The 72089-nt window shown below is 46.0% G+C and overlaps 1 pseudogene; it reads right to left on the reverse strand.

The window, feature by feature from the left end:
* Positions 1-9322: 9322 nt before the first annotated feature.
* Positions 9323-26898, reverse strand: LOC103648778 (translation initiation factor IF-2-like; annotated as a pseudogene).
* Positions 26899-72089: the final 45191 nt, after the last annotated feature.

Here is a 72089-nt window from a genome sequence, read left to right on the forward strand (position 1 = left end):
CCCACATGTAGATGCTGCTGCACATGTTGAACAAATGATTACCATACATGAACAAACGAAACAGAACATTGCTGCTACTAATGCAAAAAATCAGGTTGCTGGTAGTAAAGGAAGAAAACATGTTACTTTTGAGCCAGGTGATATGGTTTGGTTGCACTTGAGAAAGGATCGGTTTCCTACTTTGCGCCGTTCTAAATTAATGCCTCGTGCTGCTGGTCCTTTTAAGGTGCTAACAAAGATTAATGATAATGCTTATATCCTTGACCTGCCTGCGGAATTTGGTGTTTCCACTAGTTTTAATGTTGCAGATTTGAAACCATATATGGCCGAGGATGAGGAGTTGTCGTCGAGGACGACTTCACTTCAAGAAGGGGAGGATGATGAGGACATCACTATGAGTACGACTACACCAGCAGCACCTCCACATCAAGCGCCACTTCCTTCATTAGCTGGGCCAATCACTCGGGCCCGTGCCAGAGATCTTAACTTCGTCATGCTACTGAAGAATGAGGGCCCAGAAGAATAGACGACCAGCCCAACTGCGGCCCATAGTGGACGACCTAGGGTTGGCCGCCCCTAGGGGCTGCGCCCCCTCTATTTATCCAGGAGCTGCGCCTCCTTTATTCTCGAGTTTTGTTTTACGTTAGCCTTAGCTACTCTCGAACACGCGCAAATCTGCGCTGTCTTCGTGTATTCAGAACTCCACCCTCGAGTAATAGATTAGATTGCTCGCATCTTGTTCTTGTTCGTTCTTCGATTGCGCACAGGAAACGATCTTCGTGATCAGGCCGATCTCGCATCAGCAAGGTCGGTAACCACAGGGAGTTGGTTCAGCGATTGCATTGGCGCCTCGGGCTTGCTCGTCGTAGTCGGATCGCAAGGGTCATCTTCCGCCAAATCGGAATTATCTCTACTCGCCGAAAGATCGGGCACCTCAGCTACATCACATCATATATGACAAAGTGTATAGAGATAAATGTCACAAGTATCATTATTACATAGCGTTAGTCTTACAGAAATAAATGATAACAATAAAACGAAGTAAATGTTATTCCTTGGCGCCATCAAGCTGACTGGGAAACGCCACCTAGTTCAACTCGTACTCCTCATTATAGGGCGGCTCCTCCTGGACCACCTGCTCTTTACCTGTGGGGGGTTTATATATCGCAAGAGTGAGCTCATAAAAGATCATTGCTCAACAAGTTGTGGGGAATAATGTGCATGAACTCACCAAAGGTGGGAGTTTATGTGAAGTGTAAGGCTGATCAACAAATAGGGGTTAAAGCTAAGCATTGTTTTTAATAAGTGGTCAAGTTTTATTAGCAGTTACTAAATGTAAGTAAATACCAAACCATAGTAATAATAGGTCAAAATTAATAATAAACCACAATGCGATGCAAATGATAAATTGAATTTAATTCCATAAATTAATCATGTGCGTGTCCGAGCCGCTCATGACCGTGAGCACGACTGATATACTAGTTTTACACTCTGCGGAGGTTGCACATCTTTACCCACAAGTCATGTTACCCATCTGCCAAGGGATCACAACTCCCATACACCTGTACCAAGGAAGCGAGGCAGGGTAGTACTACGAGGCCTTTACAAAGTTCCACTAGCTTCAGAAAACCCGCTACAGTTTTTAGGAAGCTCCAATGCAGGGATCCCTCGCCCGACCGCCGTCGCAGCAAAATCAACCCAAGGACCTCCCTAAACTGACCACTCCCCTACTGTCATTGCCCCTTTCAAGTAAGGTAGTCATCCACTAGCTTTCCTAATTAGTCAGCCAAGTGCGTCCCATACCACCCTTGTGGTAGCACTGTTTTCCCGGGTGGTTCTCCATGTTCCAATTAACAATATGATCTTATCATGAACAGTAAATAACAAATTGATAATAAAAGCCTGATCATGAATAATGTGTATCTCCATACCCAAAACCACATAAAGCAATAGCATGTACTACCCAAAATGTCAGTGGTAAACAAGGTATAAAGATAGCCAAACTGGGGTAAACGATTGAGTCCCATCAAAATTAACCTATGCAGATCATAATATTTCATAACAAGCTTCGGGAAGTTGTTTATATGGGGGGTTTTTAAATTTAACCGTTATACTCACTAACCACTTGGCCCCACTAGTCAGAGTCGTACAAAAGTAATATTTCATAACAAGCTTCGTGAAGTTGTTTTTTCGGACCTTCAGCACAAGGCCCCAGTTGTGTTTTTTTGGCAATCTAAGCTCATTATGAAGAAACGAATTCATTTCGCAAGGGGCTACTGTTAGGGGTATACTTCGCCGAAGATCCTTAAATCACCTTAACTTTGGCTGAAGGAAATGTGTTTGAGGTATATATACAAATGACAAATGAGGCTGGCCTTTGGTCGAAGCAGCCTGCAAAGAAGCTTCAGCTGGATACATGCGCGGCAAAGGTACACGACGAGGCCATCAACTTCGATGTTAAAAGGGTTTCGTGCGCAAAGTGGTGAAGGGGGAAGATGTCGAAGACTTGTGCATCAAGAAAGAAAGAGAAGCGACAACAATGCCCCTATAATATTTGTGAACCATGTGTATAAACTTCAAGGGCATGTTTGTAATTTCACATGAAGTTGTACTTCTCTCCTATAAATAGGTGAATAGTGCCATGCACAAATCCACTTTTGGAGGCCCATAGCTTTAATTTAGCTCAGTCTTCTAAGTAAATTCGAGCTATCTCTCGTGTAAAACAGAAGGTATGCTTATAATTATGTGTTATATTGAGAAGGAAAAATGATGAAGTCTAAGGCAAAAAAGAATGAGTGACATGGCCTACTCTTCGATTATTGATCTACACAATTTGACACGCCTTAATCTTTATTTCTTCTCTTCTCCCTTTTGATTATTCTTCGAAGAAGGTACAATCAAAGTGGAGAAGGGTGCATTCTTCTAACTTGTGTTGCCTTGTTTTTGTTGCCACAACCCATACCTTGTAACTTTTGTTTGATTTTAATTATAATCTACTTTAATTTATTACTATTATTATGAACTTGTTCGTAGAGTTGAGTTATCTTTTATACATGATTAACGGATTTAAGCCTGAAAATCAAGAAAAAGCATGTATGTCTCCTTAGAGCTGGTGCTATATGGATGAGACAGTGGGAAGCTTTAAGGACAGTAGACTAATGCTGAAGAAACATTAATTGGAATGAGTTGCGATTAGTTTGTGTTGCCGTACACATAGACATGTAAAAAGATGGATTCTAGTTTCCAGCAATGGGTCTAATGTCCTTCGTGTATATGTAATATTTTCTTTTAAATCGCCTAACGGCCTATGCAAACGCAATTGACATTGTTGAAAAGTATCTTAACAAGGGCCGTTACATTCTGATGAGACGGACCCTACCCAACATGGGCTTTTCTAATAACATGGGCTTTGGGGATCTTATCATCGCCTGAGATATATAGCCTAAGCGTACGTGCGACCCCTGTTTTTATCATTCATTTTCAAGGACATTTTTTTTATTTTTTATGCGCGTGTGATATGGGCTGCTTTGGTAGACATATTTCTGCTTTAGCTTTTCTGTAAAACTGAGTTTCTGTGATTTTTGTACTGAAATTGACTCTCTACGATTTACTAAAATAAATCTTAGGATATAACGATTCTATACGTGAAGTGAATTAGCTGAAATTATTTTTTAATCCAAGCTTTCTAGTCTATTTAGAGAACTACATCATAGAGTTAGGAAAAAACCGTTTTCTTAAAAACAGTTTATGGCGCTTCTCATGATTTCAGACTGCTCCAAAAGCTATCCTAAACTGGCTAATCTTCTCCTCTCTCTTTCCCTCTTCCTTTGATTGGCCTAGATGTCAGAATACCATGCAAAAAAATATTTTAGCCTGTACAAGTCTGAACTACAAATGCAGAGCTGAGATGCATGTATGGCTACCTATTTGCAGCACGCGCATTACGACGCACATCCTTTTTTTTTTTGCGCATCCGCGTTCAAATATTCACCTTCCAGCAGCGCGTGTATGATGACATATAAAATGAACACTTGGGCGGCCAGTACCTTATTTCTAGGGAAAAAAGGGACATTTACATTTCGCCCACTAGTCTGGACGCGCTGCTCAAATCTACCCCCGCCCAAATTCTCTAATCAGTTTTCCCCTCCCACCTCCACACTTTGCTCAGAAATCACCTCACGGCGCTATATTCTCCCGTCAAAGGCTCTTACAGGTGGGCCCGACACCTTACAAGTGGGACCCGCTCCCCTTTCCCCTTTCCCCTGCTTCTCTTCCCAACGCACGCTCCCAGCTTCTCTTCCCAAATTGAAACGCACGCTCCCAGGTTCCCTGGCAGCGGCCCATCCATCGCCCTCCACCACTCAGCCGGCGAGCTCCTCGACGGCGCGCTCCTCGACGGCGCGCCCCGGCGAGCTCCTCGACGAGCTCCTCGACGGCGAGTCCCCGGCGAGCTCCTCGACGACGCGCCCCGCAGCCGCAGGAGCCGTTCGCCCGGGCCGCACGGCAGGCGGATCTCGGCCTCCGCGGGCGCTCCGGCGGGCGGTTCTCGGCCTCCGCGGTGTGCTCCGGCGGGCGGCTTCTACGCGAGACAACGCCCACTGCCAGGGACAACGCCCATTGCCAGGCGGATCTCGGCTTCAACACTCCCACTGGCAGGGACAACGCTCGGTCGTCCGGTGTGCTCCGGCTGACGGCTTCTACGCGGTTCTCGGCCTCAGCAGCATTACAGCAGCACCATAATCACCTCACGACGCTCGGTCGTGGCCATCCTCGGCGGCGCCCTGCTCGCTGCATCCTCGGCGGCGCCCTGCTCGCTGCATCCTCGGCGGCGCCCTGCTCGCTGCTAGAGGTATGTAGCAATTTCAGACCCCCTGTTACTTGATGTTGGTGCTAGTTTAACGACTAAAATAATTTTGTTGTCAACTAGGATGGATTTAAATACATCTTTTGTGTTGAATGTGAGAAGAAAAACAAGCAGAAGGTTGGATGACAGTGGGAAAAAAGCATATGTTGGTTGTTATGAATTTCACGTGGGTGCTGATGTTACCTGGACTTTGGAACAGTTTAGCAAGGCTATATGTGATCAGCATGCTTGGAATGTTGATGATGAGGTACAATTCAGTTACTTTGACAAGTTTGAGAATAAATCTATGAAAATTAAGAGTGATTTGGATTTATCTCTGATGTTTGCTATGCATCTTGGAGAAAGGTCTGTTGTTGTCCAAAATGATGTGGTTATTGGAGGAAGGGCTAATCAGTCAATACGCTCTCAACCATCTTGTAGCCAAAGCCATCCAGTGTTGACACTGGACTATGATGTACCTGATGAGGTTGTTTATGATAATGAGGATGAGAGGTTGTATCCAGATTTGGTTAAAAGCCATCCAACATTATTACTAGATAACAGACCTGCACAATTTGTGGACACTGACCAAGAAGAGGAAGAGGAGAACATTGACATGGGGATGTCTGGGCATGAAGATGATGAGGACAGACCAGTGATCGATTATGACAAGGACAATCCTTCCCTAGCAGAAGGCACCATATTTCCATCGATGGTTGATTGTCGAAATGCACTCGCTACTTATTGCATTAAGGGTGAATATGACTTTGAAATTGATAAAAGTGAGCCAAGTAGGTTGAGAGTGCACTGCACATATGAAAGGTGTAGATGGAGGATGCATGCCTCAAAGATGCGAGATAGCACACTCATTCAGGTCAAAGTGAACCCTTTTCCTCACACATGTCCAAGTGTTGAAAGAAAAGAGACTTTGAAGATAGCTAAGAGCAGGTGGTGCGCTGATGTAATGTTGGATTGGGTGAGAGACAACCCATGTATTGGTCCAACTGCATTGATAAAGAAGATACATGAGAAGTATGGAATGAAGGTGCCTTACATGAGAGTGTTTTATGGTAAGGAAATGGCTCTAGACAAGATTTATGGTCCATGGAAGGATAGTTTTAAGTTGATGTACACTTTCAAAGCCGAAGTGGAGAAAGCATGCCCAGGAAGTGTTGTAGAGATTGACAAGCACACTGTGCAGTACAAAGTGAGGAAGATGATTATGGAGAAGGAATGCTTTAGAAGGGTTTTTGTTTCATTTAAGGCTTGTTGGAAGGGCTTTTTAGATGGTTGTAGACCATATTTAGCAGTGGATGCAACTGCTTTGAATGGAAGATTTAGAGGACAATTAGTAGCTGCTTGTGCCATTGATGCACACAATTGGCTCTTTCCAGTTGCATATGGGGTGCTAGAGGCTGAATCAGAAGAGAGCTGGAAATGGTTTCTACAGAATTTGCGAGTGGTTATAGGTATTCCACATGGATTGGTGATACACACAGATGCATGTAAGGGTCTAGAAACTGCAGTTGAGGAGGTGTTCCCTGGAGTGGAGCATAGGGAATGCATGCGTCACCTTGCAGCTAATTTTGGCAAGATCTTTAAAGGAAAGATGTACGATGACAACCTGTGGCCTGCATCACTAACCTACAGCCTCAAGAAGCATAATTATCACTTGAGCCAATTGCACGCAGCGAATCCAAAGGTGAAGGATTGGTTCAAAAAGAGTCATTCGAAGTTATGGATGCGAAGCAAATTCAATGAAGTATGTAAGGTAGAATATGTGAATAACAACCTTGCAGAGTCTTTCAATGCAAAAGTTAGAAAAATCAAAGGGCTTCATTTGGTGGAAATGTTGGACAAGATTAGGCAGATGCTTATGGAAAAGTTTGAGTTACGTCAGAGAATTTCAGCTGCAAAGTTTGTTGGCCACAAAATAATCCCTTCTGTGATGAAGAAATTGCTTACGAAAACAAGGGGTTTGAAGATGAAAATGATAAAGCGTACGCCATTTGAGGCAGAGGTGACAGCATACGACAGAGAAAAGAGGGAATGGAGGTACCCAGTGAACTTAGAGAAGAGGACATGTAGTTGTAGGCAATGGGAGATTACTGGCTTGCCATGTATCCATGCCCTCTTCTTCATTACCTCTCTTCGTGGTCCAGCTGCTGAAATCGACCAATATGTGGATGATTACTTCTCTGTCACCAAGTTTAATGCAACATACGCTGATAATGTGCCTTGTATTGAGTCACAACACCAGTGGGACATAGTCGATCCAGGATTTGTGCTCCACGCTCCAGTACAGAGTAGAGCACCAGGGAGGCCAAGGAAGACTAGAATAAGATCAAGTGCAGAGGGCACTGGACTTGGCCCTAGGAGGCGGAAATGTAAAAGATGTGGAGAGTTCGGTCATTTTGCTAGCAAATGCAAAAATGCCGTGGATGCGGCTTTCGGAGAAGATCAACATTGGGGTGCAGAAAATTCAGAAGTGCCGCCATCCAATGTCATTGTAACCAGGGAAAATAGTCCCCCTACCATGCGCCGTCAAGCGCCACAAGCGCCGTCATTCAATGTCATTGTAACTAGGTAATGGTGGTATAATTGAAGGAAAAAGAGTAAAATTGAAGATAGTCCAGCAAATAACACAAGGAGCAAGCGACTTAACATAGCAAGGAAGACTAAGAGCATGAAACAACTTCTTATGTAGCATGGGTTGTATTCAGCTGTCACTTCTTCTAGTTATGCACTTCTTGCTGTAATGCTGCTGTAATGGTGCTGTAATGCTGCTGTTTATGAATAATGAACTGGTATCTTGCTGTAATGGTACTAGTCTTGAATTTCTTGTTGTTTATGAATTTCTGAACTGGTATCTTGCTGTTTATGAATTTCTGAACTGTTCTGAACTGAAACTGGCTGTATTTCTGAAACAGGCGTAGTGGTCTGGCGTGTGTTTCTGAACTGAATCGCACTGCTTTCTGGTCACATAGCCATTTTCTGTCTCTTCAACAGAAACAGGCGTGTGGCGTAGTGGTCCGTCCAGAGGTGCAGTATACATTAGGTGCTGGGTTCGATTCCCCCTTCTCTCTTTTTTTTGCATTTTGTTGCATATATGAGACGTGGCCATTTTGTTGCACACTTTTGTCTATGTGTCTCAATTTTTTATCTCAAGCAACTAGGTCCAAATTATGACTCCCCGCCAAGTTTCACTATTTTTTGACAATATTTGGTATTTATTTATTTATTTTCGGTCCTAAAAGTCATTTAAACCATATAAACCAATAAATAATAAAAAAAGGTGGATTCTTTACATGAAGTAAGTCATAAATGATTAGATGAACTAATGGTTCACTTTTGAAGCAAAACAAAGGAAAAAGTAAGGAATATAGCTCAAAGAGTGACGTTGTAGTTGAATGTTATGAAACTTAGGGAGAGACGTGTCCATTTGTGAAGCACCTATTATTACACTTTTGCAAAACCTCATGGTCTTTTTATCTCAAGCAACTAGGTCCAAATTATGACTCCCCGCCAAGTTTCACTATTTTTTGACAATATTTGGTATTTATTTATTTATTTTCGGTCCTAAAAGTCATTTAAACCATATAAACCAATAAATAATAAAAAAAGGTGGATTCTTTACATGAAGTAAGTCATAAATGATTAGATGAACTAATGGTTCACTTTTGAAGCAAAACAAAGGAAAAAGTAAGGAATATAGCTCAAAGAGTGACGTTGTAGTTGAATGTTATGAAACTTAGGGAGAGACGTGTCCATTTGTGAAGCACCTATTATTACACTTTTGCAAAACCTCATGGTCTTTTTATCTCAAGCAACTAGGTCCAAATTATGACTCCCCGCCAAGTTTCACTATTTTTTGACAATATTTGGTATTTATTTATTTATTTTCGGTCCTAAAAGTCATTTAAACCATATAAACCAATAAATAATAAAAAAAGGTGGATTCTTTACATGAAGTAAGTCATAAATGATTAGATGAACTAATGGTTCACCTTTTGACAATATTTGGTATTTATTTATTTAATTTTGGGCCTAAAAGGAATTTGGATGTGTAAGGTTATGTAATACCGTTTGCATATGATACTCGAACATCTAACTTGTCTACTTGGTCACTGTGATATGGCTCTGGTTCGCAGTGCAGCGGGGCAGGTTCGAGCCCGGCGCCTGCACCTTTTTTTGTTTTTCAACTTTTTTCCCAGCCCGGCGCAAGCAGCCAGGACGCCGAGTATGCACCAGGGGAACGCGCAGTATGCGCCCGCAGAACCCAGCTCGTTCTGCTCTACGCCGAGGACCCCAGTTCTGTTCAGTTCTGTTCTCTTGGCTTGTGAAAAGGTTTGCCATTTTTGCTTGCTACGCTGAATCTGACATGTTCTTCTGGCCCAATTGCTATAATAAGTTTAACCAAATTTATATAGTAAAACAATAACATTTATGATACCTACATAAATATTATTGGATTCTTCATTAGTTAGCTATTTGATGTCATAGTTCATCCATAGTGCTTACAACTTACTTCATCCATAGTTCATCCATAGTGCATAGAGCTTACAAATTTCTAGTGCTTACCACCTTGGTTCATAATAAAAAGTAAAACAACAAATATCATAAAAGCACAAATGACTAAAATGTAAATAATTTTGTTGAGGTTGCCATTTATCTTCATCAATTCAATTGCTAGAATGTCCAACTTCACAGACACATCTCCTTTATCTGCACCACATAACTCTGCTCCACAATTATTCACCATCAATTGCGTAGCACCTTGTTCTTGCTCAAAACTGGACCGTGTCTGTTTAGTCATACCACTCAAGCGCAACCATTCGATGTACTCATCCATCCACATAAAAAAGTTGCACTTCTTAAGGATCTAATATAACAACACAAAAACCACAGAATTAATCTAAAATCACATGACATAAAGGATGGATGATAAACTACGTAAACAAACAAGGGAAATGATCATGAACCTTGCCGGGTTGTGATTTGCTTTCGCACTTTACGAATTCTCTGCCGTAGTTGCCGTTTTCTGATTTTTTCGTCCTGAGCCTAACCAATGGCTCTGACCGGGTGCAATCAGGACACTGGACGAGAGGGACATGGTCGAAGCTGGGAAAACCTTGCAATCTGTTGGATGAGCTCGCACGCGACATTCTCTATGGATGCTCACACTAGGAGCCGACCGACGTTTGGGGCTTACTGGAGGATGCTGCCTATCTGTGCGAGATTTTTTTCAATCAAAACACGATATATTTCAGATCCACCGGGAGTAAACCCGAGATATAAATTCATTTTTTTCATGATTAAAAGCTTCAATGGTAAAACTGCTAGCTGCTTGCGCCTACTCTGCTAGCTGCTTGCAAGTTAAATGGGGATGCAAAAATTGGTCTGTCAGATTTTCGTGTAGGCAAAATGCGGTCTTTGTACTAATAGCTGTTTTGGAGATTTAAATTTGAATTTGAGGACCCGAAGTTATGGTTAAGCTACCTCTCGAGAAGCTCGCCGGAGAAGCGCTCGCTCCGCGTCGAGCTCGCTTGCGGCTGGCTGCTCCCGGCCGTGCCCACCCCCGCGTCGAGCTCGCCCGCGTAGAAGCTGCCCGCCGGAGCACACCGCGGCGGCCGAGATCCGCCCGCCGAAGCGCCCGCGTAGAAGCCGTCAGCCGGAGCACACCGCGGCGGCCGAGATCCGCCAGCCGGAGCACACCGCGGCGGCCGAGATCCGCCCGCGTAGAAGCCGCCCGCCGGAGCACACGCGCAGGCCGAGATCCGCCCGCCGGAGCGCCCGCGGAGGCCGAGATCCGCCTGCCGTGCGGCCCGGGCGAACGGCTCCTGCGGCTGCGGGGCGCGCCGTCGAGCGCCGGGACCTGCCCGCGCACGGCAAGGATCTGCCCGCGCACGTCTGCGACCCGCGCCGTGCCGCGCCTGGACACCCTTGAACGCCGGTGATGGCCGCCTGGACACCCTTGCCGTGCCGCGCGCCGGAGAAGGGCACGTCGAGGAGCTCGCCGGGGACTCGCCGTCGAGGAGCTCGTCGAGGAGCTCGCCGGGGCGCGCCGTCGAGGAGCGCGCCGTCGAGGAGCTCGCCGGCTGAGTGGTGGAGGGCGATGGATGGGCCGCTGCCAGGGAACCTGGGAGCGTGCGTTTCAATTTGGGAAGAGAAGCTGGGAGCGTGCGTTGGGAAGAGAAGCAGGGGAAAGGGGAAAGGGGAGCGGGTCCCACTTGTAAGGTGTCGGGCCCACCTGTAAGAGCCTTTGACGGGAGAATATAGCGCCGTGAGGTGATTTCTGAGCAAAGTGTGGAGGTGGGAGGGGAAAACTGATTAGAGAATTTGGGCGGGGGTAGATTTGAGCAGCGCGTCCAGACTAGTGGGCGAAATGTAAATGTCCCTTATTTCTACGGCTCTCTCCTATGCGGGTGTGAGTTCGCATTTGCATGCGTGCTCTGCTGGACGCGGGTACTTTTCACCGATGCGCATTCATGTGTCCCATAGCTTCCGCATGTGTATCATTTACCTGCTAGTGATAGTCTTCCCATTACCTCGTGGACGTGTTAAAACTATATATATTTGACCTTGTTGTACTGTACATATGTGTAATTTGTTGGATAGTATGTTTGCTAGGGATGAAAACGGTTTTGGAATTTTTCGGTATTCCGGAAACCGATTTCGAAATTTTTCGATCGGATTCACCGGTAACGGTATTTTTTGAAAACGGAATCGGTTTTCGGAATTTTTTTATCGGAATCGGTGAGGTGTTTTACCGACTATTTCCTTCGGTTACCGGTTTTTGTCGAAAATTACCGGAATTGTGTCTCGGAATTTTCCGGAATTGTGTCTTGGAACTTTTCTGTAACACCCCAGGTGTTACCAAGGCCCTGACTCCCTACTTGCACCTATGACCTGTTATCTCATGTGGTTAAGTGGAAGGGAGGGAGCCCCAAAACCTTGGGAACCATGTAATAACCAAGAATGTTAATGACCAAAAGCTTTACCCAAGCATTTATGCAATTATCACCTTGGGCAAGAGAAGATTTCAACCCTAGACCCCTCTTGAGCCCTTAACTCCCAAAACCCTAGTTTAGGGGGGGGGATGGCTAGCGGGATTGGAGCTCGAGAAGTGGTAGGCGTTGGCGGGCATCTGGGATTGGAGGCGATGTGCGGTGGAGGAAATATGGCAGTGATGTGGTGGAGGTGGGATTGGAGGCGAGCTGGGGTGGAGGCGGGGGCATGGATGCGACGAGCGCCCACGTTCAACTCCTCAACCACCTGCACCTCCTTCAAAGGCGACATCAATTCTACCATCATAACCCTCATCACCATGTGATCTAAAAGCTGCACCTCCACCAAAATTTGCAGCACAACCAAAAGCAGGTTTTACATGAACATGGCATAATCAGTGTAAAGACCCTTCGTACATCAAAAGCAATGTATGACAGTAATTTCCCTTAAACATCTAACTCAGAGTAGTCACTGTATTTTCCCCGTGCACACACTGTACATACAGAAAAACAGCCCATATACTTAAAACAATTTAACACCGCGAATTTGCATCGATATTAACCAGATCTGCCATTTTGAAAGATTATTTAAAATAAACCCCTGAATTAGGGTGTGTTTGGTTTGGCTTTTGGCTTTGGCTTTTGCCCCCTAAAAGCCAAAAGCCAACCAAAGGGCTGGATCTAGGAAGCAGCTTTTTCTAAAAGCCGACTTTCTCGTAGTGCAAAACTGAAAGCACCCCTGGACCTGCTTTTAGTGGCTTTTGGATGGAACTGTGAAAACATATATCGAAGAACTTTTAACGATTTTTAGTGGTTTCCACCAAACGATTTTTAGCTTTTTAACAGCACACAGCCTACAGCAGCTTTTTCCACAGCTCACAGCCCACAGCAACTTTTTCCACAGCCACAGCCCAACCAAACAGACCCTTATACATCTAAAATCCATATTCTGTCATTATGATAAATAATGGAAAGTAATACTTAAAATATATATGCTATCTCTATACGAGTAATAATTAGATTTGAGAACCCCTAAATCCTAGAAGAATAAATCGAGCACAATGTGATGCTCGTACAGAGATAATCCAAAGGCTAATTCTTAGAACCACAAATCCTAGAAGAATAAATCAAGCACAATGGAATGCAACGCTCAAACCGAATAACTAACTGCAAAAGTCCTACTCGAACAAATCAAAGCAACCATTCGACGAAGCAGCAGAGTGAACCAATCAAAACAAGTAATAATTCGATGAAGCAGCTACATTAGCGAACCAAACGAAGCAATAATCCGACGAAGCAGCAGCTCGATGGTGAATTTGGATTTAGAGGAGGTCGGGATATGGCAGGACGGGTAGTACCAGTCAGGCAGTAACCGACGCGGATGCGCAGGAGGATGGGGCGGAGGTAGAAGATGTGGAACCCACGGCCGCAGCCGTCACATAGCATCAGCTCTGCGACCACCTCCTCGGACCTGAACGCTTTGCACCTCACGTCGTCGTCGTAAGCCGGCGGCAGCTTCAGATCTAGGCCCTAGCGGCGTATGCACCTGGGTAAATAGGAACAGTGGTGCATGCAAGAGAGAAAACGCATAGCGCGATCTGGGGAGGACAACGCAGCGATCTCGGATGATGGGATTGGGGTGCGGACCTCCCGGTGTTGCTAAATCGGTGTCAATCTCGGGAGCATCACGGGAGGGGGCGCGCACGAGCACAGATCTCAGTCGACGCGGATTGGGCGACATCGACGCGCAAGTTAATGGGAGCGAGGGCGCAGATGACGGCGTGGGGCGGCACCAACGCCGACCGATGGGGCATGGAATCGGAGGAGGTGGGGACTGGGGATGGGGGGCATGGCACGACTCTGGATTCGCGGGGAAGGGCGTCAGGCAGGGGCATGGTAGTGCTTAGGTGCCCACACTACGTGCTTAATTAGTAGTAGGGAATAGAAAAAGGGAAAAGAGAGAATTAGTAAGAATAATGAATCTCACCCCAATGAATTCAGCAAGGATCATAATATACTTTCACTAAGACACCAAAAGAAAACCAATGGGATACCCCAATAACTTGACCACTTAAGGCTTAACCATACTTAACCCTAAAATGGCTAAGTATACCACTAAAAGTACCGTAATAAATTAAACCTTACCTTATCCTTTTAATCAAATTTTCATTACTACATTGCATATCACGGCATACATATATCTCACTCATTGCATTCATTAGATTGCAACCTCCCTGACGGAGAATACGTGCTCATTCCCGAGCAACGAGCTGTCCACGAGGAAGACCAGGAGCCAGCTCCTGAGGCTGCCACAGAGGATCTCCCTGCATCCCCAGCATTTGAAGGCAAGCTCCGGTTTTATGCATAACCAATTTATATATGCTACTTTACTACACTTAATGTTTGTAGGCTTGTAATGTGCACTTAAGTGTAGGAGTTGCATGAAACCCCTAGTTGCATGAACTCAGAATTCCTTTTTGAGATGGATAATAGTATGCTAGGTCGAGTAGGTGCTTTGCTAATTAGGATCTCGGTAGAAGTCGAGTGATTTTTCTAGCACTCGCGCGAGGTCAGGAATTGATTGTATTCATTTTGATAACGGGATCTATGATGGTCTATGGACTTGGATCTAGGGTAGATGCCTTGTCCATGAGATGGAAATGGAAATAAGGATTAATGTGTTGATACCTGAGTCAAGCGTTTGAAAGTACTAAACACATGTCGGGAAATATGGTAACCGGTAAACCTAGTACCTGAGTGAAGCTGGGCGCGGACTTTCCCCCTCACTTGTCCTGAGACTGGGTCTCCCATGCTAGCTATGGTGGGTACAAGTGCGGTCACTGTACTGAGGCGGCCGGGGTCAATGGAGCATTGTATGCCAAGGCGGTGAGCCCTGGCCGTGAACGGGGAATCGATGGGGACAGTTGATATGTGTGGGGACAGAGTGCCCCTATATGTCATGTGTTTAGGTTTACCTTGCAAGGTTTAAAACTCGATTCGAATCGTATGCTTCTCATAGCTAATGAGACTGCTTGACCCCTTGTACTGCATTGAGTAAGAAGTGAAATGAGGTTTTACTTGAGATAACATGTTGATTGTACTAAATGATTGTTACCATGTATGCTTAGAAAGGAGCAAACCTAGCTAAATTAATTATGCTAGAACTGGAAAAGCTAAAATTGATTTTAGACTCAGCTAGTGCTTTTGGCAAACGAAACCCCTCAGCAAAATAGCTGCATGGTCTATAGGTAGAGGAGTAGACTCCTCACACCGGGTAAGTCTAGCTGAGTATTAGTATACTCAGCCTTGCTTGTGGCACATTTTTTGCAGGTACACTGCAGGACATGGTTGATGGTGTGACTTGGCCTTCCACCCTGCCATTGGTTTGGATGGTCGAGTGGGATGCTGCTCTGGCAGGAGAGGAGCAGGAGTAGTGGGCTAGGCCTTGATCTATCCCTCAGCATTCGACGTTATCGATTATCCGCTGCACTTTACTTATGAACTCGTTCCCTTTTATTTAAAACTCTGATTTATGTAATAACTCTAGTACTTTAATTTATGGTTTAATGCTTTATTGTATTCTCTATGTGACTCACCTTCGAGTGAGCTAGTGGTATTTGATCCCGGGGAAGTGGCTTCATCAGACTAGATCTAAGGGACTGATGGGTTATTCCGATTTAAGTGTGTTGCTGTCTCTAAGGCGTGACTTGGGCACTTAAGCTGGAATAATTCGGGCGGTTCCGCCAAAGCTGGTATCGGAGCAAACACCACCACATAGAAATCAATAAGTCGTGAGTACCAACTTTTCAAAAATAAAATTTGCTTAGAAACTAGTATTGGAATCGTCAGGACTAGAACGCTAGACCTAGGATGAAAGACCTTAGGAATAGTGGGGAAAACAGGTGGCTAATTAAGTAGGTCATATGGGCCAGTTTTAAAATTGCAAGGATGCCCTAAAAGCACCCTTCTAATCGGTGAGGAGACGTTCCTTTAGCATGCATGCATTATAAAACATGAAAGGATTAGAAATTAAAGGAAAAATGCATCTAAGTATGAATGTAGCAAATAGGGATGATAATTAATAACCTAAGGAGTAGAATCAAATCTAACCCACCTCCTTTTAACAACTCGGGCACATGTTGTTTTTCCTTTCCATTACCGTAACGTTTGCATCTAATCCTCTTCCACAAATGACTTCACCCACCCCCGCCAATGGAGGAGACACTCGTTTCAGTTCTGATTTCCTTTCCCACGAGGGTTTCCCTTCCATCTTGTGGGAGGTGCTCAGCTCCGCTAGTTACCCTACACCCCTTTGTACACAGTGCAGCTGTACGAGGAGCATCGGGTACCACGTTGCCGAGTTTGGCTGACTCTGGAGGCTCACCTCCTACAGCCTGGTTGGCGTTCCCTTGACTCCGAGACTATTGGATTCAGGTCGAACGACACCACTGAGGCAGCAACTATGAAGACTCTAACGACTTTTTGCGACTACCATCCCTTGGAGATGATAATGCACCCACTGGGACTCTTCCCCGCTGAGAAGAGGGATGACCCCATGTGGTGCAACCGTGTGAGCCATGTGAAAGATGTGTGGGCCATGGATCCCGACCAAGTTGGGATGGTCACTGTTTAGTGCATGAGCGCACTATAGTGCCTTCAGGCCCTGTAGAGCAACGCCATGGCACACCTTGCTAACCTCGTTCAGACCACTAAGCTCACCCTCGACAACCGAGAGGACTTCGTGGTCGACTTGTCTTCAGAGTTGGTGGAGAAGGACCTACAGGTGAAACAGTTGAGCCAGCGCATCGCCACCCTAGAGCAATAGGTGGAGATCTGGGATAACACCATTGATGTCCTAGAGAACCAGCTCCGTAATGTGCAGGAAGAGCTTGAGGAAGCTAACTACCACCTAGAGATGCACCACCAGGATATGGAGGCAAACGAGGCCGAAAGCGAGGGAGAGGAGGCTCCCGAGGAGTTAGAACCAACCCCTGGTACCAATGCGACTCCCTCCGAGATGCCCCCTTCGCCCGTATCTAGTGTTGCTTCTACTACTCAGGGTTGATGGGTTAACTTGTCGCATTAGGAGGATAGAAACCCGTGCGAGCTTAGTTGGCATCAGATTTTGGACTAGGCTTATGGGTACTTTCCCCTGAATTGATGTAACCCAGAAGAACTTCTATGAGTAATGAAGTGAATGTATTCATGTTATCATCGTCCGATTTGATGTTATGTTATGACATTTCGTTTCCATATGATATAAAGAATATTGTTCGGAATGGTGAATTGAGATAACAATGGCGATAATTGATAGTCGCCTAGAAGGGGGGGGGGGTGAATAGGGCGAAACTGAAATTTACAAATATAAACACAACTACAAGCCGGGTTAGCGTTAGAAATATAAACGAGTCCGCGAGAGAGGGCGCAAAACAAATCGCAAGCAAATGAAGGGTGTGACACGCGGATTTGTTTTACCGAGGTTCGGTTCTCGCAAACCTACTCCCCGTTGAGGAGGCCACAAAGGTCAGGTCTCTTTCAACCCTTCCCTCTCTCAAACGGTCCCTCGGACTGAGTGAGCTTCTCTTCTCAAATCAAAGCCGGGAACAACACTTCCCCGCAAGGGCCACCACACAATTGGTGCCTCTTGCCTTGATTACAATTGAGTGTTGATCACAAGAGCAAGTGAGAAAGAAAAGAAGCAATCCAAGCGCAAGAGCTCAAAAGAACACGACAAATCTCTCTCTCTAATCACTAAAGCCTTGAGTGGAATTGGAGAGGATTTGATCTCTTTGGTGTGTCTAGAATTGAATGCCTAGCTCTTGTAAGTGGTTGAGAAGTGGAAAACTTGGATGCAATGAATGGTGGGGTGGTTGAGGTATTTATAGCCCCAACCACCAACTTGACCGTTGGTGGAGGCTGTCTGTTCGATGGCGCACCGGACAGTCCGGTGCACACCGGACATGTCCGGTGCCCCCGCCACGTCATCACTGTCGTTGGATTCTGACCGTTGAAGTTCTGACTTGTGGGCCCGCCTGGATGTCCGGTGCACACCGGACATGCACTGTTCCTTGTCCGGTGCGCCAGTATGGGCGCGCCTGACTTCTGCGCGCGCTGCGCGCGCATTAATTGCGTCGCAGGTAGCCGTTGGCTCCGAATAGCCGTTGCTCCGGAGTTGCACCGGACAGTCCGGTGCACACCGGACATGTCCGGTGAATTTGGAGCACCGGACACTGTCCGGTGTACACCGGACAGTCCGGTGAATTATAGCGCGCCGGCCTGAGAAATTCCCGAAGGTGGCGAGTTCGAGTTGGAGTCCTCTGGTGCACCGGACACTGTCCGGTGGCACACCGAACAGTCCGGTGCGCCAGACCAGAGGTGCCTTCGGTTGCCTCTTTGCTCCTTTGTTGAATCCAAAACTTGATCCTTTTTTTTATTGGCTGAGTGTGAACCTTTTACACCTGTATAATCCATACACTTGGGCAAACTAGTTAGTCCAATTATTTGTGTTGGGCAATTCAACCACCAAAATTAATTAGGGACTAGGTGTAAGTCTAATTCCCTTTCAATCTCCCCCTTTTTGGTGATTGATGCCAACACAAACCAAAGCAAATATAGAAGTGCATAATTGAACTAGTTTGCATAATGTAAGTGTAAAGGTTGCTTGGAATTGAGCCAATATAAATACTTACAAGATATGCATGGATCGTTTCTTTATTTTTAACATTTTGGACCACGCTTGCACCACATGTTTTGTTTTTGCAAACTCTTTTGTAAATCCTTTTCAAAGTTCTTTTGCAAATAGTCAAAGGTAAATGAATAAGATTTTGAGAAGCATTTTCAAGATTTTGAAATTTTCTCCCCCTGTTTCAAATGCTTTTCCTTTGACTAAACAAAACTCCCCCTTAATGAGATCCTCCTCTTAGTGTTCAAGAGGGTTTTGATCTATCCTTTTTGAAATACTACTTTCTCCCCCTTTTGAACACAATAGGATACCAATTGAAAATATTCAACACTAAGTTTTTGAAATTGGTGGTGGTGCGGTCCTTTTGCTTTGGGCTCTTACTTTCTCCCCCTTTGGCATGAATCGCCAAAAATGGAATCATTAGAGCCCTAGAGTTACATTCTCCCTCTTTGGTCAAGACAAATGAGTGAAGATTATACCAAAGATGGAGTCCTTTTGCTTGGTGCTCATGCTTTCTCCCCCAAGAATGGAGAGTTGCTTGGAGTGACGACGAAGGATGAGTTACGTAGTGGAAGCCTTTGTCTTCGCCGAAGACTCCAATTCCCTTTCAATATTCCTATGACTTGTTCGAAATTCACTTGAAAAACACATTAGTCATAGCATATGAAAGAGACATGATCAAAGGTATATAAATGAGCTATGTGTGCAAACTAGCAAAAGAAATTGCGTGAATCAAGAATATTGAGCTCATGCCTAAGTTTGTTAAAAGTTTGTTCATCAAGAGGCTTGGTAAAGATATCGGCTAATTGATCTTTAGTATTAATGTAAGAAATCTCGATATCTCCCTTTTGTTGGTGATCCCTAAGAAAATGATACCGAATGGCTATGTGTTTAGTGCGGCTATGCTCGACGGGATTATCCGCCATCTTGATTGCACTCTCATTATCACATAGCAAAGGGACTTTGGTTAATTTGTAACCGTAGTCCCGCAGGGTTTGCCTCATCCAAAGCAATTGCGCGCAACAATGGCCTGCGGCAATGTACTCGGCTTCGGCGGTGGAAAGAGCGACTGAATTTTGCTTCTTTGAAGCCCAAGACACCAAGGATCTTCCCAAGAACTGGCAAGTCCCCGATGTGCTCTTCCTATTGATTTTGCACCCCGCCCAATCGGCATCCGAATATCCAATCAAATCAAATGTGGATCCCCTAGGATACCAAAGCCCAAACTTAGGAGTATAAGCCAAATATCTCAAGATTCGTTTTACGGCCGTAAGGTGAGCTTCCTTAGGGTCGGCTTGGAATCTTGCACACATGCATACGGAAAGCATAATATCCGGTCGAGATGCACATAAATAGAGTAAAGAACCTATCATCGACCGGTATACCTTTTGATCCACGGACTTACCTCCCGTGTCGAGGTCAAGATGCCCATTGGTTCCCATGGGTGTCTTGATGGGCTTGGCATCATTCATCCCAAATTTGTTTAGAATGTCTTGAGTGTACTTCGTTTGGCTAATGAAGGTGCCCTCTTGGAGTTGCTTCACTTGAAATCCTAAGAAGTACTTCAACTCCCCCATCATAGACATCTCGAACTTTTGTGTCATGATCCTACTAAATTCCTCACAAGTAGATTCGTTAGTAGACCCAAATATGATATCATCAACATAAATTCGGCATACAAACAAATCATTGTCAAGAGTTTTAGTGAATAGAGTAGGATCGGCTTTTCCGACTTTGAAGCCATTAGCAATAAGGAAATCTCTAAGGCATTCATACCATGCTCTTGGGGCTTGCTTGAGCCCATAAAGCGCCTTAGAGAGCTTATAGACATGGTTAGGGTACTTACTGTCTTCAAAGCCGGGAGGTTGCTCAACATAGACCTCTTCCTTGATTGGTCCATTGAGGAAGGCACTTTTCACGTCCATTTGATAAAGCTTAAAGCCATGGTAAGTAGCATAGGCTAATAATATACGAATTGACTCAAGCCTAGCTACGGGTGCATAGGTTTCACCGAAATCCAAACCTTCGACTTGGGAGTATCCCTTGGCCACAAGTCGAGCTTTGTTCCTTGTCACCACACCATGCTCATCTTGCTTGTTGTGGAAGACCCATTTGGTTCCTACAACATTTTGATTAGGACGTGGAACTAAATGCCACACCTCATTCCTAGTGAAGTTGTTGAGCTCCTCTTGCATCGCCACCACCCAATCCGAATCTTGTAGTGCTTCCTCTACCTTGTGTGGCTCAATAGAGGAAACAAACGAGTAATGTTCACAAAAATGTGCAACACGAGATCTAGTGGTTACCCCCTTATGAATGTCGCCGAGGATGGTGTCGACGGGGTGATCTCGTTGGATTGCTTGGTGGACTCTTGGGTGTGGCGGCCTTTGCTCTTCATTCTCCTTGTCTTGATCATTTGCATCTCCCCCTTGATCTATGTCGTCATCTTGAGGTGGCTCATTTGATTGATCTTCTTCTTCATCAACTTGAGCTTCTTCCTCATTTTGAGTTGGTGGAGATGCTTGCATGGAGGAGGACGGTTGATCTTGTGCTTTTGGAGGCTCTTCGGATTCCTTAGGACACACATCCCCAATGGACATGTTCCTTAGAGCGATGCACGGAGCCTGTTCTTCACCTATCTCATCAAGATCAACTTGCTATACTTGAGAGCCGTTAGTCTCATCAAACACAACATCACAAGAAACTTCAACTTGTCCAGTGGACTTGTTAAAGACTCTATATGCCCTTGTGTTTGAATCATATCCTAGTAAAAAGCCTTCTACAGTCTTAGGAGCAAATTTAGATTTTCTACCTCTTTTAACAAGAATAAAGCATTTGCTACCAAAGACTCTAAAATATGAAATGTTGGGCTTTTTACCGGTTAGGAGTTCATAGGATGTCTTCTTGAGGATTCGGTGCAGATATAACCGGTTGATGGCGTAGCAAGCGGTGTTGACCGCCTCGGCCCAAAACCGATCCGAAGTCTTGTACTCATCAAGCATGGTCCTTGCCATGTCCAATAGAGTTCGATTCTTCCTCTCCACTACACCATTTTGTTGTGGTGTGTAGGGAGAAGAGAACTCATGCTTGATGCCCTCCTCCTCAAGGAAGCCTTCGATTTGAGAGTTCTTGAACTCCGTCCCGTTGTCGCTTCTAATTTTCTTGATCCTTAAGCCGAACTCATTTTGAGCCCGTCTCAAGAATCCCTTTAAGGTCTCTTGGGTTTGAGATTTTTCCTGTAAAAAGAATACCCAGGTGAAGCGAGAATAATCATCCACAATAACTAGACAGTACTTACTCCCGCCGATGCTTATGTAAGCAATCGGGCCGAATAGGTCCATGTGTAGGAGCTCTAGTGGCCTGTCGGTCGTCATGATGTTCTTGTGTGGATGATGGGCTCCAACTTGCTTTCCTGCCTGACATGCGCTACAAATCCTGTCTTTCTCAAAATGAACATTTGTTAGCCCTAAAATGTGTTCTCCCTTTAGAAGCTTATGAAGATTCTTCATCCCAACATGGGCTAGTCGGCGGTGCCAGAGCCAACCCATGTTGGTCTTAGCAATCAAGCATGTGTCGAGTTCAGCTCTATCAAAATCTACTAAGTATAGCTGACCCTCTAACACACCCTTAAATGCTATTGAATCATCACTTCTTCTAAAGACAGTGACACCTACATCAGTAAAGAGACAGTTGTAGCCCATTTTGCATAATTGAGATACGGAAAGCAAATTGTAGTCTAATGAATCTACAAGAAAAACATTGGAAATAGAATGGTCAGGAGATATAGCAATTTTACCCAATCCTTTGACCAAACCTTGTTTTCCATCCCCGAATGTGATTGCTCGTTGGGGGTCATGGTTTTTCTCGTAGGAGGAGAACATCTTTTTCTCCCCTGTCATGTGGTTTGTGCACCCGCTGTCGAGTATCCAACTTGAGCCCCTGGATGCATAAACCTATAAAACAAGTTTAGTTCTTGACTTTAGGTACCCAAATGGTTTTGGGTCCTTTGGCATTAGACACAAGAACTTTGGGTACCCAAACACAAGTCTTTGACCCCTTGTGCTTGCCCCCAACATATTTGGCAACTACTTTGCCGGATTTGTTAGTCAACACATAAGATGCATCAAAAGTTTTAAAAGAAATGTCATGATCATTTGATGCACTAGGAATTTTCTTCTTAGGCAACTTAGCACGGGTTGGTTGCCTAGAGCTAGATGTCTCACCCTTATATATAAAAGCATGATTTGGGCCAGAGTGAGACTTCCTAGAGTGAATTCTCCTAATCTTGCTCTCGGGATAACCGGTAGGATACAAAATGTAACCCTCGTTATCCTGAGGCATGGGAGCCTTGCCCTTTACAAAATTAGACAATCTTTTAGGAGGGGCACTAAGTTTGACATTGTCTCCCCTTTGGAAGCCAATGCCATCCTTGATGCCAGGGCGTCTCCCATTATAGAGCATACTTCTAGCAAATTTAAATTTTTCATTTTCTAAGTTATGCTCGGCAATTTTAGCATCTAATTTTGCTATATGATCATTTTGTTGTTTAATTAAAGCCATGTGATCATGTATAGCATCAATGTTAACATCTCTACATCTAGTACAAATAGATACATGCTCAATAGTAGATGTAGAGTGTTTGCAAGATTTTAATTCTACAACCTTAGCTTGTAACATATCGTTCTTGGTTCTAAGGTTGGAAATAGTAGCATTGCAAACATCAAAATCTTTAGCCTTAGCAAGCAATTTTTCATTTTCAATTCTAAGGCTAGCAAGCGAAATGTTCAATTCTTCAATCATAGCAAGCAAATCAACATTATCATCTCTAGGATTGGAAGTTGAAACAATACAAACATGAGAATCAACCTTACCTACCAAATTAGCATTTTCATTTCTAAGGTTGTCTATTGTCTCATGGCAAGTGCTTAGCTCACTAGACAATTTTTCACATTTCTCAATTTCAAGAGCATAAGCATTTTTAACCTTAACATGCTTTTTATTTTCCTTGATTAGGAAGTCCTCTTGGGTGTCCAAGAGATCATCCTTTTCATGGATGGCACTAATCAATTCATTAAGTTTTTCTTTTTGTTGCATGTTGAGGTTGGCAAAAAGAGTACGCAAGTTATCTTCCTCATCACTAGCATTATCATCACTAGAGGATTCATATCTAGTGGAGGATTTAGATTTGACCTTCTTTTTGCCGTCCTTTGCCATGAGGCACTTGTGGCCGACGTTGGGGAAGAGGAGTCCCTTGGTGACGGCGATGTTGGCGGCGTCCTCGTCGTCGGAGGAGTCGCTAGAGCTTTCGTCGGAGTCCCACTCTCGACAAACATGGGCATCGCCGCCCTTCTTCTTGTAGTACCTCTTCTTCTCCTTTCTTCTTCCCTTCTTGTCGTCGCCCCTGTCACTATCACTTGATAATGGACATTTAGCTATAAAGTGACCGGGCTTACCACACTTGTAGCAAACCTTCTTGGAGCGGGACTTGTAGTCTTTCCCCCTCCTTTGTTTGAGGATTTGGCAGAAGCTCTTGATGACGAGCGTCATTTCCTCATTATCGAGCTTGGAGGCGTCTATTGGTTGTCGACTTGGTGTAGACTCCTCCTTCTTTTCCTCCATCGCCTTGAATGCGACGGGTTGAGCTTCGGATGTGGAGGGATCATCAAGCTCGTTGATCTTCCTTGAGCCTTCGATCATGCACTCAAAACTTATAAAATTCCCGATTACTTCCTCAGGGGTCATTAGTGTATATCTTGGGTTGCCACGGATTAATTGAACTTGAGTAGGGTTAAGGAAAATAAGAGATCTTAGAATAACCTTAACCACCTCGTGGTCATCCCACTTTTTGCTCCTGAGGTTGCGCACTTGATTCACCAAGGTCTTGAGCCGGTTGTACATGTTTTGTGGTTCCTCCCCTTTGCGAAGCCGGAACCGACCGAGCTCCCCCTCGATCGTCTCCCGCTTGGTGATCTTTGTGAGCTCATCTCCTTCGTGAGCGGTTTTGAGCACATCCCAAACCTCCTTGGCGCTCTTCAACCCTTGCACTTTGTTATACTCCTCTCTACTTAGAGAGGCGAGGAGTATTGTTGTCGCTTGAGAGTTGAAGTGCTCGATTTGGGCCACCTCATCCTCATCATAGTCTTCATCCCCTACGGATGGTACCTGTGCACCAAACTCAACAACATCCCATATACTTTTGTGGAGTGAGGTTAGATGGAATCGCATTAAATCACTCCACCTAGCATAATCTTCACCATCAAAAGTTGGTGGTTTGCCTAATGGGACGGAAAGTAAAGGTGTATGTTTGGAAATGCGAGGATAGCGTAGGGGAATCTTACTATACTTCTTGCGCTCTTGGCGCTTAGAAGTGACGGAAGCCGTGTCGGAGCCAGAGGTGGATGGTGATGAAGAATCGGTCTCGTAGTAGACCACTTTCCTCATCCTCTTTTTCTTGTCCCCACTTCGACGCGTCCTGTGAGAAGAGGTTTTCTCCTTCTTCTCCTTTTGGTGTGAAGAAGTCTTCTTCTCCTTCCCTTTGGAGGAGTTCTTCTTCTCCTTTCTCTTGGTGCGGGACTCTTCGGATGAAGTGCTCCCATGGCTTGTAGTGGGCTTTTCGCCGGTCTCCATCTCCTTCTTGGCGTGATCTCTCGACATCACTTCGAGCGGTTAGGCTCTAATGAAGCACCGGGCTCTGATACCAATTGATAGTCGCCTAGAGGGGGGGGGGGGGTGAATAGGGCGAAACTGAAATTTACAAATATAAACACAACTACAAGCCGGGTTAGCGTTAGAAATATAAACGAGTCCGCGAGAGAGGGCGCAAAACAAATCGCAAGCAAATGAAGGGTGTGACACGCGGGTTTGTTTTACCGAGGTTCGGTTCTCGCAAACCTACTCCCCGTTGAGGAGGCCACAAAGGCCGGGTCTCTTTCAACCCTTCCCTCTCTCAAACGGTCCCTCGGACCGAGTGAGCTTCTCTTCTCAAATCAAAGCCGGGAACAACACTTCCCCGCAAGGGCCACCACACAATTGGTGCCTCTTGCCTTGATTACAATTGAGTGTTGATCACAAGAGCAAGTGAGAAAGAAAAGAAGCAATCCAAGCGCAAGAGCTCAAAAGAACACGGCAAATCTCTCTCTCTAATCACTAAAGCCTTGAGTGGAATTGGAGAGGATTTGATCTCTTTGGTGTGTCTAGAATTGAATGCCTAGCTCTTGTAAGTGGTTGAGAAGTGGAAAACTTGGATGCAATGAATGGTGGGGTGGTTGGGGTATTTATAGCCCCAACCACCAACTTGACCGTTGGTGGAGGCTGTCTGTTCGATGGCGCACCGGACAGTCCGGTGCACACCGGACATGTCCGGTGCCCCCGCCACGTCATCACTGCCGTTGGATTCTGACCGTTGAAGCTTCTGACTTGTGGGCCCGCCTGGATGTCCGGTGCACACCGGACATGCACTGTTCCTTGTCCGGTGCGCCAGTATGGGCGCGCCTGACTTCTGTGCGCGCTGCGCGCGCATTAATTGCGTCGCAGGTAGCCGTTGGCGCCGAATAGCCGTTGCTCCGGAGTTGCACCGGACAGTCCGGTGCACACCGGACATGTCCGGTGAATTTGGAGCACCGGACACTGTCCGGTGTACACCGGACAGTCCGGTGAATTATAGCACGTCGGTCTGAGAAATTCCCGAAGGTGGCGAGTTCGAGTTGGAGTCCTCTGGTGCACCGGACACTGTCCGGTGGTGCACCGGACACTGTCCGGTGGCACACCGGACAGTCCGGTGCGCCAGACCAGAGGTGCCTTCGGTTGCCTCTTTGCTCCTTTGTTGAATCCAAAACTTGATCCTTTTTTTTATTGGCTGAGTGTGAACCTTTTACACCTGTATAATCCATACACTTGGGCAAACTAGTTAGTCCAATTATTTGTGTTGGGCAATTCAACCACCAAAATTAATTAGGGACTAGGTGTAAGTCTAATTCCCTTTCAATAATCTCTGTTTTCAGATGGCAGCTAGGCCGCGTCGCTGGCAGAACGAGCAAGTTCCCCCGCCATCTCTTCCAGCTCCCACGGTGCAGGAGCTGATGGCTCAGCAGAATGAGATTCAACGACAGCTATTGTAGCACCAGCCGCACCCTCAGCACTACGGTGGAGGCCAGTCACAGCGTCCTCCGGCCGCATCGACCTACCAAAAGTTCTTGAGCATGCAGCCGCCCTTGTTCACCAGGGTAGAGGATCCGCTTGACGCCGATGTGTGGATACGGGTCGTGGAGTCCAAGTTTCCCCTCCACATGGGAGCTTGCCCTGATGACACCAAGACTCGTTTCGTCGTGCAGCAGCTTCACGGACCTGCTCGGACATGGTGGGACCATTTCCGCGCCATGGTACCTGCTGATCATGAAGTGATGTGGGAAAATTCAAGACTGCTTTCAGGGGACACCACATTCTAGTAGGGATTCTGGATCGCAAGCTGAATGAGTTTCTGGCATTGGCTCAAGGAACCCGCACTGTGCTGCAGTATGCCCAGGCTTTCAATGACCTGTACCAATATGCGGGTTATCACGCAGATTCTGATGAGAAGAAGATATACCATTTCCGCAGAGGTCTCAACACCAAGTTACGTGAGCATCTCAACATTGTTCGGCCTGATAGCTTCAATGAGTTGGTCAACATGGCCATATCTCAGGAAGACTGTATTGTAGCTCACCGGGCAGAGAAGAAGAGGAAAGCACCAATGTTAGGACCCTTAGCTCCACCCTAGAGGTTCAGGATTGTCTCCAACAATCAGAACAGAGGATTTCAGCAGCAGACAGGAAGATGGGTTATCAGGCCGCCTGAGCAGCAGCAAGCAACCGTTTTCCAGCTCCCGCCCCAAGGAACAATCAACCCCAGCAGCAGCAACAGTCTCGCCAGGGAAATGGAAATAATTGCTTCACATGTGGCAATGTGGGTCATTATGCCAAGAATTGCCCAAGGAATCAACAGAGGCAGATGCCAGCACCAAATCAAGACAGAGGGAGAAAGCAGAAGGTGCAAGTCAGACAAGGTAAGCTCAATTTCACTACTCTGGAGGAGCTACCGTAAGGAGCACTCATCATGGCTGGTATCTTTTTTGTTTTTAATCAACCTGCATTAATTTTGTTTGATTCTGGTGCATCACATAGCTTCATTAGCCAGAAGTTCAGTGCTAAATGTCAACTGCCTTTCTATCATACAAAAGGGTCTTTCATGATAGCAACACCTGGGGCAAAATTGCAACAAACCAATTAAATCGAATTGTGCCTATCTCACTGGGAAGTAAAATCTTTAAAACCACACTCCTGATTTTGGGATTAGAGAGCATGGACATCATTCTCGGAGCTGACTGGATGGCTCAACACCGGGTGGTGTTGGATGTAGCTGCCAGAGCTCTGGAAATTCGTTCTCCTACCTTCGGAGACCTTACATTGTATCTACCTAGCCAAGAACCCACTCGATCATGTGCTTTTGCTATGATAGAGTTACCCTTGAAGAAAATTCCAGTGGTCTATGAGTATGCAGATGTTTTTCCTGATGAGTTGCCAGGAATGCCACCAGACCGGGATACTGAATTCGCCATCGAATTGCAACCGGGAATGGCACCTATTGGCAGAATTGAAGAAACAGCTGCAAGAGTTGTTGGACAAGGGTTTCATCCGCCCAAGTACTTCGCCTTGGGGATGTCTAGCCTTATTTGTGAAGAAGAAAGATGAAAGCTTGAGGCTATATATAGATTACCGCCCACTCAATGTGGTGACTATCAAAAACAAGTATCCTTTGCCTCGTATTGATGTTCTTTTCGATCAATTGGTCGGAGCCAAAGTGTTTTCCAAGATAGACCTTCGCTCCGGCTATCATCAAATCAAGATACGAGCAAGTGATATTCCAAAGACTGCCTTCTCAACCAGATATGGACTGTATGAATATTTGGTGATGCCGTTCGGGTTAACTAATGCGTCAGCATACTTCATGTATGTGATGAATTTAGTCTTCATGCCTGAACTGGACAAGTTCGTGGTGGTCTTCATCGATGATATCTTGGTGTACTCCAAGAATGAAGAAGAGCATGCCGGTCATTTGCATGTAGTGCTCCAACGTTTGAGAGAGCACCGTCTTTATGCCAAACTGTCTAAATGTGATTTTTGGCTGAAAGAAATCAAATTCTTGGGTCACACTATCTCTTAGGAGGGCATAGCTGTTGATCCAGATAAAGTGCAAGAAGTGATGAACTGGAAGCCGCCAACAACTGTCCGGCAGATTCGATGTTTTCTGGGATTGGCCGGTTATTATCGAAGGTTCATTCCAGACTTCTCTCGAATTGCGAAGCCCATGACAGAAGTGTTGAAGAAGGGAGCAAAATTTGAATGGGGTCAGAACTGCGAAGATGCTTTCCACACCTTGAGGCAGCATCTGACCACAGCACCCGTGTTAGCGCAACCCGACAACAACAAGCCATTTGATGTGTACTGTGATGCCTCTGGCACTGGACTGGGTTGTGTTTTGAATCAAGATAACTGAGTCATTGCCTACGCATCAAGAGCACTCAGGCCTCATGAGCAAAACTATCCGACTCATGACTTGGAGTTAGCAGTCGTGGTTCATGCATTAAAAATGTGGAGGCACTATTTGATGGGAACCCACTGCAACATCTACATAGATCATAATAGCCTCAAGTACATCTTCACTCAGGCTGATCTCAACATGAGGCAGAGAAGATGGCTAGAATTGATCAAGACTACGACTTGGAAGTACACTACCACCCGGGGAAAGCCAATGTGGTAGTTGATGCCCTGAGTCGGAAGTCACAATGCAACTGTGTTATGATGGATTCTCGCATCAATACCCTGTGTGATGAGTTGAGCAAGATGAGGATCGAAGTGATTCCTTCTAGTGCCTTGTCTCACATTTCCATTGAGCCAACCTTGCAAGACCAGATAATTATGGCCCAACTCAAGGGAGTGCAAATCATTAAGGAGAACCTCCATCATAAAGCAGAGAAGTATAAGTGTTTTCGCCAAGACAGCAAGGGGTTATTGTGGTTTGAAGATAGATTGGTGGTTCCTAAAAATAAAGATCTCAAGAAGAAAATCTTGGATGAGGCTCATCTCTCCAAATTCTCCATGCACCCGGGAAGCACTAAGATGTACCATGATCTGAAGCCCTTGTATTGGTGGACCCAAATGAAGAGAGAAATAGCTCAGTATGTATCGGAATGTGACACATGTCAGAGGATAAAGGCAAGCCACTTAAAATCAGCCGGTGCCTTGCAACCCCTGTCAATACCTTCATGGAAATTGGATGACATCAGCATGGATTTCATTGTGGGTCTGCCCAACACCTCTCGGCATCATGATTCAATTTGGGTCATTGTGGACCGATTCACAAAAGTGGCACATTTTCTTCCTGTGCACACCACTGATAAGGCTCAGAAGTATGCAGAACTGTATATTGACCAAATCGTGTGTTTGCACGGGTTACCCCAGACCATTGTCTCTGACCGAGGAGCCCAATTCGTTGCCAGATTTTGGGAGCAATTGCAAGAGTCTTTGGGAACCAATCTAATAAGGAGTTTAGCTTACCACCCCCAGACTGACGGTCAGACCGAAAGAGTGAATCAAATTCTTGAAGATATGCTAAGGGCTTGTGCGATCGATTGTGGCAAGAACTGGGATAAATACCTCTCTTTGGCAGAGTTTGCTTATAACAACAGTTATCAATCCAGCCTAAAGATGACACCCTTTGAAGCCCTATCTGGAAGAAGGTGTCGAACACCCCTCAACTGGTCTCAGCCTGGAGAAAGAGAAATCTTTGGACCTGACTTAGTGACTGAAGCCGAAAAGAATGTCAAACTAATCAGGAAGAATCTAAAAGCTGCTCAGGCCAGGTAGAAGATTTGCCATGATAAGAGAAGAAAACCCCTCCAGTTTGAAGTGGGAGATTTCGTATATCTGAAGGTATCACCCATGAAAGGAGTGCAAAGGTTTGGGATCAAAGGCAAGTTAGCCCCTCGCTACATTGGACCTTATGAGATCGTGGAAGCATGTGGACCCGTGGCATACAAATTGAAGCTACCTCTGAAAATGTCAGCCATCCACAATGTGTTCCATGTATCCCAATTGAAGAAATGTGTTCGATTGCCAACCGAGGTCATAGCAGAACCAGAAGTGGAGATAGAGCCAGATCTATCGTATCAAGAGTACCCTTCCAAGGTTCTGGATTGCAAGGAAAGATCAACTCTTGCTAAGTCGATCAAAATGTATAAGATCCAGTGGAGCAATCACTCAGAGGAAGAAGCTACTTGGGAGATTGAGAAATTTCTACGTTCGAACTTCCCTGATTGTCTGCCTAAGGGATTCGATACGTAACCATGTCCAGTCCCTCCCCCTGCCCTTTGAATCTAAAAATAAGAGGGTGACATTCTGAAGTTAGTTGTAAAACCAAATCAAAAATGACTTCATTCTGAAGTTGCAAAGAGGGTGACATTCGAAGAGCAATTACTAGAGAACCTTAATAAACAAACCCACCAAATTCAAGCAAGTCATAACCTTCTCTTCACCCGAAGGACTCTGACCCGAATCTCAGGACGAGATTCCTTTAAGGGGGGAAGGTTGTAACACCCCAGTGTTACCTAGGGTTTTTCCAGTACCCCAACATGTGACCATCATCACATGTGGCTCAAATAATGCATGAAACACCAAACCTAAAGGGTTAAAATCCAAAGCAAAATCTTTTTCAGCTCAAGAATTATACCCTAAGCACATCATGCACTTTAAGTGAGAAAAAACATCTAAAACCCTAGCACCTTTCAAATGGGCCATTTAAGCACATAAAGGGAATTTGAGAAAAGACTTGGTAAAACTACAAAATTTTGATTTGAACCAATTAACAAAGCTCGGAACTGGGGCGTGTGACACTGGAGTTTTGGCGACATGACAACTCCCTGTCCATAGCCCAAAACCGCACAACTTCCACACACAAACGACAGAGCTCAGACGAGGGAACAAATCCTACACGACGATCTTGCCCAAATTCGGAAAGATCTACGCCCTATCGGCGTTAGAACAGGAGCAGAAGAAACCATGCCACGTGCTCGACCGCCACTGACATGCCCGGTGCACGCCAGCCCGCGCACCCGCGCCGAGCCGTGCACGCCTACGCGCCCGCTCTGGTCCACGCCCCTGTGCACCGTGCCGCGCCTTTAATGGCCACCCCCGGACGCGCAACACTTCACTCCACGCTTGCCCTCACTGTCCTAGCCCAACCCTTAGCTCCGGCAAGCTCTGCGCCGCCCACCAAGCCACCTGAGTGCTCGGCCGCCGTGGCCAGCTCTTCCCGACGACCCCCAGCCTCGCCCTAGCCCCTGGACGGCTTCCCCGAGAGGCGGAGAAGCTTTCCCAAGCTTGAGCTGAGGCATTGCCTCACCGGAGAAGCGAGCACGACCTCACCGGACTTCGGCCGACCGCCACCGCGCGTGGACCGGTTCACTCGGTGAGTCATTTTCCGATTCCTTGCACCCACACCATCGCTGACCTCCCCTGAAGATCCCTGAGCGCTTTAATTTGACTCTGCCGCCGTGAGCATGCCGGAGCACGCATCGCTCACGAGCCCGACCGCCTGCGCACGTGGCCAGCCCATCTCCGACCACCACCACCGACGATCCGCACCTCGACGTGATCGCCAGAGATCCCCAGACCTCACCCGACCCTTCGCCGGACCTCTACCGTCGCCGGTAAGCCGCGCCACCGCTTTTTCTCCTTCAGTCACTGTTCACACGAGGGAGGAGCTCGGGTTAGAGGGGATATAAACCTAGGGGGTTAAGTGCTAAGTCAGAGACTCGGGTAAATAGTGCTTCAGGGGCACGGTTTAAACGACTTAGATAGAAATAAGCCCAGGGACCCCGATGCAAAGTCTTTTTCCTTTAACAATTTCTGTTTATTCTTTTTAAATGAGCAGAGAACTTAGAAAATTTATAACTTGAGTATTATTCAACTAAATTTGGTCAGACCAATTTTGATAGGACCTACAAATTATAGACTATCAGACAAAAATAGTAAACCCCATGGTTTCTGCAATACTTTTTAGAGTTTTGATTTAAATTAGGAAAATACCCAAAACCTATTAATCCAGAGAAAAATAGACATACTTCTATACCAGGGTTAAGAAAATTTGTAGAGAGACATACCCAACATACACACTGTTTAAAAATACTAAGCACCCCAGTATACAAGAATAACTCAAGAATGTCTATTAAAAACTATTTCTGCCCAAAACTTAGAAAATTAAGAAAGTCAATGGAAAATAATAAACAGAGGATGAACCTATTTTTCTTCCTAGAATACATAAGTGATAAAGAACATAGGAAAAATACAGAACCCTAGTCCAGAGCTAATCCAAGGTTAATTATTTTATTGGGCAATAAGAAATCAAGGAAAACCATGATTAAAAATATAAGGACCATTGCAAAAATGATAATGAAATTTCAGTAGACTCCTAACTGCTAGAACACCACTCCAAAAATAATAAACACCCCAACCCATCAAAATAAGTGAGTTGAATAATTAGGACATGGATTTGACCTATGTTTTAATTAAATCATGAGGGAGCCTAAAATTGTGCAACAGTGGGCAAACAAATTTTTACCCAACTACTTATGAAGTAAACCAGCAGAGAAAAATATGAATCCAATTAAAAATGCAAGGTAACACACATTACCCCCTACCCCATGAAAAGAACCATATATTTTAAAATTTTCTACCACCCTTTGCCCTAAGCAAAAAGTTACCATATTCTAGAATGATTGCTCTTGAACAAAGAAAAAGATAGGAAAAATTAGAAATTTGTTGTAGACATTTTTCAAGTATAGTGATAATAGAAAGCACCCCTATGACCAAGAACTTTAGAAAATCACAACAAAATGACCAATAGGCACCAGTGGCTAAAACTTGGTATAAAGTCATATTATAGCACCTACCCCGATGCAAAGTCTTTTTCCTTTAACCATTTCTGTTTATTCTTTTTAAATGAGCAGAGAACTTAGAAAATTTATAACTTGAGTGTTATTCAACCAAATTTGGTCAGACCAATTTTGATAGGACCTACAAATTATAGACTATCAGACAAAAAAGTAAACCCCATGATTTCTACAATACTTTTTAGAGTTTTGATTTAAATTAGGAAAATACCCAAAACCTATTAATCCAGAGAAAAATAGACATACTTTTATACCAGGGTTAAGAAAATTTGTAGAGAGACATACCCAACATACACACTGTTTAAAAATACTAAGCACCCCGGATACAAGAATAACTCAAGAATGTCTATTAAAAACTATTTCTGCCCAAAACTTAGAAAATTAAGAAAGACAATGGAAAATAATAAACAGAGAATGAACCTATTTTTTTCCTAGAATACATAAGTGATAAAGAATATAGGAAAAATACAGAACCCTAGTCCAGAGCTAATCAAAGGTTAATTATTTTATTGGGCACTAAGAAATCAAGGAAAACCATGATTAAAAATATAAGGACCATTGCAAAAATGATAATGAAATTTTAGTAGACTCCTAACTGCTAGAACACCACTCCAAAAATAATAAACACCCCAACCCATCAAAATAAGTGAGTTGAATAATTAGGACTTGGATTTGACCTATGTTTTAATTAAATCACGAGGAAGCCTAAAATTGTGCAACAGTGGGCAAACAAATTTTTACCCAACTACTTATGAAGTAAACCAGCAGAGAAAAATATGAATCCAATTAAAAATGCAAGGTAACACACATTACCCCCTACCCCATGAAAGAACCATATATTCCAAAAATTTCTACCACCCTTTCCCCTAAGCAAAAAGTTACCAAATTCTAGAATGATTGCTCTTGAACAAAGAAAAAGATAGGAAAAATTTGAAATCTGTTGTTGACATTTTTCAAGTATAGTGATAATAGAAAGCACCCCAATGACCAAGAACTTTAGAAAATCACAACAAAATGACCAATAGGCACCAATGGCTAAAACTTGGTATAAAGTCATATTATAGCACCTAAAGGCCAGCAAAAATAAGCCTTAGGGAATAATCCACTGTTAGAAGTGAGTTGTAGTTCAAAGCACCCAGTCTGCCCTACAACTTGATAATTTTGTACAAAGTAAACCCTTAACATTTTAAGCCTCAATTTTTGAGACTGAGAGTTATACACCTGTAAGAAACTACTGTAAGTTTTACAGAATTTTTGGAAATTTATAAAGCTAAGTTGTAGTTCAAACCCACCTTACAAAGCATAATAGAAAAAGGGAAAAAGAGAGAATTAGTAAGAATAATGAATCTCACCCCAATGAATTCAGCAAGGATCATAATAGACTTTCACTAAGATACCAAAAGAAAACCAATGGGATACCCCAATAACCTGACCACTCAAGGCTTAACCATACTTAACCTAAAATGGCTAAGTATACCACTAAAAGTCTCATAATAAGATTAAACCTTACCTTATCCTTTTAAACAAATTTTCATTACTACATTGCATATCACGACATACATATATCTCACTCATTGCATTCATTAGATTGCAACCTCGCTGATGGAGAGTACGTGCTCATTCCAGAGCAAGGAGCTGTCCACGAGGAAGACCAGGAGCCAGCTCCCGAGCCTGCCATAGAGGATCTCCCCGCAGCCCCGGCATTTGAAGGCAAGCCCCGGTTTTATGCATAACCAATTTATATATGCTACTTTACTACACTTAATTTTTGTAGGCTTGTAATGTGCACTTAAGTGTAGGAGTTGCTTGAAACCCCTAGTTGCATGAACTCAGGATTCCTTTTTGAGATGGATACTAGTATGCTAGGTCGAGTAGCTGCTTTGCTAATTAGGATCTCGGAAGAAGTCGAGTGATTTTTCTAGCACTCGCGTGAGGACAGGAATTGATTGTATTCATCTTGATAACGGGATATATGATGGTCTATTGACTTGGATCCAGGGTGGATGCCTTGTCCATGAGACGGAAATGGAAATAAGGATTAATGTGTGGATACCTGAGTCAAGCGTTTGAAAGTACTAAACACATGTCAGGAAATATGGTAACCGGTAAACCTAGTACCTGAGTGAAGCCGGGCGCAGACTTTCCCCTCACTTGTTCTGAGACTAGGTCTCCCATGCTAGCTATGGTGGGTACAAGTGCGGTCACTGCACGGCGGCAGCCGGGGTCAGTAGAGCATTGTATGCCAAGGCGGTGAGCCCTGGCCGCAACGGGGAATCGATGGGGACGGTTGATTTGTGTGGGGACGGAGTTCCCCTACATGTCGTGTGTTTAGGTTTACCTTGCAAGGTTTAAAAACTCGATTCGAATCGTCTGCTTCTCGCAGCTAATGAGACTGCTTGACCCCTTGTATTGCATTGAGTAAGAAGTGAAATGAGGTTTTACTTGAGATAACATGTTGATTGTACTAAATGATTGTTACCATGTATGCTTAGAAAGGAGCAAACCTAGCTAAATTAATTATGCTATAACTGGAAAAGCTAAAATTGATTTTAGACTCATCTAGTGCTTTTGGCAAACCAAACCCCTCTGCCAAACAACTGCATGGTCTAGAGGTAGAGGAGTAGACTCCTCACACCGGGTAAGTCTAGCTGAGTATTAGTATACTCAGCCTTGCTTGTGGCACAATTTTTGCAGGTACGCTGCAGGACAAGGTTGATGGTGTGACTTGGCCTTCCACCCTGCCACCGGGTTGGACGATCGAGTGGGATGCTGCTCCGGCAGGAGACGAGCAGGAGGAGTAGTGGGCTAGGCCTTGCCCTATCCCTCAGCATTCGACGTTATCGATTATCTGATGCACTTTACTTATGAACTCGTTCCCTTTTATTTAAAACTTTGATTTATGTAATAACTCTAGTACTTTAATTTGTGGTTTCATGCTTTATTGTATTCTCTCTGTGACTCACCTTTGAGTGAGCTAGTGGTATTTGATCCCGGGGAAGTGGCTTCATCAGACTAGATCTGAGGGACTGAAGGGTTATTCCGATTTAAGTGTGTTGCTACCTCTAAGGCGTGACTTGGGCACTTAAGCTGGAATGATTCGGGCAGTTCCTCCAGAAGGACCCTTTCAGTTTTTGCTTCGGTGACTTTTCTAGCACCTTTTTCCTTTGGCTGTAATAAGCTGGTTAGCTCCGATCCTAGAGGACTTAGCATGGCAAAAGGCAAGGGTTCAGTCATTACCTCTAGGATTTCTGACACGCCAATGGAAGATGTCGAAGCGGTTTCGACAGTATGCTTTGGCGGCGCAGAATTTTCTTCCTCAGCAAGGTCTGATCCCACAATTTTTTGTTTCTTCAGCACCGAAGGTTTCGGTTTCAAATTTGAAATTTCGGTTCCTCTAGAAACTTTCGATCTCTTTGGTAACTTCTTCTTTTTATCTTCCTCAATGGACCTTATTTCTTGTCTTCCTACTAACCTTTGAGCCCCTTTTCTTAACTCCGATGGCTCCATCCGAAGTATGGCCTCTATCGTGTGTGGATTTTCTTTGATTCATTTTGTTGACACGAAACAACCAAGGAATTTACTCTTTTTGACTCTGAATACACATTTTTCAGGGTCCTGCTTCAGGCCTGTCCTTCAGAAGTTGGTGAAGGTCTCTTGATGATCTAAGATGTGACTTTGTTGCTTCGTGCTTCTTACAATGATGTCATCAATATAAGTCAAAACATTTATGCCAAGCTGTGCGCTCAACTCCTTAGCTGTCATTCTACTAAAGCTTCCACCAGAATTCTTGAGCCCCTCAAGCATCTAAAGATAGCAATATGTGCCACTAGGGGTTATGAAGCTGGTCTTCAGCTCACCCTCCTTCTTCATCAAAATATGATGCTAGCCTCAGTACAAATCTAGTAGGCTCATAAGCTCTGAAGTAGCTATTGCATCTATAAGGGATTCAATCCTTGGCAACGGAAACTCATCCTTCGTGCATGCTTTGTTGAGGTCTATGAAATCTATACACATCCTCCACTGTCATTTGATTTCTTGACCATGACTATATTAGCTAACCATTCTAGATATGCAACTTCTCTTATCACACCAGTAGAGAGTAATCTTTTGACTTCAGCCTTTGCACCTTCGGTCTTTTCTTCCGACATTTTACGAAGCTTTCGCTTTCTTAGTCTACTGCTTGGGTCAACATTCAGAGTGTGCTCTATGATACTTCTATCTACCCCGCATAAGTCATTTGCTGACCAAGCAGAGGAATCTTTGTTATGAAAGAATCTTTTGAGGTCTGATTCTTGCTCCAAAGACAGCTAATTATCGAACAAAACCTTTTGATAAGCTACATCTTAACAAAGGAGAATTGGCTTCGGCTGATCTGCCGAAGATACTTTTTCTTGGACTTGCTTTCCTAGCGTTTGAACTTTTGCTTCGGCTTCATCAATATTGTAAACAATTTTTGGCTCTTGTAAGGTCCGTTCTACCCTTCTTGTGGCCTCTTAACTTCCATACACTGATATAATTCCTTGGGTACTCGATATCTTCATACAGAGATAAGCTGAGTGCAAACTACTTCAAAGATATTAAGTGTTCATCTTCCAATGATTTCATTGTATGGGAACTCCATGTCAACTATTTCAAACACAATTTCTTCTATTCTTGTATTGTTGACATAGCCGAAGGTGATAAGCATAGCCAACTTTCCAAGGGCAAACACTTGTCGGCCTCTGAAGCCACAAAGAGGATAAGTTGAATCTTGGATTTTGTTTTCTGACTCCTGTATCTTCTTGAAGGCTTTTGCAAATATAACATTTGCTCCACTACCTGTCTTAACTAGTACATTATGGACTACGAAGCCCTTTATGACACATGAGATTACCATCACATCTCTATGTATGTAATCTTTGAGACGAAGGTCTTCTTATGGGAATGTGTGACCACTTTGTTGTGATGTAGAGTCTTTGGACACCCACATGTTGTACCCTTCTTTGAGCTTCTTTCTTTTATTTTTTGTTGCTGGGTTTGAAGCTTGAGCCCTCAGTGATAGGGAGTGCAAGCTTCTTCAAGTTCGGTGACGAAACTTGATGGCTTGCCATGCTCTTCGTCATGGTCATGAAATTACCAGAGGTGGGTGCCAATGTTAGTCACTTGCTTTTGATCACTATAGGGTATCTAAAAGGGAAATGTGCCCTTGGGCCATTTCTATAAATGTTTTGGTGATTTGATGGTCAACACATATTGTTTTGTGCTAAGTGTCAAAGAGATGCAAATGGAAAATCAAGGTATGATTCTAGCCTTAGTAAATTGTTTTTGGTACTAACATTATTCTACTAAGTGCTAGGAACCTTGTCAAAACGAGAGAAATCAGATTGAAGAACTGTGGCTGAGTCCAGCCAGACTTGCACTAGCTTGTCCAGTGCTCAGGCTGGCACCCCCGGCAAACAGGCTACTCTCGGGAAAAACTCAGCACGTCGCGGCTATAATTCACATGACTGTTCGGTGTGCCACCGGACTGTCCGATGAGCCAACCACGCTCACGCCAACGGTCGATAGCCCAATCACCGGGCAACGCGTGGACTTCGCCAACGGTCATCAGGCCACACTGGACTGTCTGGTGTGCCATGAGCGTCGTGGCTGCAACGGTCGGCTTCGCCAAAAAAGGAAGGAAATCGTGCACTGTTCCCTGTCCGGTGGGGCACCAGACTGTCCAGTGCGCTCACGAATAGAAGGCAACTATGGCCTTCCAAATGGAGCTCCAACGGCTCCTAGCAGCCTTGGGGCTATAAAAGGGACCCCTAGGCGCATGGAATAGTACACCAAGCACCTCTTGAACATCCTAAGATACCAAGACTTCGCACTCATGCATCTGGTTCACTATGATAGAGATTCGAGCACTTTTCTGAGTTGTAACTCTGAAAGGGAAATGTGCCCTTGGGCCATTTCTAAGTATTTTGGTGATCAAGTGTCCAACACAAATGGTTTAAGTATTAAATTGTGCCAAATGGTGGATGAAGTGTAAATCAACACAAAGGTATGATTCTAGACTTAGTACATTGATTTTTGTGTACTAACATATTTGTGTAAGTGCTAGAATCAGAGAAAATACAAAAGGAAAAAAGACTTGGCTGGAACAGCCAAGACTCAGCGCAGTCTGGGTGCACCGGACTGTCCGGTGCGCCAGGCTGGCGTCTGGTCAACTGGCCGCTCTCGGGAATTCGTCGGCGGTGTACGACTAAAATTCACCGCACTGTCCGGTGGTGCACCGGACTGTTCGGTGAGCCAACGGTCGGCCGCGCCAACGATCGGCCGCGCAATCCGCGTGTGACGCGTGGCTGAGCCAATGGTCAGAGGGGAGCACCGGACACTGTCCGGTGAGCACCGGACAGTGTCTGGTGCGCCAACAGCTCCAAGTCTCCAGCGGTTGGCTGCGGCAGTTTAGGAAGGCAATCTGCACCGGACATGCTACAGTGCCTGTCTGGTGGGGCACCGGACTGTCCGGTGCGCCACCCGACAGAAGGCAATAATTGCCTTCCCTGATTGCCTCCAATGGCTCCTAGCTGCCTTGGGGCTATAAAAGGGACCCCTAGGCGCATGGAGGAGATAAACAAGCATTCTTTGATCATCTCTAAGCACCAAGACTTCATTCTAGCGCATTTGATTCTTTGTGATAGCAATTTGAGCTCCTCTTGAGTTGAGAACTCCGTGTGTGAACTTAGAGCTCAAGTTGTGACTAGTGTGCTTGTTTGTGCTGTTGCCTTTGAGACTTGTGTGTGTTGCTTTTCCCTCCCTTACATCCGTGCTTCTTTGTGATCGTCATTTGTAAGGGCGAGAGGCTCCAAGTTGTGGAGATTCCTCGCAAACGGGATATAGTGAAAGAAAGAAAAAAACACTATGGTATTTAAGTGGATCTTTGGATCACTTGAAAGGGGTTGAGTGCAACCCTCGTCCATTGGGACGCCACAACGTGGAGTAGGCAAGTGTTGTACTTGGCCGAACCACGGGATAAACCATCGTGTCTCTTGTGCTTGTTCTCATTGTGACTATTGTGTTTCACAAGAGCTCGGTCTTTAGCCACTTGATTTCATTGTGCTAACACTTAATCAAGTTTTGTGGCTTTAAGTCTTCACAGGATCACCTATTCACCCCCCTCTAGGTGCTCTCAATTGGTATCGGAGCCGTTCTCTTCACGAAAGGGACTAATCGCCCGAAGGGATGGATCCTAAGGGAAAGGGGATGGTGATCAACGACAAGGAGAAGGAGTCCTTCATCAATGAGCCAAAAGACGACAAGCCCACTGACTCGGGCTCAAGTCACAAGAAGAAGGATTGGAAGAAGAAGAGGCGCATCAAGAAGATAGTCTACTTCGACAGCGACGAATCCTCTTCTTCCCAAAGAGACGACGATGACGAGAAAAAGAAAACGGTCAACTCAAACTTTTCTTTTGATTATTCTCGTATTCCACAAAATTCCAATGCTCATTTGCTTTCCATTCCTCTTGGTAAACCTCCACACTTTGATGGAGAGGACTACGGATTTTGGAGTCACAAAATGCGTAGCCACTTGTTCTCTCTTCATCCAAGTATATGGGAGATAGTAGAAAATGGAATGCAATTTGATAGTACGGATAATCCCATGTTTATCAATGAACAAATTCACAAAAATGCACAAGCTACCACTGTTCTTTTAGCATCCTTGTGCAGGGAAGAGTATCATAAGGTGGGCGGCTTGGATAATGCCAAGCAAATTTGGGACACCCTCAAGATCTCACATGAGGGGAACGACGCCACCATGATCACCAAGATGGAGTTAGTGGAAGGCGAACTATGAAGGTTCGCAATGATCAGGGGGAGGAGCCAACTCAAACGTACAACAGGCTCAAGACCCTGGTCAACAAAATCAGGAGCTATGGAAGCACAAGATGGACGGACCACGACGTCATCCGGCTTATGCTAAGGTCCTTCACTGTCCTTTATCCTCATCTTGTAAACTCTATTCGTGAAAATCCTATGTACACCAAGATGACGCCCGAGGAAATACTCGAAAAGTTTGTAAGCGGGCGAATGATGATCAAGGAGGCAAGATATGTTGATGAGGCGTTGAATGGCCCAATGCCTATCCACGAGCCTCAAACTGTTGCTCTCAAAGCAACAAGCAGCAGGGAGGGGCTACCTAGCAAGGTGGCGCAAGTTGAGGCTGCCGGGCTAAATGAGGATGAAATGGCCCTCATCATCAAGCGCTTCAAGACGGCGCTCAAAGGTCGCAAGGAGCATCCCAACAAGAGCAAGACAAAGAGAAAGCGCTCCTGCTTCAAGTGTGGTAAGATTGGTCACTTTATTGCTAACTGTCCCGATAATGATAGTGACCAGGAACAAGGAAAGAATGGGAAGAGAGATAACAAGAAGGTTTACAAGAAGGCTAAGGGCGAAGCACATCTTGGAAAAGAATGGGACTCAGATTGTTCTTCGTCCGACTCCGACGACGAAGGACTCGCCGCCACGGCCTTCAACAAATCATCTCTCTTCCCCAACGAGCATCACACCTGCCTCATGGCAAAGGAGAAGAAGGTAAGCACTCGAAATACTATTGCATATGCTTCTTCAAGTGATGATGAATCTAGTGATGATGAAGTAGACTACGCAAGTTTAATCAAAGGCTTAGATAGAACTAAAATTGATAAGATCAATGAATTAATTGATGCGTTGAATGAGAAGAATAGATTGCTAGAAAAGCAAGAGGATCTTTTATATGAAGAGCATGATAAATTTGTAAGTGTGCAAAAGTCTCTTGCTTTAGAAGTTAAAAGAAATGAAATGCTTTCATGTGAATTATCTACTTGTCATGAGTCTATTTCTAGTCTAAAGAGTGTCAATGATGACTTAAATGCTAAGTTAGAAGTAGCAAATAAATCTAGCTCATGTATTGAACATGTTGTTATTTGCAATAGGTGTAAGGATTTTAATGTTGATGCCTGTAGTGAACACTTAATTTCCATTTCTAAATTAAATGATGAAGTGGCTAGTCTTAATGCTCAACTTAAGACTAGCAAGAGTGATTTTGATAAACTGAAATTTGCAAGGGATGCCTACACCAGTGGTAGACACCCCTCAATTAAGGATGGGCTTGGCTTCAAGAGGGAAGCCAAGAACTTAACAAGCCAAAGAGCTCCCATTTTCAACAAGGAAAAGGGGAAGGCTCCTATGGCTAATAGTAGTCAAAAGAATCATGCATTTATTTATGATAGAAAATTTTCTAGAAATACTTATCATAATAGGAGTTGTAATGCTTTTGATTCACATGCCATGATTGCTTCAAGTTCTTCCTTTGTGCATGGTAGAGATATGCCTAGGAAAAATGTTGTTCATCATATGCCTAGGAGAAATGTTGTTAATGTGCCTAGGAAAATGCATAATGAGAATGCTACTGTTATTCATGCCTGCAACACTGATTTTTTTCTCACATGCAAAAATAAGAAAGTAGTTGCTAGGAAATTAGGGGCAAAATGCAAGGGAGACAAAACATGCATTTGGGTCCCTAAGGCTATTGTTACTAACCTTGTAGGACCCAACAAGAGTTGGGTACCTAAAACCCAAGCCTAATTTGCCTTGCAGGTTTATGCATCCGGGGGCTCAAGCTGGATTATCGACAGCGGATGCACAAACCACATGACGGGGGAGAAGAAGATGTTCACCTCCTACGTCAAGAACAAAGATTCCCAAGATTCAATCATATTCGGTGACGGGAATCAAGGCAAGGTTAAAGGACTAGGAAAGATAGCTATTTCATCCGAGCATTCCATATCTAATGTGTTTTTAGTTGAATCGCTCGGGTATAACTTGTTGTCCGTTAGTCAATTATGTAATATGGGTTACAATTGCTTATTTACAAATATAGATGTGTCTGTCTTTAGAAGGAGTGACGGTTCATTAGCTTTTAAGGGTGTACTAGACGGCAAACTCTATTTAGTTGATTTTTCGAAGGAGGAGGCCGATCTAGATGCATGCTTAATCGCTAAGACTAGCATGGGCTGGCTGTGGCATCGCCGTCTAGCACATGTGGGGATGAAGAACCTTCACAAACTTCTAAAGGGAGAACATGTGTTAGGTCTAACAAATGTAACTTTCAAAAAAGATAGACCTTGTGTAGCTTGTCAAGCAGGTAAACAGGTGGGAAGCTCTCATCATAGCAAAAATGTGATGACCACATCAAGACCTTTGGAGCTACTTCACATGGACCTCTTCGGACCCGTTGCCTACCTCAGCATCGGGGGAAGTAAGTATGGTCTTGTTATTGTCGATGATTTTTCTTGCTTCACTTGGGTATTCTTTTTGCAGGATAAAATAGAAACCCAAGGGACCCTAAAGCGCTTCTTAAGGAGAGCTCAAAACGAAATTGAGCTCAAGGTGAAAAAGATAAGAAGCGACAACGGGTCCGAGTTCAAGAATCTTCAAGTGGAGGAGTACCTTGAGGAGGAAGGAGTCAAGCACGAGTTCTCCGCTCCCTACACACAACAGCAAAACGGTGTGGTAGAGAGGAAGAACATGACGCTTTTAGACATGGAAAGACGATGCTTGGTGAATTCAAGACACCCGAACGGTTTTGGACGGAAGCTGTGAACACGGCTTGCCATGCCATAAACCGGGTCTACCTTCATCGCCTCCTCAAGAAGACGTCATACGAACTCCTAACTGGTAACAAACCCAATGTGTCATACTTTCATGTATTTGGGAGTAAATGTTATATTCTAGTGAAGAAAGGTAGAAATTCTAAATTTGCTCCCAAAGCTGTAGAAGGGTTTTTGTTAGGTTATGACTCAAATACAAAGGCGTATAGAGTCTTCAACAAATCATCAGGTTTGGTTGAAGTCTCTAGCGACGTTGTATTTGATGAGACTAATGGCTCTCCAAGAGAGCAAGTTGATCTTGATGATGTAGATGAAGAAGATGTTCCAACGGCCGCAATACACACCATGGCGATCGGAGATGTGTGACCACAGGAACAAAAGGAGCAAGATCAACCTTCTTCCTCAACAATGGTGCATCCCCCAACTCAAACTAATGAACAGGTTCATCTCGAGGAGGCGTGTGATCAAGGGGGAGCACAAGATGATCATGTTATGGAGGAAGAAGCACCACAAGCCCCTCCTACTCAAGTCCGAGCGACGATTCAAAGGAATCATCTCGTCGACCAGATATTGGGTGATATAAGCAAGGGAGTAACTACTCACTCTAGATTAGCTAATTTTTGTGAGCATTACTCTTTTGTCTCTTATATTGAGCCTTTCAGGGTAGAAGAGGCCTTGCTAGATCCGGACTGGGTGTTGGCCTTGCAGGAAGAGCTTAATAAGTTCAAGCGAAATGAAGTTTGGACATTGGTGCCACGTCCCAAGCAAAACGTTGTGGGAACCAAGTGGGTGTTCCGCAACAAACAGGACGAGCACGGGGTGGTGACAAGGAACAAGGCTAGCCTTGTGGCAAAAGGTTATGCCCAAGTCGCAGATTTGGACTTTGAGGAGACTTTTGCTCCTGTGGCTAGGCTAGAGTCTATTCGTATTTTGTTAGCCTATGCCACTCACCATTCTTTCAGGTTGTTCCAAATGGATGTGAAGAGCGCTTTCCTCAACGGGCCAATCAAGGAGGAGGTGTACGTAGAGCAACCCCCTGGCTTTGAGGATGAACGGTACCCTGACCACGTATGTAAGCTCTCTAAGGCGCTCTATGGACTTAAGCAAGCCCCAAGAGCATGGTATGAATGCCTTAGAGACTTTCCAATTGCTAATGCTTTCAAGGTTGGGAAAGCCGATCCAACTTTATTCACTAAGACTTGTGATGGTGACTTATTTGTATGCCAAATTTATGTCGATGACATAATATTTTGTTCTACTAACCAAAAGTCTTGTGAAGAGTTTAGCAGGGTGATGACTCAAAAATTTGAGATGTCGATGATGGGCGAGTTGAACTACTTCCTTGGGTTCCAAGTGAAGCAACTCAAGGACGGCACCTTCATCTCCCAAACGAAGTACACGCAAGACTTGCTCAAGCGGTTCGGGATGAAGGACGCCAAGCCCGCAAAGACTCCAATGGGAACCGACGGACATGTCGACCTCAACAAAGGAGGTAAGTCCGTTGATCAAAAGACATACCAGTCGATGATAGGTTCCTTGCTTTACTTATGTGCTAGTAGACCGGATATTATGCTAAGCGTATGCATGTGTGCTAGATTTCAATAAGGGAGTGCCACCTTGTGGCCGTTAAGCGAATACTTAGATATTTAGTTGCTACGCCTTGCTTCGGGATCTGGTATCCAAAGGGGTCTACCTTTGAATTAATTGGATATTCAGACTCCGATTATGCTGGATGCAAGGTTGATAGGAAGAGTACATCAGGGACGTGCCAATTCTTAGGAAGGTCCCTGGTGTCTTGGAGTTCTAAGAAACAAACTTCCGTTGCCCTATCCACCGCTGAGGCCGAGTATGTTGCCGCAGGACAGTGTTGCGCGCAACTACTTTGGATGAGGCAAACCCTCAGGGACTTTGGCTAAAATCTGAGCAAAGTCCCACTCCTATGTGATAATGAAAGTGCTATCCGTATGGCGGACAATCCTGTTGAACACAGCCGCACTAAGCACATAGACATCCGGCATCACTTTTTGAGAGACCACCAGCAAAAGGGAGATATCGAAGTGTTTTAAGTTAGCACCGAGAACCAGCTAGCCGATATCTTTACCAAGCCTCTAGATGAGTCAACCTTTTGCAGGCTGCGTAGTGAGCTAAATGTCTTAGATTTGCGTAACTTGGATTGATCTATAGCATACATGTGTTTTATGTCTTTGATCATGTTCTTTTATGCATGTTGTTGGTTATGTATGGTGCTCAAGTTGTGCAAGCAATCCCCGGACCTCAAAAGTCCATGTGTGAGTGGTGCACATATTTAGGGGGAGAAGTGCTACAACTTGACCCTTTGAGACTAACCGTGTGCTTGAGTTTACTTAAATTAGTCTCAAGGGTGGATTGAAAGAGAAAGGTGAACTTGGACCATGCAAGACTTCCATTGCACTCCGATGAGAGGGTAATTAACTCAGTTCATCTCTTTGCTCTTATTGCCTTTTTGCTCTTAATTGACGATTTTGGTGAGGCAATGAGGTTAATGGGCCAGCAATGATCCCGTTTTGGTGCTTGATGCCAAAGGGGGAGAAAATTAAGGCCAAAGCAAGCAAATGGATCAGCTACCACTTGAGAATTTTGAAAATAGTACAGTCAGAGCTTTTGTTTTGTCAAAATACTCTTATTGTCTCTTATTGTCAAAAGTTGGTCTCTTGTGGGGAGAATGTTTGATTATGGGAAAAAGGGGGAGTTTTTGAATCTTTGATCAATTCCTCTTGGAATACCTCTCTTTATGCCTCAACAAGTGTGTTTGACTTAGAGATAGGAAATTGAGTTTGATTTGCAAAAACAAACCAAGTGGTGGCAAAGAATGATCCAAATATGCCAAATTTGAATCAAAAACAATTCTTGTTCTTATTTGCATTAATGTTGCACTTCTATGTGTTGCTTTGTGTTGTGTTGGCATAAATCACCAAAAAGGGGGAGATTGAAAGGGAAATGTGCCCTTGGGCCATTTCTAAGTATTTTGGTGATTAAGTGCCCAACACAAATGGTTTAAGTATTAAATTTTGCCAAATGGTGGATGAAGTGTAAATCAACACAAAGGTATGATTCTAGACTTAGTACATTGATTTTTGTGTACTAACATATTTATCTAAGTGCTAGAATCAGAGAAAATACAAAAGGAAAAAAGACTTGGCTGGAACAGCCAAGACTCAGCGCAGTCTGGGTGCACCGGACCGTCCGGTGGTGCACCGGACATTGTCCGGTGCGCCGGGCTGGCGTCTGGTCAACTGGCCGCTCTCGGGAATTCGTCGGCGGCGTACGGCTAAAATTCACCGGACTGTCCGGTGGTGCACCGGACTGTCCGGTGAGCCAACGGTCGGCCGCGCAATCCGCGCGTGACGCGTGGCCGAGCCAACGGTCAGATGGTGGCACCGGACTGTCCGGTGAGCCAACGGCTCCAAGTCTTCAACGGTCGGCTGCGATAGTTTAGGAAGGCAATCTGCACCGGACATGCTACAGTGCCTGTCCGGTGGTGCACCGGACTGTCCGGTGCGCCACCCGACAGAAGGCAAGAATTGCCTTCCCTGATTGCCTCCAACGGCTCCTAGCTGCCTTAGGGCTATAAAAGGGACCCCTAGGCGCATGGAGGAGATAAACAAGCATTCTTTGATCATCTCTAAGCACCAAGACTTCATTCTAGCGCATTTGATTCTTTGTGATAGCAATTTGAGCTCCTCTTGAGTTGAGAACTCCGTGTGTGAACTTAGAGCTCAAGTTGTGACTAGTGTGCGTGTTTGTGCTGTTGCCTTTGAGACTTGTGTGTGTTGCTTTTCCCTCCCTTACATCCGTGATTCTTTGTGATCGTCATTTGTAAGGGCGAGAGGCTCCAAGTTGTGGAGATTCCTCGCAAACTGGATATAGTGAAAGAAAGAAAAACACTGTGGTATTCAAGTGGATCTTTGGATCACTTGAAAGGGGTTGAGTGCAACCCTCGTCCATTGGGACGCCACAACATGGAGTAGGCAAGTGTTGTACTTGGCCGAACCACGGGATAAACCATCGTTTCTCTTGTGCTTGTTCTCATTGTGACTATTGTGTTTCAAAAGAGCTCGGTCTTTAGCCACTTGATTTCATTGTGCTAACACTTAATCAAGTTTTGTGGCTTTAAGTTTTCACAGGATCACCTATTCACCCCCCCTCTAGGTGCTCTCAAACTCCATTGTGTCATTTTCGTGTGTTCGTTCTTGTCTTGTGTGCGTGTTGGTGCTGTAACTCTCGCTCCTATGTGTGTTGATTTTCCCTCCTTACTCTTGTACTCATTCGAGATCATTTTGTGTAAGGCGTGAGAGACTCCAAAGTGTGGAGATTCCTCACAAAGGGTTATACTTGAGAAAAAAAGAATTGTGGTATTCAAGTTGATCTTTGGATCACTTGAAAGGGGTTGAGTGCAACCCTCGTCCGTTGGGACACCACAACGTGGAAGTAGGCAAGTATTCTACTTGGCCAAACCACGCGATAAAATCGTTGTGTCACTTGTCTTCATTCTTGTGTGATTTCCTCTAACTCTATTCACTTCACTTACATAATTGCACAAAGTTTAATACTCATTTTGTGAAGATCAATTAAGTGAAGAAGTTTACTCCGCTAGCACTTCTTTCTCGAACTTGGTTTTCACTAAACCAACATTAGTCCAAGTTTGTTTTGTTAAGCTATTTTTATAGGATCTCCTATTCACCCCCACTAGGTGCTCCCAATTGGTATCAAAGTTGTACTCTTTATTCATGGACTAACCGCCCGAAGAGATGGATCCTAAAGGTAAGGGGATGGTGATCAACAAGAAAGAGAAGGAGACTCTCTACATTGACGAGCCAAAAGGTGACAAGCCCACTGACTCAGGCTCGAGTCACAAGAAAACAGATGGGAAGAAGAAGAGGCGCATTAAGAAGATCATCTACTACGACAGTGACACCTCCTCCTCTTCACCAAGGGACGACGACGATGACTTGTCCACGAAAAAGAAAACGGTTAATCAGAATTTTTCTTTTGATTATTCTCGCATGTCGTACAATTCAAATGCTCATTTATTGTCCATTTCTCTTGGTAACCCCCCCCCCCCCCCACTTTGATGGAGATGATTACTCTTTCTGGAGCCATCAAATGCATAACCATTTATTTTCTCTCCATCCTAGCATTTGGGAAATAGTATAGAATAGAATGCATTTTGATAGTAGTGATATTCCTGTATTTATTAATGAACAAATTCATAAGAATGCCTAGGCTACTACTGTGTTTTTAGCATCTCTATGCAGGGATGAGTATAACAAAGTCAGCGGCTTGGACAATGCCAAGCAAATATGGGATACCCTTAAAATCTCTCACGAGGGTAATGATGCCACCATGATAACAATGATGGAACTGGTGGAAGGAGAACTAGGAAGGTTCGCCATGAAAAGGGGAGGGGAGACAACCAAAACCTACAACAGGCTCAAGACCATGTGAACAAGATCCGAAGCTATGGGAGCACAAGATGGACAGATCATGACGTCGTTCGACTCATGCTCAGGTCATTTATTGTTATTGATCCTCATCTTGTAAACCTTTTTCATGAGAATCCTAGATACACCAAGATGACACCCAAGGAAATTCTCGGAAAATTTGTAAGCGGGCACATGATGGTGAAGGAAGCAAGGTACGTAGATGATATTGCAAATGGACCACTTCCTCTTTACGAACCACAGCACGTTGCTCTCAAAGCAACAACTAGCAAGGAGGCGCTACCTAACAAGGTGGCACAAGTGGAGGCTACCGGGCTAAATGAAGACAAAATGGCGCTTGTAATCAAGCGTTTCAAGACTGCATTGAAGGGACGCAAGTAGTATCCAAACAAGAACAAGACAAGGGGAAAGCGCTCCTGCTTCAAATGTGGTAAGTTTGATCATTTTATTGCACAATGTCCCAATAATGAAAATGACTAGGGACAAGAAAAGAAATGGAAGAAGGAGAAGAAGAAAAACTACTGGAAGGCGAAGGGCGAGGCACACGTCGGCAAGGAATGGGACTCGAACTGCTCTTCATCTGACTCCGATGATGAAGGACTAGCTGCCTCTGCCTTCGACAAGTCCTCCCTCTTCCCCAAAGAACATCACACGTGCCTCATGGCTAAGGACAAGAAGGTACGTACACGAGATACCCCCAAGTACACTTCTTCTAGTGATGAGGAATCTGATGATGATGATGTAGATTATAGCGATCTCTTTAAGGGTTTAGATAGATCTAAGGTAGATAAAATCAATGAATTAATTGATGCCCTTAATGAGAAAGATAGGTTGTTACAAAAGCAAGAAGATATTCTTTATGAATTAATTGATGCCCTTAATGTTCAAAAATATCTTGCTCTAGAAACTAAGAAAAATGAACTATTATCTTCTGAGCTATCTACTTGCAATGATTCTATTTCTACTCTTAAGAATTTAAATGCTGATTTAAATGCTAAGTTAGAAAAAGTAAATGTTGCTAGTTCAACCATGGAGCATGTTGTTATTTGCAATAGGTGTAAATATTTTGATATTGATGCTTGCAATGAACATGCTTCTACCATTCTTAAGTTGAATAATGATGTTGCTAATCTTAGTGGTCAACTTAAAATTTGCAAGAGTGACCATGAAAAAATAAAATTTGCCAGGGATGCCTATACCATTGGTAGACACCCCTCTATTAAGGATGGACTTGGTTTCCAAAAGGGAACCAAGAACTTAACAAGCCAAAGGACCTCCAATCTCAATAAGGAGAAGGGAAAGGCTTCTATGGCTAGTAGCTCTCATTCTTCACATGAAAAAAGAACCATGCCTATCTTTATACTCATGTTAAGAATGTTCATCATGGTAGATGTTATAATCATGTTGTTTTACCTACTTGTCATGATGCTGCTTTTAATTCTCATGACATGTTTCCATCTAGCTCTTCATATGCTCATGGTAGGAATAGACCAAGGTGCCATCATGTTGCTTCTAATGCGCCTAGGAAGCATGAAATGGACCAACAATGCTTTATCAAACATATGATGCTTCATTTGTTATTTTGTGCAAAAACGATTAAGTAGTTGCTAGAAGTTTGGGACCTAAGTGCAAGAGAGACAAAACTTGCATCTGGGTTCCAAAGTCTTTTGTGACTAACCTTGTAGGACCCAACAAGAGTTGGGTACCTAAAACCCAAGCTTAAATTACCTTGCAGGTTTATGCATCCGGGGGCACAAGCTGGATTATTGGTAGCAGATGCACAAACCACATGACGGGGGAGAAGAAAATGTTCACCTCCTACGTCAAGAACAAGGATTCCCAAGACACTATCATCTTTGGAGATGGGAATAATGGCAAGGTTAAAGGTCTGGGCTAAATAGCCATCACTGTCGAGCATTCAATTTTTAATGTGTTTTTAGTAGAATCACTTGGTTACAATTTGCTTTCTGTAAGTCAATTGTGTCATATGGGATACAATTGTTTATTTACAAATGTTGATGTGTCTATCTTTAGAAGAAGTGATGGTTCATTAGCTTTTAAAGGTGTATTAGACGACAAGCTCTATTTAGTTCATTTCTCAAAAGAGAATGCCGATCTAGATGCATGTTTAATAGTTAAGACTAGTATGGGCTGTCTCTGGCACCATCGTCTAGCACATGTTGGGATGAAGAATCTTCATAAACTTCTAAAGAGAGAACATGTGTTAGGACTAACTGATGTCTATTTTGAGAAAGATAGACCTTGTGTTGTGTGCGAGGCAGGAAAGCAGGTGGGAACTACTCATCAAAGCAAGAACGTGATGACGACATCAAGACCATTGGAACTCCTACATATGGATCTCTTCGGGTCCGTTGCTTATCTTAGCATCGGGGGAAGTAAGAATGGTCTTGTAAGTGTTGATGATTTTTCCTGCTTCACTTGGGTGTTCTTTTTGCAGGATAAATCTAAAACCCAAGGTACTTTAAAGTGCTTCTTAAGGAGAACTCAAAATGAGTTTGAGCTCAAGGTGAAGAAAATAAGGAGCGATAATGGATCTGAATTCAAGAATCTTCAAGTAGAAGAATATCTTGAGGAGGAAGGTATCAAGCATGAGTTCTCCACTCCCTATACTCCACAACAAAATGGTGTAGTAGAGATGAAGAATAGGACACTCATCGACATGGCAACAATAATGCTTGGGGAATACAAGATGCCTAAGCGGTTTTGGTCGAAAGCTGTTAATACAACTTTCTGTAACACCCCTGGTGTTACTAGCACTAAAACTTGAGCATGACATCATATGCATTGACATTTCATTTTGTTTGTTACACCTAGAATGCATTCACTAGGTAAAACTTCAAAACAAGTGTGATGTAATGATTTGAACTATTCTTAACCCTAGGGTAGGGTACTATCCCCTGGGATTAGGGCATGTGAGTAATAGTAAGCCAAGATGAGTAATATCTCAAAAGTCATTGGAAATATTCATAAGAGATCAAGATTGATGGATTTGAGTGGCACAAAAACCCTAGAGTGCTCAAAACCCTAAAAGAAACCCTAGAAAACCCTAATTTGTACCCTAGGGGGTGAATTCAAATTATATACACTTTTGGACCAAAATGTAAATATCAAAGTGGTAGAACATCAAAAACTAAGCAACTTTTGTATTGGAGGATTTTCATGTAGTATGTAGTAATTTGGACTTAATTGTAAAAAGTCCCAAGACTTATGTGGCTAACTCTGAATTCAGTGAGATTAGGCCAACTTTGGAGCTTTGTATTTCTTAATTCATGAGGATTTTTCCCTAGGTCAATACATCAATCTTGTAGAGCTATGATAGGAGTACAACTTTGATTAAGTGACTAAGCATTGGTGCTATACAAAAAATGGAGATAAATGGACTTGAATTCTGGCTGTCAGTCAACCCAAAAACTGAATTTTTACTGACAGCGAACTGGGATGAACTTTGGGAGCAATTTCAAGTAGGATCCTGAGAGTATTTGATCCTAGTTGCTATAATGAAATTCAAGCTGGTTTGTAGGGGATCAACTTTGCTGCAGAAGGATTAGGGAGTTGCCACATAAAAGTTTGAGAATCAAGCCCTCTAAAATGCTCTGTCAAGCGCTCTGATGAAGACTCTGATTGTACAGTAGTCTGAAGAAGATGCCAGGTTCAGTGCACCTCACCGCCGGCGTTCCCCACGCCTGGATTCACGCTGGCCCTGTGATTCGTGCCCAATGGCACACGGATAACGACTCAGGGTAAAGATCTTACGCAAGGGATGAAGTTGGGGCACTGTTGCTGCCCTGACGCTGTACCCACTTGCCGACGACGTGGCTGCGTTGTCGTCGCGGTGGCTGCCGCCATTCACTCGGTCGCGCCAAGCCTTAGGTTGTTTTACCACGTCGTCTTGAGCCATGGAAGTTAACCAGTGATAGCCGTACGCCTTTGTCTAGTGAATGCCAGGGTAAATCGCCACAGTGACTCATCCCCTCTTCTCGGTCGCCAGCTTCTCTCCTCAATTCGGAGCCACCATTCATGGACACTATAAATTGAGCGTTGAGCATGCTCCGTTAGGTTGTTATGCGCCCAGTGCATCGCTCCTCGCCTCCAATCATCCACTGTAGCTCCTCAATTCGCTATTTCCCACAAATTGGTTTTCCGCGTCATCGTGTGACCTCGCGCCGTGGCCAACCATTTCTAGGTCCACTCTCGTCCGCGTTGTCCATGTTTCAGTACTCCCACATGCTTGTGATGCTTGTTGGCCTGGTCGATTAAGCTATACTGCGCTAGAACACTAGGAACGCATTAAGAATGTCACCAACTCTGTGGGTATGCGTGAACCAAGCCCTTGAGTGGTGTTCGGGTTGAATTAGTGTGTCCCAGTAGATCGCCAAAGTGTGAATTCGGTGTTAGCCAAGTTAGGGCACCGGTAGTTGTGTATCCCGGTCGGTACAAGTTCGTCGGAGGGCGTGCTCGCCGCCGTTCACCGTCGTGGACCGAGTGCTGTGAAGAAATAGAAGTCTAGGGGCCTTAGTGCAAACGTCAGAGAAATAGTGAAATAGTGCAAACATCAGAGAAATAGTGAAATAGTACCAGTTATTTGAACAGCCGGGGTCCTCTGTGCAAGATCGCCAGCGCGGGCGCGCGCGCGTTTCCCTGTTTGTGGGCTAGCTTGGGCTGATTTGAGCCCATCACTGTTTAATCTTTTCCCTTTTCTTTTTCTGCCAGGCTTAGAAATTTGTAGGAAAATTCTAGAAAAACGATAAAATCATGGGGACCCATTTTACTAGACTCCTAAATTCCTCTAGTATTTAATAAAAATAGTTTCAAGATTTTTAGTCCCAACCATGAATTATTTAGCATTTAAAGATGCCTAAACCTAAACTTTTAGAATTTTAGAATTAAATTAGTAGCTCCAAAAATCATAAAACTTTTTGGGTGAGTTTAACAATATAATTAAAACCCTTGGGTAAAGTTTGACATGTTTTGGACATTATTTGCACCCAAACCGAAAACCCTAGCTTCCTATGGTAGAATTTGCCTAACCCTAATAGGGTACTAACTCAGGAAACCCTAGTGACTCAGGTGTACCGTGAATGTGACGGAACCTCCAAAGTCATTAGGCCCACCTACAGTTGTCCTTGTCCAACGGACCTTGGACAACCCTGTAGATGCACATAATCACTCGACAAGTTCGGTATCTGTATCCTTTGCCTCACCCAAGAGCGTTTCACCCGTCACACAGATATTACAACACATCAGAGGGACGAATAAGAGAAAGCGAATTACAATAACTTAATTTACATTCAAAATATAGAAAGAGTGTTATAGTTATTACAACCCAGGGTATAAGAGTGCATAAGTATTATTATTACAAACTTGGGAGGCAAAAACCCCTCCCGCATAAAAAGTATATTGTTTTTTCAAAAGAGAGGCCAACATCCCTTACACAACCACGTCACTGTTGAGGTTCGTCCTTTGGCACCACATCCTTGGGAACCACCTTAGTGCAAAAACAGCGAAATTCTGTTGTTTTCTCACCTACAACAACATGGGTTCGAAAACCCTGAGTACGAAGTGTACTTTCGCAAGTCTTACCCATCAAAATAAAAGACTCTCAAGGATATGATGGCTTAAGGGAGTCAAGGTGAGGCTAATCAAGAATCAAGACTATGTTTGCAAAAATGCTTACTAATAGTGGATCCTTAAAAATCCAGTTTTATTAGCAAGTTAAGTCATTACCTGTCACTAGAGTTCTTTCTACCCTAGTTCAAGCACTTGGCCTATGCTAGCCATAATTTTATCAACCCCTTTCTATTCACTAGAATGCTACGTGTAGGGCAGTGACCAAGTCTTCATGTCCGAGAAGTAACGGCGATCTGAATCTATTAATATCCAGCTGGGAATCTCCAATCACACGACATATGTAGCACTTAACCCTTGCATATGTCAACTCGCCACTGGGGTTCTTAAGCCCAGACCGGGTTCACGCCAACCGAGAGCACAGATACACCACTGTCCAGCCTCTTGCCATGGAGGGTACACGCTACTCTTGCCATCTCTCCACTATCATTGTGTGTTGGCCTTTCTGGTATTAGTCTGCCCGAGGCAAAGCTTACCCATGATGAGGCATGTTACCAGTTAAAAGGTCCTCGATCAGCAAGCCTACATCGACACGGTCCTTAATCGACTCAGACGGAGACACTACACCGAGACTCTCTTCTCGTGCAAGTCACCCGTCCGGTCTCAGCTTTATCATTTAAAACCCCAAAGTTTGGTACCTGGCAGAGGTACATCTTTTCCGATGTTGAACCCATCACGGCCATGATGGATCCACCATCAAGTTTTATTTTTGAAAACATCCCATCCACTTGGAATCATCATCTTTTGTTTTAAAACAAAACATTTGTTTTTCTAAAGCAGGACTAAGCATCAGAAAAACCTTTTAAGAAAACAGGTAATCAAGGAATGGTAAACAATTCCAAGGGAGGAAATGTAGCAATTAGTTTAACACCCAACTCCTATCACCTAATGCATCATTCAAGTGATAAAGAGTTTAAAATAGCAAGGAGGTGGCAAATGCATCGGAGCTTGCCTTGTGTTGTAGGAGAGTCGGGCTCTGTTCTACAGATATCAAAGTAAAACCAGTTCCCGGCAGGTGGATTTTCTGTTGATGGAGTAGTCTCCTCTTCTTCAACAGTCACTTCTTCTTCGTTTTGTATAAATATAACCATATATAACCATGAATGCTCATGTAATTCTTATGAAAATGCAATAATAGAGAAGCTACATTAAGTTGTATCTTAAATACAACTTTCCTTCATGGTGCACTAGGGTAACTATGGTTTTTCTAGGTCAGTATCTTAGTAGGGTTAGACATTGTTATCCTAAGGAGCTAGGGTTTTGGGTTTAGGAATCAAACAATGTCTAAAGCAAGTCAAACTTCACTCATAGGATCTAAATATCATATTAAGCTTATTCAAAAAGTTTGGTGATTTTTGGAGTCATTAAATAATTCCTAAATGTTGAAAAGACTAGGTTTTGGTGTTTTTAAATACTACATAATTCCTAGTTTAGATTAAAAATATTGGAACTATTTTTATTAAATACTGGAGAAATTTAGGAGTCCAACAAAATTGGTCTCATATTTTTACCATTTTTATATACTTTTCTATGGATTTCCTAAGTCTGGTAGAAAAAGAAAAGGGAAAGGCATAAACAGTAATGGGCTTAATCTAACCCGAACCGACCCACGACAGACAGAACGCGCCCGCGCGCGCGCCCGCGGTGTCCATTTTGCACAAAGATCCTTGGTCGTTTGAAAACCTCGTAAAGAATCCTCTCCACTGTTTCTCTGTCTCACTGACATCTACACAAAGGTCCCTCCCCTTTCTATTTCTTCACAACCCGAGATCCCCGACCGTGGACGGCGGAGCAGCGGCTCCGGCGATACCATACCGGCCGGAAAACGTAATGACTAAGCTTCTCCGTTGCATAACACCTAATTTTACCCCAAACGACCATTTCCCCTCACTCAATTGCAAGGTTTTGGCTCACAATCACTCTGTCCATAGGGATGGAGCACACCGAGGACAATCCGCGGTGTTCCCGGTGATCTAGCGTGGTCTAGTTTAATTGGCCGGGCCGCTAAGCATCTATAGCATACAGGGATGTTGAAACGAGAGCAAGGAAGACATGAACAGACCTGTAGAGAGCTAGCCACGGTGAGCACTCACACGGCTGTGTTCTTGACTAATTTGGGGGAAATCCTAAATTGAAGCGCTCTGGTGGATAATATGAGGCACAGGCTGGTGTGTTCGGTGTATGATTACCTAGCGGAGCTGATGGCACGCTCAATTTATAGGGCCCGAGAGCGGTGGCTCGTGAATTTGGAATGGCGTGCTGACGGCCGAAGAGAGGGGAGAGCACTGGCGCAAGAGATGCGTGGCTTTCACCGTGGCAAGGTCACCGGCGATGAACGAACAAGCCAAGGCGAGTTACTGTGATGTGGTAGAGCACCTAGGCACGTGGCAACTGATTGACAGGCGGACAACTCCGATGAGCTTATTTGAACCAGCCGTGAGTCAAGCAGACACGGCGGCCAGGGCGGAACAGTGTCTCAAGCTCATCCGTGGTGAAGATCTTTTCACCCCGAGGTGTTATCCGGGTTCTAGTGGCACGAATCGCATCGCCGACGTGAATCCAGGCGTGGGGTCGCCAGTGGCATGGTGCGATAAATCTTGGGATCTTTTTTAGCTACTGTACAATGGGAACCTCATTCAGAGCGCCTGACCGAGCATAATTGGGGATGATTTGCTCCCGGATTTGTGTAGCAACTTGATCCTCCATCTGTATCAAAGTTATTGAGCTACAATCCATCTTTAATTTTGTTATAGCATCCCCAGTCAAATTCTCATTGGATCCTACTCAAACTTGATCCCAAAGTTCGGCCAATGTCACTCGTGGCCATGTTTCAGTTCAAAAGCTGACTGACAGCCCGATTTGAAGTCCTTTTATCTTCAATTTTCGCATAGCATCAAGGCCTAGTCACTTAAGCAAAGTCATACCCCTTTAGTAGCTCTACAATTTTGATGTATTGACCCTAGGCAAATTCCTTGTAGATTTAAAAATACAGAGCTCCAAAGTTAGCCACATTCAACTGAATTCAGACATAAACTTATGGAGTTTATGGGTACTTTTTGCAAATAGGTCCAAATTCCACTATTCCACTTGTAAACCCTCCAATGTGAAAAGCACATAATTTGTGAGGTGTTATTACTTTGGTATTTGCATTTTGATCCAAAAGTGCACCAATTTTGCATCTACCCTCCTAGGGTTTTAATTAGGGTTTTCCAGGGGTCTTTTCAGGGTTTTTAGCACTTTAGGGTTTTGGTGTCACTAAAGTCTATCAAAGATGATATCTTATGATCATTTCTAATGAGTTTTGAGGTTTTAACTTATTTGGGCTTCATTTTCACTCATAAGCCCCATTTAGGGTTCAATACTCTACCCCAGGGTTAACCACACATCAACTCATAACATCACAACTTGTTTGAGATTTTACCTAGTGAATGCATTCTAGGTGTAACAAACACATGATATGCCAATGCTCATGATTTTATGCTCAAGTTTTAGTGACAGTAACACCAGAGGTGTTACAGTGAAGGAAAGTTATATTCGAGATACAACTTGGTGTATTCTATTGTAACTGCATATTCATAGCATCACATGGGCATTCATGTATGTATATTGCTATCTATAGAAAACAAATAAGAAGTGATAGTCGAAGAAGAAACTGCCCCACAAGCTGAAATTCCACCTGTCGAGAACAGTTTCTACTTTGATATTTGCGGAACAGATCCTGAGTCTCCTACAACACAAGGCAAGCCCCGGTGCATTTACCCTTCCTTGTCATTTCAAACTCTTTACCACTTGAAATGATGCATTAGACGATAGGAGTTGAGTGATAAACAATTGCTGCATTTCCTTCCTTGGAACTGTTTACCATTCCTTGATACTTGTTTTACTTAAAAGTTTCTGATGCTTAATCTTGCCTTAGAAAACAAAATGATTTGTTTTAAACAAAGATGATGCTTTATATGTGTCGGGTACCATAATTAGGGGTACCCCCAACACTCCTAAACTCGGCTGGTAATCACCATCAGCACAAGCTGCAGAGACTGATGGGTGCAATTCAGGACAAGGCCCCGTCTACTCAAGGGACGCGATCTCGCCTCGCCCGAGCCTAGCCTCGGGCAGGAACAGTAGTCCCAGGCAAATTCACGCCTCGCCCGAGGGCCTCCTCAAGCAACGGGCGCACCCTCGACTCTCCCGAGGCCCAGCTCGGGCAGGCTTCACAGTGAAGCAACCTTGGCCAGATCGCCTCGCCAACCGACCGTATCGCAGGAGCATTCAATGCAAGGATCGCCTGACACCTTATCCTGACGCACGTTCCTCAGTCGGCAGGGCCAAAGTGACCGCAGTCACTTCGCCCTTCCACTGACCGACCTGACAGGAAAACAGCGCCGCCTGCCCCGCTCCGACTGTTGTGCCACCCGCCAGGGTGAGGCTGACAACAGCTAAGTCCAGCCTCAGGCGCAACAGGAAGCTCCGCCTCGCCCGACCTTGCGCCTCGGCCTCAGAAGGAGGTCTCCGCCTCGCCTGACCCTAGGGCTCGGCCCCCGCCTCGGCCTCGGAAGGTGGTCTCTGCCTCGCCCGACCCCAGGGCTCGGCCTCAACCTCGGCCTCGGAGGATGGTCTCCGCCTCGCCCGACCACAGGGCTCGGCCTCAACCTCGACCTCAGAAGGAATCGTGTCCTCACCCCACCCCAGCCTCAGCCTCAGGAGGAGTCTCCGCCTCGTCCGACCTTGGGCTCGGACCGACCACGCCATAGGGGGACATCATTACCCTACCCCTAGCTAGCTCAGGCTATGGGGAACAAGACCGGCGTCCCATCTGGCTCGCCCCGGTAAACAAGTAATGATGGCACCCCGCGTGCGTCCATGACGACGGCGGTTCTCAACCCCCTACGAAAGCAAGGAGACGTCAGCAAGTCTCGGCAGCCCCGACAGCTGTGCTTCTACAGGGCTCAAGCGCTCCTCCGACGGCCACGACACCGCATGCATAGGGCTCTAGCACCTATCCGACAGTCACGTTGGCAAGTACATAGGGCTCTAGCTCCTCTCTGCTGGACGCGTAAGCATATTGCTACACCCCCATTGTACACCTAGACCCTCTCCTTGCATCTATAAAAGGAAGGTCCAGGGCCCTCATACGGGAGGGTGGTCGCGCGGGAGGACGGGTCGACGAACAGGCTCGCATGCTCTCTCTCTCTCTCTCCCTCGCGAATGCTTGTAACCCCTACTGCAAGCGCATCCGCCCTGGGCGCAGGATAACACGAGTCGCGGTTCTCCCCCTTGTGTTCCATCTCGCGTCGACCCATCTGGCCTGGGACATGCAGCGATAATTTTTACTCGTCGGTCCAGGGACCCCCCGGGGTCGAAACGCCGACAGTTGGCGCGCCAGGTAGGGGCCTACTGCGTGTTGACGAACAACTTCCCGTCGAGCTCCAGATGGGTAGTCTCCAGCAACCTCTTTAGCCTCGAGTTCATGTCCCTCGACGGCAGCTACGACATGGTACTCCTTCCTCCGCAGCACGACAGCGACAACGGCGGCCGTTAGCCCGCTCGGCGGCGGCGGACTCGACGACGTCTTCCCCCCGTGGTGAAAGAGCAGCATCCGGGTCTGTCCTGCCACCTTCCTCGCCGCAAGAGGAGGAGGCGGGGCAACTGTGGCCAAGCAGGAGGTGGCACCTCGTCGGCTGTCGAGCGAGTCGACGACGCCGGCACCCCAGCGGGGGACGTGTCAGGCGTTGACCTCGCGCCCGAGACGACGGCGAGTGTCGTTTCCCCGCAACGTGCCAACCCCAAGCAGACAGATGACACCAGCACTCTCGCGGAGGACTTGCTGGGAGTTAGCCTCGTACCTGAGGTAACGGTGCAGTCCATCCCCTGTGCGACTTCGTCACCGTCCGTCGATCAAGAGGTACCGTCCGTTTTCCACCCTGTGCCTTTTAGATTCAGCTTTGATCCACCAAGCGACCCCGCTTCAGTGGACGCTTTCATAAAGGTATATCCTAACCTTCCGGGGTACCATATGTAGTCAACCTGGGACCGACTGACAGCCGTCTCGACCTACGGGCCCCCGGGTTCCGAGGAAGAAGACGAGCCCGACTCTGGTTGGGATTTCTCCGGGCTCGGTAATCCTAGTGCCTTGCGAGACTTCATGGCCGCATCTGACTACTGCCTATCCGATTGCTCCGATGATGGCCACAGCCTTGACAACGAGGGATGTGGCCCAAGTCGCGAATGATTCCACGTTGATCTAGGGGGTCTCGACGAAGGCAACCACCTTGGTATGCCGGAGGACGACGATCCCCCTAGGCCTACGCCTCGCGTTGACATCCTGCGGGAGCTAGCTGTGGTCCTAGTCCCTACAGGGGGTCAGGACACACAGCTCGAGCAAATCTACGAGATGCAGGCCAAGCTCGACGAGGAAGTAGGACAACTTGTGCAGCTCCGGCAAAACATCGAGCAGGAGTGGGCAGGTCGAGCACTTGCCGGAGAAGCGCGTCATCAGGCCCAAGATGTCCAGCACCGCATCGCTGACGATGCCAGGGCAAGGCTGCCCCCGGCCTCCAGCGGGGTCGGCCAGAATCTGGCTGCAGCGGCAAAACTACTCCGAGCAATGCCGGAGCCATCCACCGCCGAGGGGCGGCGTATCCAGGGAGAACTCAAGAATCTCCTGGAGGATGTTGCGGTACGACGGGCCGAGAGCTCTGCCTCCCGAAGGCAAGGGTGCCCCCCGGAGCATCGCGCAGCGACTTCCCGATTCATGCGGGAAGCCTCGGTCCACACCGGGCGCACGCGGGACGCAACGCCTGCAGCCCCGGGTCGCCTCAGCAACGAGCACCACCGCCGCGACCGTCGAGCCCGCCTCGACAAGAAGGTGCGCCGAGGCTACCACCCCAGGCATGGGGGACGCTACGATAGCGGGGAGGATCGGAGCCCCTCGCTCGAACCACCCGGTCCACAAGCTTTCAGCCGGGCCATACGACGGGCGCCGTTCCCGACCCGGTTCCGAGCCCCGACTACCATCACTAAGTACTCGGGGGAAACAAGGTCGGAACTGTGGCTTGCGGACTACCGGCTGGCCTGCCAGCTGGGTGGAACGGACGATGACAACCTCATCATCCGCAACCTCCCCCTGTTCCTCTCTGACGCCGCCCGAGCCTGGCTGGAGCTTCTGCCTCCTGCGCAGATCTCCAACTGGGACGACCTGGTCAGAGCCTTCGCTGGAAACTTCCAGGGCACATACGTGCGCCCTGAGAACTCTTGGGATCTCTGAAGCTGTCGCCAGCAGCCAGGGGAATCCCTGCGAGACTACATCCGGCGATTTTCGAAGCAGCGCACCGAGCTGCCCAACATCACCGACTCGGATGTCATCGGGGCGTTCCTCGCCGGCACCACTTGCCGCGACCTGGTGAGCAAGCTGGGTTGCAAGACTCCCACCAAGGCGAGCGAGATGATGGACATCGCCACCAAGTTCGCCTCTGGTCAGGAGGCGATCGAAGTCATCTTCCGTAAGGACAAGCAGCCACAGGGACGCCAACAGGAAGACGTCCCCGAGGCGTCCGCCCAGCGCGGCACGAAGAAGAAGGTCAAGAAGGAGTCGCAAGCGAAACGCGACGCCGCTGACGCAGATCTTGTCGCTGCCGCCGAGCACAGGAACCCTCGGAAGCCTCCCGGAGGGGCCAACCTGTTCGACAAGATGCTCAAGGAGTCGTGTCCCTATCACCAGGGTCCCGTCAAGCACACCCTTGAGGAATGCGTCATGCTTCGGCGCTACTTCCATAAGGTCGAGCCCCCGGTGGAAGGTGGCAAAGGCCAAGACAACGACAAGAAGGAGGGCGACAAGGCAGAAGAGTTCCCTGAGGTCCACGGCTGTTTCATGATCTACGGTGGGCAAGTGGCGAACGCCTCAGCTCGGCACCGCAAGTAGGAGCGCCGGGAAGTCTGCTCGGTAAGGGTGGTGGCACCAGTCTACCTAGACTGGTCCGACAAGCCCATCACCTTCGACCGAGGCGACCACCCCGACTGCGTGCCGAGCCCAGGAAAGTACCCGCTCGTCGTCGACCCTGTCATCGGCAACGTCAGGCTCACCAAGGTCCTCATGGACGGAGGCAGTAGCCTCAACATCATCTACGCCGAGACCCTCGGGCTCTTGCAAATCGATCTGTCCACGATCCGGACCAGTGTGACGCCCTTTCACGGGATCATCCCCGGGAAGCGCATCTAGCCCTTTGGACAACTCAATCTGCCCGTCTGCTTCGGGACTCCCTCCAACTTCCGAAAGGAAACCCTCACGTTCGAGGTGGTCGGGTTCCGAGGAACCTACCATGCAGTGCTGGGGAGACCATGCTACGCCAAGTTCATGGTCGTCCCCAACTACACCTACCTCAAGCTCAAGATGTCGGGCCCCAACGGGGTCATCACCGTTGGATCCACATACCGACACGCGTACGAATGCGACGTGGAGTGCGTGGAGTACGCTGAGGCCCTCGCCGAATCTGAGGCCCTCATCGCCAACCTGGAGTGCCTCTCCCAGGAGGTGCCTGATGCGAAGCGCCACGCGGGCAACTTCGAGCCAGCGGAGGCGGTTAAGTCCGTCTGTCACACCCGGTTTTAGAAGGCAAACCGAATGCGAACCATGTACGTGCCAGGATCAGTTATTCACGTACACAGCAGTTACATAATATGGACATCATCACACAGTGCTCAAAATAGTATTAATAAGGGAAATAGTCGATTACATCATACGTCTGAGACGTCCATATAGTTCTTACAATAAATCAAAGTGCGGAAAAGAAACGTAGATAACGCGGCCTTCACAGGCAGCCGACTGGGGGTTGCCGCTAACCCACGCCTAGAACTCGTCGTAATCTTGGAACTCCTGGAAGTCTCCTTCCACGGCTTCATCTTCTCCTGAGCAGTGGTTGCAATGCTGACAACCTGGGGGGGGTTTGGTGTGTAGAGCAAGGGTGAGTACACATCAACATACTCAGCAAGTATCCTGTTTGGCTGTAGTGGACTAGCTTTATGTGGGGATAAGTCAAGCAGTTGCTTTTAGTTGGTCAGGTTATTACTTACTAGTAGAAAGCCAGGTTTTAACATTAACCCAAGTTATTAGCCCAATGCATCCTTTCCAAACGGAAAGAATACCACTTACCAATACCATAATCGGAATCAGAACCATCAATCTCATTGTCACCTGTACCAAAGTATCTCTGATCAAGTATCACTAATCTCTGGAGCTCCCTTGGCCGCTCATAACCGTGAGCACGGCTGATATATCAGTTTCATAACACTCTGCAGAGGTTGTGCACTTTACCCACAAGCCGTGATTCCCTCTCTGGCCCGGGCTTGCAAGACCCTTATTCACTCCCGAGGTGAATGGCCAGGGATTCACTACGAAGCCTTTACAAAGATTCCCTGGGACTGTAGCCACCCGTTAGGTTTCCTAAATGCACCGCACTCCTCCCCAAGGGGCGAACCCAAACTTGGCAGAGCGAGCCGCATACACCGAGCCCCATTGACGGCACGACGGCTAAGTGAACTACATCCCGGATCCTCTAATTATTCAGCTAAGGGCACCCCATTCCACCCTTATGGTTGCACTGTTTTCCCGGGCGGTCATCCATAGAACAGGTCCTTACGGAGAGGCACTCGAGAAACCGCTCGAGCCCCCTTGATAACCACAAGCATACATCATCATAAGATAAGGGAAAACAGCGTATCATAGATAATCTCATCATGTTCATTGATTATAGTTGAGCGATAGCATAAAGCTAAACAGTAATAATCCAACCCAAATAGGTGAACAAGGACATGGATAACAAAAGCTAGTCAATCCTTAGGCATAAATGTGTAAAGCGGGAGGTGAATTAAATAATGAATAGGACATAGATAGGTCAAAGGACACTTGCCTCCACCAAACGACTGCTGCTCAGGGGCTTCTCCTGCGAGTTCCTCGGGCTCTTCGACCGAATCGTTCTCTATGCGATTGCAAACATACATACATCCATCCACATTTAATACAAAAGAACAGTACACCATACAAGGGAACAAATAAAGTAAGTATGCATCAAGTATGACATTCGATATCGCATTTGTTATGGTTAGAAAGAAACGGGAAAGGGTCTCGCAGGGGGTTAAATCTTATGCGCTAACGATCAATTACAATTGGTTCTTAACAAAAGAATTCTGTTACATATACACTAATGGAAACCTAATCATTTTAAGTTGATCAACATTGCACGAGATAAACAATTAACTACGTGAATCGATTAGCATAATGGAATTTTAAATTAAACTTCAGATTTCGATAACATTAACAATGATTAGCTACCTAAAATAAAATAGCTATGATCACAGAAAGTAAATAAAAAAAATAAATAAAATAAATAAAAAAAACAGAGGGGGGGGGCGGTTGAACCGGCCCTAGGGGCGGTTGAACCGGCCGGGGGCAGGGCGCGCAGGGGCGGCCGAGCCGGGGCGGCTGAGCCGGCCGAGCGGCCAGGGGGCGCGGCCAGGGGCCAGGCGGGCGGCCAGGGGCGCGGCCAGGCGGGCGGCCGAGCGGGCGGCCAGGGCGCGCGGCCAGGCGGGCGGCCGAGCGGGCGGCCAGGGCGCGCGGCCAGGCGGGCGGCCGAGCGGGCAGCCAGGGCGAGCCGGGGCGCGGCCGGGGGGCGCGGCCAGGGCCGGCCATGGCGGCCAAGGGGCCGGGCGGCGAGGGGAAAGGGGAGGGGGGGATGGGGAGGGAGGAGAGGGGGGGAGGGGGAGGGGGCTCACCGGCGACGGGGACGGGGCGGGGCGGGGCGGCCGGCGGCAGGGGCGGCCGAGGGCGGCGGTTGGGCAGGGGGCGGCGGCGGCTTAGGGCAGGGGTAGGGGCGGCGGTTTAGGGAGAGGGAGAGAAAATGAGAGGGAGGGAGAAAGAATTGGGGGAAAAAGGGGAGGTGGGGGGCGGCATGGGCCAATTGGGCCCAAGGGGGGGGGGGCGCCAGGGGCGGCTAGGCCGGCCGGGGTCGGCCCACGGCGCGGGAGAGAGAGAAAAAGAGGAGAGAGAAAGAGAAAGAGAAAAAGAAAGAAAAGATCTTCTCCTCATTTTCGAAATTCGATCTTTCTACATGAATGCATTTGCACTTTCAAAGCAATCAAAAGAAATGCAAGGTTCGGCATGGTGCATCAAACAACATAAAGTATTTAGGGTTTTCTTACACGGGAAATCCAAACCGAATCCCGCTAGAACTTTGGAAAAGGTCAAGGTTTAGCGAGGGGAAAAAGAAAAAGAAAAGGTAACGCCCGAATTTTGGCGAGTAAAGAAAAGAAAAAATTCAACTGCAAAATTCGGGGCGTTACAAACCTATCCCCCTTAAAAGAATCTCGCCCTCGAGATTCAGGGCTGGCTAGCAAAGAGCTCTGGGTACTTGGCCACTAGATCATCTTCACGCTCCCAGGTTGCTTCTTCCTCAGAGTGGTGATTCCATCTGACTTTGCACATTCTGATGGTCTTCCTTCGGGTGACTCTGTCTGCAATCTCAAGGATCTGAGCTGGCTTCTCAACATAGGTCAAGTCCTCCTGGACTTCCAGACCTTCCACTGGCAACTGCTCTTCCGGCACACGCAAGCACTTCTTCAACTGAGACACATGAAAGACATTATGCACAGCAGACAAATTCTCTGGCAAACTGAGCTGATAGGCCACTTCTCCTCGTCTTGCAAGAATCTGATACGGACCAATGTAGCGGGGTGCTAGCTTGCCTTTCACTCCGAATCTTCTGACTCCTCTGATCGGTGACACTTTCAGATAGACAAAGTCTCCGACTTCGAAACTCAGCTCTCTTCTTCTTGTGTCTGCATAGCTTCGCTGCCTCGATTGCGCTATCTTCAGATTCTCTCGAACCATCTTGATGTTCTCTTCGACTTCAAGCAAAATGTCTGGCCCAAACACTTGCTTTTCTCCAGGCTGATCCCATTGCAGCGGAGTTCTACAACTCCTTCCATAGAGCACCTGAAACGGTGACATCTTCAAACTGGCCTGATAACTGTTGTTATAGGAAAACTCTGCATAAGGCAATCGCTTGTCCCATCCGGACTGATCTTGCAACGCACAGGCTCTCAACATATCTTCGAGAATTTGGTTGGTCCTTTCAGTCTGGCCATCTTTCTGCGGGTGATAAGCTGAGCTGAAATTCAGATGCGTGCCCAAAGCTTCATGCAACTGCTGCCAGAAATGAGAGGTGAACTGCGTTCCTCTGTCTGACACTATCTTCTTTGGCACACCATGAAGACAAACGATCCGAGACATATACAACTCTGCCAATACTGCACTGCTGTAGTTGGTCTTGACAGGTATGAAGTGGGCTGACTTGGTCAAACGGTCCACTACTACCCAAATGGAATCGTAGCCGGCTCGAGTGCGAGGCAATCCGACTATGAAATCCATACCAATTTCATCCCATTTCCACTGAGGGATCTGCAACGGTTGCAACAATCCAGCAGGTCTCTGGTGTTCTGCCTTAATTCTTCGGCAACTATCGCACATAGCCACATGCTCTGCGATTTCTCTCTTCATTCCGTACCACCAGAATTTCTTCTTCAGATCCTGATACATCTTCTCACTGCCAGGGTGAATCGAATAAGCTGTCTCATGAGCTTCCTTGAGGATCAACTCTCGAATAGACTGGACATTGGGAACACACAAGCGGTCTTTGAACCATATCACGCCTTCTGCATCTTCTCGAAAATCTTTGCCTTTGCCTTCCAGAATCAGACGCCGGATCTCACTGATCTTCTCATCATTCTTCTGCGCTTCTTTGATTTCGCGCTCCAAAGTAGGTTCCAACTCAACTGTGACTCCTCGCGAATTGTTCAGAAATCCGAGACTCAACCTGTCAAACTCTTTGGCCAACTCATAAGGCATCGGACGAGCGACCATCAAATTGACTTGACTCTTTCTGCTCAAAGCATCTGCCACTACGTTTGCTTTGCCTGGATGGTAATGAATCTCCAACTCATAATCTTTGATCAACTCTAACCATCTTCGTTGCCTCATGTTCAACTCTGACTGAGTGAATATGTATTTCAGACTCTTGTGGTCTGTGTAAACATCGCATTTCTGTCCATACAGATAGTGCCTCCATGTCTTCAGTGCGTGAACCACTGCTGCCAACTCTAGATCATGGATTGGGTAATTCTTCTCATGAACCTTCAGCTGTCGGGACGAGTAAGCCACAACTCTTCCCTCTTGCATCAACACGCATCCCAAACCTGTGTAACAAGCATCACAATACACCGAGAAGGGCTTGTGCACATCAGGCAAGACTAGGACAGGCGCTGTTGTCAACTTCTCTTTCAGCGCTTCAAAGGCCTCTTGGCATTTCTGGGTCCACTTGAACTCAACCTTGTTGCCTAGCAACGCTGTCATTGGCTTCGCAATCTTCGAAAACCCTTCAATGAATCGCCGATAATATCCGGCCATTCCAATGAAGCTCTTGATTCCTCTAGCATCTGTTGGCGCTTTCCAGTTCAAAATGTCTGCCACTTTCTTCGGATCCACAGCCAATCCTTCTTTGTTGATTATATGACCCAAGAACAGGACTTCACTGATCCAGAACTCACACTTGCTCAACTTTGCATACAACTGATGCTCTCGCAATCTCTGCAATACCATCCTCAAATGATCTGCATGCTCTTCTTCGCTTTGAGAATAAACCAGAATGTCATCAATGAATACCACCACAAACTTATCAAGGTAATCCATGAATACACTGTTCATCAGATTCATGAAGAACGCTGGTGCATTGGTCAAACCAAAAGACATCACTGTGAACTCATACAAACCATACTTGGAAATGAATGCCGTCTTCGGAATGTCCGAAGGTCGGATTCTGAGCTGATGATAACCTGATCTCAGATCAATCTTGGAGAACACACTGGCTCCTCTCAACTGGTCGAACAGATCTTCTATTCTGGGCAAGGGATACTTGTTCTTGATCGTGACCTCATTCAAAGCTCGATAATCGATACACATCCTCTTGGTGCCATCTTTCTTCTCCACGAATAGGACAGGGGCGGCCCAAGGCGAGGTGCTTGGCCGGATGTAACCTTTCTCTGACAGCTCATCAATTTGCTTCTTAAGTTCATCCAACTCCGGTCCAGATATTCTGTAAGCTCTCTTAAAGATGGGGGCGGTTCCAGGAAGAAGCTCTATAGCAAACTCAACTTTCCGCTCTGGTGGCATACCCGGTAAATCCTTTGGAAACACATCTGGGAACTCGGACACAACCTTGATCATCTCAATTGGGTCTGCTTCACTGCTATCGACGGCCATCTGATAACAACTTCCTTTCTCCGGCTCAGACGGGAATAACTCGGTCACCACTTCCTCTCCTAGTGGAGACACCAACCTGATTGTCCTTTTATCACAGCTGATAACTGCCTGATACTTATCTAGCCAATTCATCCCTAGGATGACATCTATTCCCTGAGTACCCATTACTATAAGGTTGGCGGGAAACGCTATCCCCCTTATTTTCACAATTATATTCAAACAAATGCTATCGGCTCGAATTCTACCACCGGCTGAGTCAATTTGAATGGGGGTTGACATGGTAGTAATTGGAAGATTATGTGCTTCTACCCATGATGCAGTAATGAAAGAATGTGTTGCTCCAGTATCAAATAACACTTCTGCAATATGGGAGTCGACTGGGAACATACCTACTATCATGCCGGGGGTCTCCTGAACTGCTTCAACTTCCAAATGGTTCAGCCTTCCATGATTATAGCGCTGTTGAGGGCGGTTGCCTGCTCCAGGCTGAGGCACATTCTGCTTCGCTGGGGCATTGGGGCCTGACTGCTGCTGGGCTGCCTTCTTCGGACATTGCATCACCCAGTGGCCTTGCTCTCCACAGTGGAAACACGCCCTGTTTCCAACCTGAGCTGGTGCTGCCTGACTGTTCTGCTGGTTTGCTGGGGCAGGAAGACGGGGTGCTTGCTGATTCTGCCTCGGAAACTGACCTCCTGACTGGTTGCTCTGACGGTTCTGATACTGATTCTGAGGGTACTGCCTTTGGAACTGCTGATGCTGCTGAGGTGGACGCTGGTTCTGCCTGAACTGCTGAGGTTGATTGCCTGAAAAACGAGGGCGGCTGCTGCTTCCAGGCTGGGGTCCACTGATCTTGCGCTTACGATCTTCCATCTCCTTACGCTTCCTTTCTGTCATGATCGCTCTATCAATCAGGTGCTGGAATGTCGGGAAGGTGTGATTCATCAGTTGGTACTGCAGAGGGTCAACCAAGCCTCTCAAGAAACGGTACTGTCGCTTGGCGTCGGTGTTGACATCTTCAGGAGCATAGCGAGACAATTGCAGAAACTTGTCTCGGTACTCACTGACAGACGATGGCCCTTGCTTGAGGGCCAGGAACTCCTCCTTCACAGTCATCAGACCTGCGGGAACATGGTACTGACGAAAACTACCTCTGAATTCTTCCCAAGTGATGGTGTCAGGATGGGCATGGGTGGCGAGGTAAGACTCCCACCATGACTGGGCTGCTCCTCTCAACAGACGGGGACCATACAGAACTTTCTCCCTGTCATCGCACTGAGCGGTATGCAACTCCCGCTCCACAGTGCGCAGCCAATCTTCAGCATCCATAGGGTCAGAAGAATGAGCGAACGTTGGTGGATGACCTCTCATGAATTCAGCACGCTTGTCTCTAGGCATCTGAGGCATCTGAGGCTGGGGTGGTGCTTGCTGCTGCTGCTGCTGCTGCTGAATGGCGGCCAAAGTCTGACCGATGGCTTGAACTGCCTGAGTCTGCATCAGAAACATCTGCTCGATGGACATCGGGGGCGGGGGCGGCAGGTGCTGCTGCTGGGGCACCTCCTCCTGTTGAGCGGCTCGCTCCTGCTGAGCACGCCTTCCTCCTCTACGCCTATTCTCTGACATCTGCAGAATGCAACCACACATCAGAACTGATCCGGCAGATCTTGCAGCATAAGAAAAGAGTATAGAATTCTTCAACAGCACTGAACAGATGAGCATCTTCACTGATCTCCAACACAGACCACACAGCTTCTCAGATAGAAAGGAAAGTGGAAATAAAGGGGTTTCCCAACTATATAACTAACTCCATTATCATAATATGTAAACCAAAATGCAGGGGATACCCACACTCTGGTGACAATCATTACAAAGATCCAAACCAAACATAGTTCATCATGACAAACATAGATGCACAGGATATAGCAAACTACCCTGTCTAACTAAGACTAACTAAAACTGAGACTAACGCTAAGACTGAAGCTTCTATGTATATATATTTCGTATTAATTACAAGATCCAACTCTAACGAGCTATGGTTCTAGAGTTATCTTGGTCTTGCAGGCGGGATTGCCATAAGACTGGTGTCCACGCTGAGGTGAGCGGTACGGGTGCTGAGTCCCGACGGGAGCGGGGGAACCACCATCCAGATGACGACGTTCCGCGCGCTCAGCCCGCAGCAGGGCGATCTCAGCACGAGCCCTACTCAGCTCATCTAATGCATGGTCCAGCTCCGTGTTTAGCACGGCGGCTAGGTTGACTGTGCTGCTCAACCTAGGATTGCCCTCACCGACAGGTGAGACAATCACGCCTCCTGTGCTGCCAGATGGACGGCGGGGGTAATACTTTAGGTCAAGACCGTCAGCTGCCCCACCGAAAACCGAGCAGTAGTGCGAAAGCGCACGCCGTGCAGCATCTTGCATGGCTGCCTCAGCTGAGTCCCGCTCAGAGATAGAATAGTGCTCTGAACAGGCCTCCGCACCCTGGAGACTGTTCTCCGGGCAGCGCACCAAGCAAGTTGCCTCCCAGCGGTC

Source organism: Zea mays, chromosome 2 (assembly GCF_902167145.1).
Source record: "Zea mays cultivar B73 chromosome 2, Zm-B73-REFERENCE-NAM-5.0, whole genome shotgun sequence".
Taxonomy (NCBI): Eukaryota; Viridiplantae; Streptophyta; class Magnoliopsida; order Poales; family Poaceae; genus Zea; species Zea mays.